This window comes from Chenopodium album, chromosome 5, assembly GCF_948465745.1.
Source record: "Chenopodium album chromosome 5, dcCheAlbu1.1, whole genome shotgun sequence".
Taxonomy (NCBI): Eukaryota; Viridiplantae; Streptophyta; class Magnoliopsida; order Caryophyllales; family Amaranthaceae; genus Chenopodium; species Chenopodium album.
The window spans coordinates 5,787,501-5,845,884 of NC_137838.1; the positions used below are offsets into that span (position 1 = coordinate 5,787,501).

The 58,384-nt window shown below is 34.6% G+C and overlaps 7 protein-coding genes, 1 non-coding gene and 1 pseudogene across 9 annotated transcripts in view; 6 read left to right on the forward strand and 3 right to left on the reverse strand.

Annotated features, from left to right (window-relative positions):
* LOC145630191 (GRF1-interacting factor 2-like) overlaps positions 1-3,367 on the forward strand; it is a 5,964-nt gene extending 2,597 nt beyond the window's left edge. Inside the window, exons 3-4 of the mRNA XM_081682441.1 lie at positions 2,436-2,526; positions 2,599-3,367. Coding sequence (XP_081538567.1) covers positions 2,436-2,526; positions 2,599-2,892 — 385 coding nt within the window. The 3' untranslated portion in view covers positions 2,893-3,367. The remainder of the gene's footprint in view (positions 1-2,435; positions 2,527-2,598) is intronic.
* Positions 3,368-3,796: 429 nt separating this feature from the next.
* Positions 3,797-7,298, forward strand: LOC145630192 (ABC transporter A family protein). The gene is made up of 2 exons (XM_081682442.1): positions 3,797-4,060; positions 6,920-7,298. Exons 1-2 carry the CDS (start codon positions 3,938-3,940, stop codon positions 7,025-7,027), a joined length of 231 nt encoding a protein of 76 aa, XP_081538568.1. The 5' UTR covers positions 3,797-3,937; the 3' UTR covers positions 7,028-7,298.
* A 90-nt stretch (positions 7,299-7,388) lies between these two features.
* Positions 7,389-7,462, reverse strand: TRNAV-AAC (transfer RNA valine (anticodon AAC)). The gene has a single exon. It is a non-coding gene; the product is annotated as a tRNA-Val (tRNA).
* Positions 7,463-17,324: 9,862 nt separating this feature from the next.
* LOC145630193 (protein CANDIDATE G-PROTEIN COUPLED RECEPTOR 7 pseudogene) lies at positions 17,325-19,184 on the forward strand (annotated as a pseudogene).
* Positions 19,185-33,768: 14,584 nt separating this feature from the next.
* On the forward strand, positions 33,769-36,902 carry LOC145631663 (growth-regulating factor 7-like). The gene is made up of 4 exons (XM_081683802.1): positions 33,769-34,454; positions 34,893-35,072; positions 35,585-35,999; positions 36,113-36,902. The coding sequence occupies exons 1-4, from the start codon at positions 34,109-34,111 to the stop codon at positions 36,672-36,674; spliced, it is 1,503 nt and encodes a 500-aa protein (XP_081539928.1). The 5' UTR covers positions 33,769-34,108; the 3' UTR covers positions 36,675-36,902.
* Positions 36,903-37,010: 108 nt separating this feature from the next.
* Positions 37,011-39,926, reverse strand: LOC145631664 (protein IQ-DOMAIN 18-like). 2 transcript variants are annotated; one of them, XM_081683804.1, is made up of 5 exons: positions 39,466-39,926; positions 39,075-39,374; positions 38,196-38,405; positions 37,977-38,105; positions 37,011-37,674 (listed from the first exon to the last, which is right to left on the reverse strand). In XM_081683804.1, exons 1-5 carry the CDS (start codon positions 39,601-39,603, stop codon positions 37,123-37,125), a joined length of 1,329 nt encoding a protein of 442 aa, XP_081539930.1. In that variant the 5' UTR covers positions 39,604-39,926; the 3' UTR covers positions 37,011-37,122. The 2 variants fall into 2 exon arrangements, with proteins under 2 accessions (XP_081539930.1, XP_081539929.1); XM_081683803.1 differs by having other exon boundaries at positions 39,075-39,377.
* Positions 39,927-42,456: 2,530 nt separating this feature from the next.
* LOC145630194 (small heat shock protein, chloroplastic-like) lies at positions 42,457-44,036 on the forward strand. The gene is made up of 2 exons (XM_081682444.1): positions 42,457-43,009; positions 43,496-44,036. Exons 1-2 carry the CDS (start codon positions 42,724-42,726, stop codon positions 43,912-43,914), a joined length of 705 nt encoding a protein of 234 aa, XP_081538570.1. The 5' UTR covers positions 42,457-42,723; the 3' UTR covers positions 43,915-44,036.
* A 636-nt stretch (positions 44,037-44,672) lies between these two features.
* Positions 44,673-48,784, forward strand: LOC145632469 (subtilisin-like protease SBT5.3). Its single transcript, XM_081684851.1, has 10 exons — positions 44,673-44,760; positions 44,916-45,003; positions 45,112-45,221; positions 45,314-45,481; positions 45,612-45,720; positions 45,917-46,502; positions 46,993-47,258; positions 47,560-47,674; positions 47,760-47,955; positions 48,207-48,784. The coding sequence occupies exons 1-10, from the start codon at positions 44,673-44,675 to the stop codon at positions 48,782-48,784; spliced, it is 2,304 nt and encodes a 767-aa protein (XP_081540977.1).
* Positions 48,785-54,001: 5,217 nt separating this feature from the next.
* LOC145632470 (uncharacterized) lies at positions 54,002-54,487 on the reverse strand. Its single transcript, XM_081684852.1, has one exon. The coding sequence runs from the start codon at positions 54,485-54,487 to the stop codon at positions 54,002-54,004; it is 486 nt and encodes a 161-aa protein (XP_081540978.1).
* Between the last annotated feature and the right edge of the window lie 3,897 nt (positions 54,488-58,384).

The following is a 58,384-nucleotide window of genomic DNA, read 5'->3' on the forward strand; positions in this document are numbered from 1 at the left end:
GTTCAGCTCAGCTCAGTTCAGTTCAGTTCAGCTGAGTTCAGTCAATCGGAACAGGCCCTAAGTAAATTTAATCATCAAATATGTTTCTAGTAATGTCTGGTAGGCGCAATTTCATTTTATGCTCTATATGTTTCTGCTTTTAGCTTATGCCAACATAAATGTCTTCTAAGAAGGTGGATGTCCCAAATTAGGATTTTATGATGATTAGGGTTCGGGTGAATCATGAGCTTAGTTAATTATTGCGAAAAAAATAAAATGAAAAACAATTGCGAAAGCTATTAAAGAAGTTCAAGAAACTGGATGTTCCCCTTCTTGATTTTCTCATCTAGGTGGATGAAGTAGTATATGTTGCCAAACTACAAGTGTTACCAATAGTTAGAACTTAGAAGAAGCAAACATTGTTGTAGGACGTAGATGACTTTACATCTGCTTAATCACTGTGTGATAAAAATAAAGGGTATAACTAAAGTCAAAAGCATGCTTTTAATCGCTTGAAACATCTATATGTCAATTGGCCAAGTCAATTTCTTACTAGATAAAATCTATTTTGGACTGCCCTAGTATTGCTATCAGACCATAGAGTGAATAAGCATGCTCCTTTGTAAGAGAATAGAAAGTGAACGCATGCAGAAAGACATTGAGGTTTTGCTGTTCTCAGAGGCACATATTGAAGCATTATAAATCTGAGAAAATCTCTCTTTATTACAAACGATGAATGGAAGGCTTTATGAGATTGAGATAGGGTTCTCTCAATGTATACGACTATATCGCATATGTTCTTTAGTGAAATCTAGGTACGCGTTTTGAGCTGCATGCTAAGGAATTTTGTGAGACTATACCTAGTATTCGTGTTAATTTTTTTAGTATTCGTTACAAATTTCTGGGATGGATATGTATTTTTCAGCTTTTGAATACCATGTAATTTGAGAAGCTTCTTGGAATTTTCCCAAACATATTGGTTTTAAAAAAGTGGATGACCCGATTGCTTTTGTCATCATGGTTCCATTGAAAATGTCCAATATACAATACCAGGGCAATGCTATGTGAAATTTAGTTTCATTGGTTTGTCAATTGCTTTTCCCATCAAGTGTCTGATTGAATGAGAACAGCTACAGTTATAATCATTGTGTCTATCTTACTTATGTCTTCTTGTGTGATTATATATAACAATTGGGCTGTTTAATTAGAATATATATTTTTATTACATTGCACCTAATCCAGAAATATTGTGGATCATTTGTTAGGAAGTCAATTTTTATGCTCTTCTTTTTCGCAATGCATGTTCCACATTTTTGGTTGCAAGCTTAATATTTATCTTTTGGAAACCGAATGAAGCATACTATTTAAGCCAAACCTTGCTTAATTATTTAAATTATAGGTCCAAACTTGAATACTGGCTTTCTTGTTTTATTTTTTGTTGTTGAAAGCATTACTTTGTGATGTAGGATTTTGTTACAACATTTCTATCTTAGTTTACTTAATCGCCTAAAAAGTAAAAACTGATTACTAAACCTCTTAACTCAACCCTCAAATCCCTCAATCTTCCTTATTTAAGTAGGTAAAAGGTTTCATGTTTTTCCTGCCGGTTCTAAAGTTATTGAGCTGTTATAATTTTCAGCAGTGACTTCTAGCACTTTGTTTCCGAACTTAATTTGTAAACGCCTAAATTGAAAAATCACTTGCCAAATAGTAATTTTGGAGCCTTGCACACCACATGTCAAAGACAACTGAATTAGGATCAACCTTCCACATTTGATTTGCATCTCAAGCTCACCAGTCACCAGTGAGAATAGCTAGCTATCCGTGTCATGTCTGCGGCATTATAAATTTGTGTAAAGGTGAAAGTTAAGACAAGAACAAAATCACTCTGTAACGGTTTAATTGTTTGAAATGCATAAGTGTTTCGATTCTAGTATGTAGTCTATTATTTTTTGGTCTTGTTGCTCCAATGCAGAGAAGTTACCTGAATAATTGACTTATTTAGCTCTGGTGTAGCACAACGCGCGCACACACACACACACTACACACATACAAAAAGAGCTTGATCTCTTTCTCCATCCTTCCCTGCTTACAGGTTAGAGTAACTGATGAACACTCCACTTAGTGGCGTTAGTGCACTCACGCGATAGCATCACTCCACTCAGTATTATATGGATTGGATAGTTACAAGCATTTGATACTCCTAAAGATGTCTCTTTGACAGACTTTGGGTTTGAATCCATGATCTGTGATCCATGATATACAGTTCTAATCTTCTTACTACTAAAGCAATCTCAAATTCACTGAAAATGTTTGACAATATTTCGTATTTTGATTCTGGTTTCAAGTGTTGGTGACTGTTCTTTATCTGTAATCTAATTAAGGGTCTTTATTTTTTACTTTGTATGCGGACAAATAAGTCCTTTGGCGCCTGTTTTATGATTTGAATATTTTAGGTATCAAGCTCAGCTGCAGAAAAACTTAATGTACCTGGCCGCAATTGCTGATGCTCAGCCGCCAGCATCAACAGGGCCTTCTCAACCTCAGGTATCCTAGCTATATTTTCTCATGTTATACATACGTAAATAATCTCCACTTAAACAATCCAAATCTCTTCAGATCCCCATGCAATCTTCCATTCCACAAGGCCCTTTTATGCCACCTCCAAAAGCTGCAGTTAGTCCACAGCAAGCAGGTCCTAGAATGCCCTTTGCCATGCAGTCGTTTGACCAGCAGTCACCCCATATGCAATACCAACAATCTATGGCAGGTTCCATGGGCATGAGAATGGGAGGAAACAATGGTTTACGCCCTGCTGGCCACACTGGCTTTGGAGCTCCAACACAGTTGATGGATGCACGTAACAGACAAGATGGTTCCGAAGCCGGTCCCGGTGATGATCATGGGAAGTGATGTAGCAAGGTGCTCAGTGAGAGAATCATGGATCTGCTTGGGTGATTAAGGTGAAAAATTTGCTACCCAAAGATAAGAAATACTTCACACTAGTTTTCGACCCAGCAGGTTTCACTGATTTCAAACAGAAGAATTTGGTTTGCTTTGCCAAGTTCAATAATTTTGCATTGAAGGGTTTGCCTTGTACATCAGCTGATTGCAGGTGGTTATGCCTGCATTAAATGAGATGGGTTGGATGTATTTCGACGCTTCAACTAATAGATATATATATATAAATCTAAGACGATTTATGGCTGTCCTTTTGTATGTTACAGCCTGAACAAAAATATCATGTATGCATAACGATATTGTTCATAGACTCGCTTGCTCAGTTGAATGTTGTTGCTAACTACTAATTATCTTGTTGGTTGTTGCTGAGAAATTGAGAGCATCAACCATGAGTTATTTCCTAGTTAGAGTAAAATCTAATACTAAGTCTTGGACATCTTGGTTAACCCACTTAATCTCGAGGAGATAAAAAAAGGAGAACAAATGCATTCTAGTCCTACCTCCTCATCGTTCTAAAGTAGGTTCCCGATCTTGATTCTTGACTAGCAAACTTGTAATCTACGAAGTGTTATATAATCAATAAAGCATAAAAAAAATTATCGTGTACCTTATACTAGCATCCCATGAACCTATGAACGTCCTGATAAGCCTCCCTTAAGGTATTTTCTTGCAAATTTTCCATGCTCAAATATTCAACACTACACTCTTTATTCCTAGAGTAGACTAGAATTAATCAAAACAGCCCTAAGGAAAAAATAGAAATCTAACGAAAAAGAGAAATTAAAAAAATAAAATAAAAAATAAAAGGGTGAAAACGACGTCGTTAGAGCACGTCTCTCTGTAATAAGGAAAATAGGAGAAATCGAAATTAAATCGAAGAATGGCGGAACTCAAAAACTCCTCATAAAACATTTGATTAGGGTCGAATTTCCAAAGCTGAAAAAACCCAGAAATCAAAAACCAGTAGAGAGAGAAAGTAAAGAGGAGAGAGAAAATCATGGGGTACGTTCTTAGAGTAAGGTTGGCTTCATTCTTTGCAGGCGCAGCTGTAGCTTCATCTGCTGGTCTTTACATCCTTTACAAAGATTACAAGCTTGCCCATCATTCCATCTCTGACCAGGTTTTTCTTTTCTTTCATCAATTTTAATAATTGATTGAATTTTTACATACCCTTTATAATTTTGAGATTAATGTACTTTTTTTATGGGTTTTGATTGTGGTTATGGAATAAATGTCCAATTTATGTTTAATCTATGAATTAATTGCCCTAAATTGGCAAATGGGAATTGCCCATTTTGTATTTGAAGTTGAAATTGTAAGATTTTTGCTAATAATTTGCTTATTTCGGAGAATTTGTTTCATTAATGGTTTTTGATGGGTTTTTTATTTAATTGAAATGGATATATGATTTGGTGGAACTATTGTTGTTGTACTATACAGACATTGTTCAAAAGATGAGGAAAAATGGAACTTGTTGTTCGTATGCTTATTTCCGAAGCTGGTTAGTTGATTTATAGAAATGGTGTAGGACCAGTAGGTTAAGGGGGTTTATATTTTCAGAAACCATCTCATTATTAGATTTTGGACTGCTTAGGGTTAAGAAGACATACATTTTGACTCTCGAAAGCATGTTGATTGTCCGATAGGTTGTTCTTTTGAGTATTTTATGAATTAGAGTAGTAAATAATTGCTAAGGTTGAAAACTAATCCTTTTAGTATAGGCATTTTTAGTATTTAAGGGCTTATGGTCTTGTTGTGCCATCAATAGGGCTTATTTAGCTCTAGCCCAAAAATGGACGAGGGAGGATCTTTTTGACTTGTGGACATTGCGGTCTTCAATCTTTTGGGGTGATTGTGACCTCTATTTCATAAGGAGGAAAAGGGGAGGTTCTTGCAGTATTTGATCATATTGCCTAGGACCCTGAGTAGGTAGGTTCTTCTGGCAGCTGTTTAGGAAGAATAAGAAGGTAACACTTGCAGTCCCATCTTAGGTCTTATTTAGCCTAGACTATGTGAACATGGAACAAGGAGCTCACTTAAATGGCACCTTAGATTTCATCGCTGATGGAAACATGGAGGGTGCAGTCAATTGATTAATGAAGGAAAGTGGAAGGTGCAGTCAAAATCCTTTTTATGCTCCTTGTACTGTCTTGTCCAAGCTCTGTTCTGGGCTGATTTTAAGCTCAATGGCTTCAATTCCTCGGAACATATCATGGTTCTAAGTAGATTGCTAAATTTCTCTACCTGTCTACCATCAGACTCATTTGAAGTTTTATCATCCCCCCATTTAAAAATATAATAATCATTATTTAGTTTATCATTTGGCAAGTATATATCTCACATTCTCACTTGTCAAGGCTATCAAATATTGCCAAGCACATTCTTTTATTGACTTATCATGGATGACTTGTTTATGTTTCTCTATCTCCTTTGAGTTTTAAAGCTATCTAGATTCAAACAGAATAAATTATTATCCATGTATACCTTCACATCATCAGCCAAATTTGAAATTGTCAGGCTCTTTCTTCCTTGCTATACTTTTTTTGGGGGGACTTTAATGCCTTCTTACCTTGCGTATCACTTGAGAGAACATGTGCTTTATTAGTTGCTGGATTTTTTTGATTTCTGATCAGATGATTGCTTTATTAAGTTTGTTTTATAGAAATAGTACTAAGTATCTAGTTTACTATATTTGTGAGTCGTGATATTGTTGCTGTAATTAGTTGTGACTATTTGCACTTGTTACTAGAAGATGATTAATTATAATGTTTGATAAGATTCTTCTAGGTTTCGACTGCTTGTGGATCTCAGTTTTGATTTTTGTATTGTATCATTTGTAGCTTTTTACTTATTGGCAACCTTTATTTTCCTGATTTTGAATGCTTTGTCCTTTTAAGTGATCAATTGGCATAATCCTGAGATAGATTTATGATTTTATAATTTTTTACATGTTTTGTGCTTCAAGTGTATACTTGCTGTAATGTTATTGATGCCTTGATGTGCAATTTCAACTTGATGCTTGTGCATGTTAAACCTTCTTGATCTGAGTCACTTAGTAGTTTATCTGCTGCCACAGAGAAATTTTTTGAGTCTGCTTGGCTACTTTTAATAGAGCAATGATACTTTTATTTATAAATGTATGAAATAAATGCTATGATTCTCTATAATATTTAAATCTGGTCTAATTTCAGGTAGATATCATGAATTATTATTATTGATAGGAAAATAGATGACATTCCCTGATATTGTGTTACATGTATGTGCACTCCCTTAGGAGAATGAAGACTATAAGGGCATCTTTACTCTTTCTTCCTTCTAGCACTCCTGTCACCAAAAAAAAAAGGAAAAAAAAAAAGAATATTACTTTGCTTTATTTGTTGTCTAGAATCACTTTTGAGAAGTATTACGAGAACAAGAAGGGTTATGTATTTCACAGGACCCGCTAAATTTGTTTCTCTGAAGCTTCCCTGAACTTCAATGATTCTGAAATTGGCTTTTGATTGAGAAATTTTGGTCACAGATACCCATTTAGTGTTGATGGCTATGTAAACTCCACTACTATATTGGTTTTTCAAAAAAGCTTTTAACTAATATCAAAGCCTGTGAGATGGCCTCTATGAATAATTCATAAGCACAGGGAGACTCCGTCCTCTCCCTTTTCTTTGCTTGTTCGCCTCTCTCTCTGCTCTGCAAGGCTGTAACAGCCAGATATGGACAGCCAATGTTACCTGACCTACTTTGATCTCTTATGTTGAAAGAAGATGCTTAGTAGTTAGTACAAGTATAATGGAGTCAAGCTGATATTATGGATGACTTCTAGAGCAATTCTTCAGAAGAGGGACGTTATGGACATTCTCTTTTAGCCAAAGCCTTTGATTACTTCGCAGCTATAATTTTGTGAAAAAGTTACTCCGTAGTTTATTTAAATGCAAGTTCGTACTCTTACTATGTTTTTTTTTTTTTTTTGTTGCTTCTTTAGATGAAACGTCTTCACGATTCTCTGGATACGCGTGTCTCTGCTCTGGAGAAGTTAAAACAACCTGAAACTCCTCAACAAGAAGTGGAAGCAACAGAAGAGTTGTCATAGAGGTTTTTGACTGATTCTGGTGTTGTACACTGTCAGATGCAGCAATTTTTCTTGAATACCATGTCAAAACGAGGTTTATAGAAGGGTTGTTTTTCCCCTGAAGTATAAATAATAATCATGACCTTTTTTCTCTTTGTTAATTGTTAATCAGGCAGTTGTGTTTATTGTCAAGGAGTTGGTTGTGCTCTATTTTTACACTTATGTATCAACTGTCGGAGGCTGTCATTGACAGTAGTTTTTTTTTAATGAAAGCATCTTGTCCAATTTACCATTATAATGTGCTAACAAAACTACAGTCTATGCTGGAGAGTTGCGGATGTACTCTATTGTATATGCAACTTCAAGACTCATAATTGGTGGATGGCATCGCCCGAACTCGAACCAGAGGCCTTCAGTGTGTTAGACTGACGTGATAACCAACTACACCACGACACCGTTAGGCAGTAAAAAAAACTCCACATAAACTCTTTCTAAGCTTTGGCTTATGCATGCCATTCTTACCAAGATAGCAAGGTGTAAGCCATTAAACATGGACGTGCCTGAATTCAGGCCAACTTAAAGAAGGCATTGGACGCATTTCATGGTAAGGCGTGGTGTACATGGTTCGAGCCTAGTTATGCTGGATGCTGATGCGGGCATGATTTGTGTGGAAAATGGACAGAAGAGAAGGTGGGATTGCTTTGTATAAAGATTATGAGCCAAGATTATGTGTTTTTTTTTTAGGTCACTCCTGAGGAGAGGGAGGGAAAAACCGCCCCTCTGATCCTCAATTTTTATGATACATAAGATAACTTGAAACATAGATAGCATGAAAAAACATTTCAAGATGAATCATGAATCTCCGTTTTTTATTAGTAGACACGTTTTGAATACTTTGTGACTTTTATGTGAAGAAAATATAGTCAAGTGAGATCTTGTTAGATTCATCACAATATATATTTTCAAATATCAACTTTTTATAATTTTTACTTAACGGTAATTAAAAATATTAACGATTGAATTTGTGCATGGACAAACGTGACTAAAAAAAATGTGTTAACTAAAAAGAAACGGAGGAAGTACGGAGTAGAGGTGTCAAAAGTTGACCTGATCCGAAATACCGACTCAAACCCGATTATTAACCGACCCATTTGAACCCGAAAAAATGGTGACCCAAACCCGACCTGACCCGACCTGAAACCAACCCTAGACCCGAGTATGTGAGACTCGAACCCGAACATGAACTGACTTGGAGATGACCCGACCCGAATGTAACTCGTAAATTATTGACTAGAACCGAACTCGACTTAAACTGAAATTGACACAAACCCGTTTTAACCCGTCAAAACCCGAATTTAACCCGACTTGTTAATAGTATGACCTTAATTCAACCCAACCCCTTCCTAACCCGACCTGAATTTAACCCAACCTGTTAAAACCCCCACCCGAAATCAATCCGACTTGTTATTGACCTGACCCAAATTCAACCCAACTTGTTATTGACCCGACCCGAATTTTACCAGACCTATTACTAACCCGACCAAAAAATTCAACCCGATCTGCTACTAACCCAACTCGAAATCAACACGACTTGTTATTGACCCGACCTAAATTCAACCCAAATTGTTCCTGACACAATTTCAAATCCCTTTAAATGCAATTTAGACCACCTTATTATTGTTGATCACAACATTTTGTCTAGAGAGACCAAGTCGGTCCAGACCAGCAAAAGAAAGAAGCATCATCCTCAAATTTTAGAGTTAAATATAGTATATATTTGTTGTATGGTCAAAGGAGATAATTATCTTTCAAAATTATAGACTATAGTTTACTAGTATATTGCCATATATATTATAGTCAAAGGAAATAATTAGCTTGATAAAAATGAGAATTATCTATTTATAGTTAGTTGAACCCGAATATGACCTCACTTGGAAATGACCCGACCTGATTGTAACCTGCAAATTATTGACTTAAACATAACCCGACTTGACTCCGAGAATGACCCAACTTGGAAATGACCCAACCTGATTATAACCCGCAAATTATTGACTTGAACCAAACCCGACTTCAACCCGAGAATGACCCTACTTGAAAATGACCTGACCTGATTATAATCCGCAAATTATTGACTTGAACCTAACCCGACTCAAACCCGAGAATGACCTGATCTGATTCTAACCCGCAAATTATTGACTTGAATCGAACCCGGCCCAAACCCGAGAATTACCCTAACCCGTTTTAACCCTTGAAAACCCGACCTATTGATCCCCCGACCCGAATGTAACCCGACCTGTTATTAACCCGACCTAAACCCAACCCAAACCCGATAAGAAGTATGACCCGACGTGACCCGACTCAAGCATGACCCAACCCCAACCCGACCGGCATAGGTTATGGAATTAATCCGAATTAACCCGACCCGAGTTGACCCGACCCACTGTTACCGACCCAAACCCGAACCGTTTATCCGAATTAATAGCTCTATTCGAAACCTACAAAATTTCTTAAAAAGTGTGGATATTAGCCTTCAATTTTGGAATTTTTTGACTTTTTTTCACCCGTAAATAAAAATTGCCGAAATTTTAACCATGGTCCCTAATACCCTCCGGTAGTCCAATTGGCTGGGTGGAACCATCCAATTTACCTTTAAACCGCCAATTTACCGGTTTACAACTTGCACCGATTTCATTAACTCAAGCTTACCTTGAACATTTATGACAACATATAGTAATCATATATGAATCCAAACGTCATTATATGACTCCGAGATGTATCTCCTAAAATCTCAATGCTTTTCGACACCACGCCCCGAAACATTCGAAATTTCTCAAAAATAGAGAATTATCTTTACGTTTCCACTTCTGGTGGCAATTTGAATTACCTCCACGACCTCTACCATATCCACCAGATCCACGTCAACGACCTCGGCCACACAATTGACTACGACCGCGACCTCAACCTCGACCATTACTGCTAGAATGGTGTTTGTTTTTAAGACTCTTTCCCATTATGGGATGTCGCATTCGCTTCAGAGAATGGAGTATAGTCAGTAGGACGTGATTCATGATTTTTCATTAATAGCTCATTATTTTGCTCAGCCACGAGGAGACAAGATATCAATTTAGAATATTTCTTGAAAACGTTTTCACGGTATTGTGTCTGCAGGACAACATTGTTTGCATGAAAAGTAGAGTATGTTTTCTCCAACATTTCTGCATCCGTGACTTTCTCCCCACATAATTTCACAAACATAGTTGAGTTATATTCACTCACAGACTTAAAGTCTTGTAATCTTAAATGTAGTCAAACATAACGAGCTTTTGGCCTGGTAATATCACAGTTTTCTGGTGGTCATACCTCTCCTTTAGATTACTCCAAAGGACTTGTGGGTCTTTAACAGTCAAATATTCATTTTTAAGTACTTCGTGGAGTTGATGACGAAGTAATTTAATAGCCTTAGCTTTATCTTGAGGTGTTGCAGTATTACCCTCTTTAATTGTATCACCAAGTCAAATTGTGACGATCAAGTACTATACAAGTAGAAGATTAGAGAGAATAATTGACATGGATTAAACAGATCACCTAAATATTCATACGAAGTTAGGCAAACTGTATCAATATATTCACTCATAAATAATCAATACAAGTTAGGAAGATTATAACATATTGCATCAAAAACATTCATACCGCATTATTGCAATTACATATATACGTACCCTTTTTTTCAGCAGAAAATTAATTAATAATTGATTAATTGTGTATAGAATAGAGTACAAACGTACCTTTTCCAACAGAAAATCGTAAGGTTGCTATTTACTTCGTACGTCTACTCCCTTTGTATCACGTCTATTCTGCTTCGTACTTTTTTTTTTTTTTATATGGCTATGGTGCTGATAACGTGTTAAATATAGAGAAATATATGAGAGAATATTATTCAGTGTGTATACTTTCCATCTGTTACGGGATATATATATATATATATATACATGTAGATTATCTAAGGATTCATCGGATAAGATCAAATACCCGTCTCTAGAGTATTCTAGATAACACATGGATAATAGTCATCCACTTATACATCTATATCATAACAATTAGCCTTTACTTTTTAAATTTTTTGACTTTTTTTTGCCCGGATATTAAAATTGCTGAAAGGTTTACCATGGTCCCAAATACCCTCCGGAAATCCAATTGGGAAGGTGGAACCATCCAATTAGCCTTTAAACAACCAATTTAACGGTTTACAACTAAACCGATTTCATTAATTCAAGTCTACCACGAACATTTATGACAACAAATGATGATCATATATGGTTCCAAACGACATTATATGACCCCAAGATGTATTCCTTAGAATTTTAAAACTTTTCGACACCGGGCCCCGAAGACTCCAAAAAATTCTCAAAAAGCGTGAATATAACCTTCAATTTTTGAATTTTTTGACTTTTTTTTTGCCCATAAATAAAAATTACCGAAATGTTTACCATGGTCTCTAATACCCTCCGGGAGTCCAATTGGGTGGGTGAAACCATCCAATTTCCCTTTAAACGGTCATTTTACCGGTTTACAACTTGCGCCGATTTCATTAACTCAAGCCTACCACAAACATATATGACAACATATAATGATCATAAATGATTACAAACAGCATTATATGACACCGAGATGTATCCTCTAAAATCTAAAAGCTTTTCGACACCAAGCCAAGAAATCTCCAAAATTTCTCAAAATGCATGGATATTAGCCTTTAATTTTGGAACTTTTTTGACTTTTTTTTGCCCGTAAATAAAAATTGCCAAAATTTTTATTATGGTCCCTAATACCCTCTGGGAGTCCAACTGGGTGGGTGGAACCATCCAATTTGCTTTAAACGGCCAATTTACCGATTTACATCTTGCACCGTTTTCATTAATTCAAGCCTACCACAAACATTTATGAAAACATATAATGATCAAATATGGTTCCAAACGGAATTATATGACCCCGAGATGTATCTCCTAAAATCTCAAGCCATTTCGACACCTGGCCCGAAACCTCCAAAATTTCTCAAAAACCGTGGATATTAGCCTTCAATTTTGGAATTTTTTCACTTTTTTCTGCCCGGAAATAAAAATTTCCGAAATGTTTACCATGGTCCCTAATACCCTCCGAGAGGCCAATTCGGTGGGTGGAACCATGTAATTTGCCTTTAAACGGTCATTTTACCGGTTTACAACTTGCACTGATTTCATTAACTCAAGCTTACCACAAACATTTATGACAACATATAATGATCATATATAGTTACAAACGTCATTATATGACCCCGCGATGTATTCTCTAAATTCTCAAGACTTTGCGACATCGGTCCCCGAAACCTCCAAAATTTCTCAAAAAGCGTGGACATTGATTTCAATTTAAGAAATATTTGACTTTTTTACAACAGAAAATAAAAATTGTCAAAATGTTTACCATGGTCCCTAATACCCTCTAGTAGTCCAATTGGGTGGGTGGAACCATCCAATTTGCCTTTAAACAACCTATTTACCGGTTTACAACTTGAACTGATTTCATTAACTCAAGTCTGTTACAAACATTTATGACAACAAATAATGATCACATATGATTCCAAACGGCATTAAAGGACCCCTAGATGTATCCCCTAGAATTTCAACAATTTTCGACACCAGGCCCCGAATCGATCCTCCATAATTTCTCAAAAATCGTGTATATTAACCTTCAATTTTAAATTTTTTGACTTTTTTCCCCCGAAAATAAAAATTTCCGAAATGTACCATGGTCCCTAATACCGTCTGGGAGTCTCATTGGGTGGGTGGAACCATCCAATTTGCATTTAAACGACCAATTTACCAGTTTAAAACTTGTACCGATTTCATTAACTCTAGCCTACCACGAACATTTATGACAACAAATAATGATCATATATGGTTCTAAACATCATTATATGACCCCGAGATGTATCCCCTAAAATTTGAAGACTTTTCGACACCGGGCCTCAAAACCTCCAAAATTTCTCAAAAAGCGTGGATATTAGTCTTTTATTTTGGAATTTTTTGACTTTTTTTCGCCCAGAAATAAAAAGTGCCGAAATGTTTACCATGGTCCCTAATACCCTCTGGGAGTCCAATTGGGTTGGTGTAACAATCAAATTTGCCTTTAAACGGCCAATTTAATTACCTGTTTACATCTTGCACGGATTTCATTAACTCAAGCCTACCACGAACATTTAAGACAACATATAATGAACATTTATGGTTCCAAACGGCATTATAAGACCTCGAGATGTATACTCTAAAGTCTAATTTCTTTCCAACACCGGGCCCTAAAACATTCGAAATTTCTTTAAAAAGCACGGATATTAGCCTTAAATTTTGTAATTTTTTGACTTTTTTCGCAAGGAAATAAAAATTGCCCAATTATTTACCATGGTCCCTAATACCCCCTGGGAATCCAATTGAGTGGGTTGAACCATCCAATTTTCCTTTAAACGACCAATTTACCGTTTTACAACTTGCTCCGATTTCATTAACTAAAGCCTACCACTAACATTTATGACAACGAATAATGATCATATATGGTTCCAAACATTATTATATGACCCCGATATGTATCCCCTAAAATTTCAAGACTTTTCGACATCAGGTCCCGAAACCTCCAAAATTTCTCAAAAAGCGTGGATATTAGTCTTTAATTTTTGAATTTTTTGACTTTTTATCGCCCCGAAATAAAATTTGCCTAAATATTTACCATGGTCCATAATGCACTTCCGGAGTCCAATTGGGTAGGTGGAACCATCCAATTTGCCTTTAAACCATCCAATTTACCGATTTACAACTTCCACCGATTTCATTAATTCAAGCCTACCACGAACATTTATGATAACATATAATGATCATATATGGTTCCAAATGGCATTATTTGACCCCGAGATGTATCCCCTAAAATCTTAAAGCTTTTCAACAACGGGCCCCGAAACTTCCAAAATTTCTCAAAAAACGTGGATATTAGCCTTCAATTTTGGAAATTTTTTACTTTTTTCGTCCGAAAATAAAAATTGACGAAATATTTACCATAGTCCCTAATACTAGGGCTGAGCAAAACTACCCAAAAATTCGTTCCGTTACCATTCCGAAAATTAGGGTACCCGATCCGACAACCATAACGGTTCGGGTACCCGTTCCGATAATTTGTTATCGGGTATGGTTTTTGGGTATCATTTTAAAATTAACGGGTACCTGTTCCGTTCCGATAACAATTATTTTGTTTTTTTTTTCCTACTTAAATCTATCTTTTCAATATTTAAACCCTTACATTACTTCATAATCACTATAAATATCAATAATTAGTAATGTTATTAATAATTTGGTCAAGAACATGTGGTATTGTTGTTAATTAGTGTTAAAAAATATCATAAGAACTAATTTTTTAAGTTTAATTATCACTATTGGATACTTTATAGGGTACCCGATAACCGTTTCGAAAATTCGGGTACCCGAACTTATCGGTTCGGGTTATGGATATCACTTTTAGTGATATTGGTTATCGGGTACCCGAACTGTTAGTACTAACGGTACGGGTACCCGTCCCATGCTCACCCCTACCTAATACCCTCCGGGAGTCCCATTGGGTGGGTGGAACCATCCAATTTGCCTTTAAACGACAAATTACTGATTTACGTACAACTTGCACCAATTTCATTAACTCAAGCCTACCACGAACATTTATGACAACATATAATAATCATATACGGTTCCAAACAGCATTATATGACACCAAGATGTATTCCCTGGAATTTCAAGACTTTTCGACACCGAGTCTCGAAACCTTCAAAATTTCGCAAAATGTGTGGATATTAGTGTTCAATTTTGGAATTTTTTTTAACGTTTTTTGTTCAGAAATAAAAATTGCCAAAATTTTTACCATGGTCCCATTTACCCTCCGGGTGTCCAATTAGATAGGTGGAACCATGTAATTTGCCTTTAAACAACCAATTTACCGGTTTACAACTTGTACCGATTTCAATTCATTAACTCAAGACTACCACGAACATTTATGACAACATATAATGATCATATACGGTTCCAAATGGCATTATAAGACGCTGAGATGTATTCCCTAATTCTTAGAGCTTTTCGACACCGGGCTCCGAAACCCCCGAAATTACTTAAAAACCGTGGATATTATCATTTTAGCCTTTAATTTTAGAATTTTTTTTGACTTTTTTCGCCTGGAAATAAAAAATTTCTGAAATTTTTTTATGGTCCCTTATACCCTCCGGGCGTCCAATTGGGTGGTTGGAACTATCCAATTTGTCTTTAAACAGCCATTTTACCGGTTTACAACTTGCACTGATTTCATTTACTTAAACTCACCATGAACATTTATGACAACATATAATGATCATATATGGTTCCAAACGGCATTATATGACCCCGCGATATATTCCCTAAATTCTCAAGACTTTGCGACATCGGCCCCCGAAACCTCCAAAATTTCTCAACAAGCGTGGACATTAGCTTTCAATTTAGGAAATATTTGACTTTTTTTCAACAGAAAATAAAAATTGTCAAAACGTTTACCATGGTCCCTACTTCTCCCTAATACCCTCTGGTTGTCCAATTGGGTGGGTGGGACCATCCAATTTGCCTTTAAACGACCTATTTTTCGGTTTATAACTTGCACTGATTCATTAACTCAAGCCTACCACGAACATTTATGACAACAAATAATTATCACATATATGGTTCCAAACGGCATTAAATGACCCCTAGATGCATCCCCTAGAATTTCAAGACTTTTCGACACCGGGCCCCGAATCCTCCAAAATTTCTCAAAAAACGTGTATATTAGCCTTCAATTTTGAAATTTTTGACTTTTTTTCGCCTGAAAATAAAAATTGCCTATATGTACCATGGTCCCTAATATCGTCCGGGAGTCCCATTGGGTGGGTGGAACCATTGCATCCAATTTGCATTTAAACGACCAATTTACCGGTTTACAACTTGCACCGATTTCATCAACTCTAGCCTACCATGAACATTTATGACAACAAATAATGATCATGTATGGTTCCAAACATCATTATATGACCCCGAGATGTATCCTCTAAAATTTCAAGACTTGACACCGGGCCCCGAAACCTTCAAAATTTCTCAAAAAGCGTGGATATTAGTCTTTCATTTTGGAATTTTTTTGATTTTTTTCACCCGGAAATAAAAATTGCGGAAATGTTTACCATGGTCCCTAATACCCTCTGGGAGTCCAATTGGGTGGGTGGAATTATCAAATTTTCCTTTGAACGACCAATTTAATTACCGGTTTACAACTTGCACGGATTTCATTAACTCAAGCCTATTACGAACATTTATGGCAACATATAATGATCATATATGGTTCCAAACGGCATAATGATCATTATATCATCCTCAAATTTTAGAGTTATATCTCGGGGTCATATAATGCCGTTTGGAACCATATATGATCATTATATCATCCTCAAATTTTAGAGTTAAATATAGTATATATTTGTTGTATGGTCAAAGGAGATAATTATCTTTCAAAATTATAGACTATAGACTATAGTTTACTAGTATATTGCCATATATATTATAGTCAAAGGAAATAATTAGCTTGATAAAAATGAGAATTATCTATTTATAGTTAGTTGAACCCGAATATGACCTCACTTGGAAATGACCCGACCTGATTGTAACCTGCAAATTATTGACTTAAACATAACCCGACTTGACTCCAAGAATGACCCAACTTGGAAATGACCCAACCTGATTATAACCCGCAAATTATTGACTTGAACCGAACCCGACTTCAACCCGAGAATGACCCTACTTGAAAATGACCCGACCTGATTATAATCCGGAAATTATTAACTTGAACCGAACCCGACTCAAACCCGAGAATGACCCGACCTGATTCTAACTCGCAAATTATTGACTTGAATCGAACCCGACTCGAACCCGAGAATTACCCTAACCCGTGAAAACCCGCATTATACCCGACCTATTGTTCACCTGACCCGAATGTAACCCGACCTGTTATTAACCCGGCTTAAACCCGACCCAAACCCGATAAGAAGTATGACCCGACGTGACCCGACTCAAGCATGACCCACCCCAAACCCGACCCGCATAGGTTATGGAATTAATCTGAATTGACCCGAACCGAGTTGACCCGACCCACTCTTACCCGACTCGTATACCCGAATTGACAGCTCTATTAAATAGTGATTGCATTTGACTATTTGAGTAATTTGACCAAAATTGGAGCTTGACCACTAATTATTTCCCACGGCAAAAATAAAACAACAGAAAAAATCTCCACGACTACGACTCTACTAAGCTCAACCACTGTTGTTGCAGTGAGCTTCTCTTCTCACAACAATGGCGATTTCCTCACCTCACACTCTCATCCTTCTCACTTTCTCTCTCCTCCTAACCCTAACCCTTACCCTCGCCGAAATCCGATTCGCCGAGATCCGATCCGACTCACGACCCATCATCCCATTCGACCAATTCGGGTTCACTCACACCGGAAAACTCGACCTCAACGTCACCCTCCTCTCTCTCCGACTCCATCAAAATGACCAAACTTCCCTTCCCACGAACCCTAAACCTAACCCCAACGATCTCTCCCTTGTCGGATTCTTCCTCTCTACTCGCGATTCTTGGTACCATGTTGTCGACCAACTCAATCAAAATGACATCGTTTGTGCCTTTCAATCGGATCTTATTAAACCCGTTTTTTCCTTTGATAGTCTCAACAATGGCGGACTTACCCATTTTAATGTCTCTCTTCAAATATCCGACCCCAATCTTTATACCCTAGTTTTCGCTAATTGTATCCCTAATCTTCATGTTTCAATGGATGTTCATTCCTCTATGTATAATTTAGAAGGTAAATCGTCGTTAATTCGTGATTATCTTTCAGCAGGTAAGTCTAATCTTCCCTCAATTTACTTCAATTTTGCCCTGATTTATTTCGCCCTAATTTTGATCTGGGTTTACACCCTTTTCTCGAAAAGAGAAGTTATTTATCGAATTCATTACTTTATGCTTGCTGTTCTTGTATTGAAAGGATTGAATTTGTTGTGTGAAGCTGAAGATAAATCTTATATTAAAAAAACTGGAAGTGCTCATGGTTGGGATGTTCTGTTCTACATTTTTAGCTTTTTAAAGGGTATTACTTTGTTTACTTTGATTGTGTTAATTGGAACTGGTTGGTCATTTTTGAAACCCTTTTTACAAGATAAGGAGAAGAAGGTTTTAATGATTGTGATCCCACTTCAAGTAGTTGCTAATGTAGCTCAGGTTGTCATTGATGAGACTGGGCCGTATGGTGGGGAGTCATACGCTTGGATGCAAGTGTTTTTGTTCGTCGATATTGTTTGTTGTTGTGCTGTGTTGTTTCCCATCGTTTGGTCGATTAGGAACCTTAGGGAGGCTGCTACGACTGATGGGAAGGCCGCGGTTAACTTGATGAAGTTGACATTGTTTAGGCATTACTATGTTGTGGTGATTTGTTATATCTATTTTACAAGGGTGATTGTTTATGGATTGGAGACCATCACGAATTACCGGTATCAGTGGACTAGTGTGGTCGCGGGTGAATTGGGTACCCTTGCGTTTTATCTGTTTACGGGGTATAATTTCAGGCCAAAGTCGTGTAATCCGTACTTTGCTATTGATGATGAGGAAGAAGAGGCTGCTGCTGAAATGTTGAAGATGGAAGTAGATGAATTCGAATTGTGAAATCTGAGAAGAGTGCATTTTTTTGTCACTCTTTTCAGAGTGCTGTGGTGCTTTTGGTGGTGAGACTTAGGAATTAGTGAGGTGCAGCTTTCAAGTTGGATCCTCAATTTTGTGCTGATAGCTTGTGCTTCCTAACCAAGTGATGGATCAACTTCGATGTTGCCTGTTGGTATTGTATTATCTGTGTTTCTGTACTGTTTTTGCTAGAAGTATCTGTTTGTATTATAATATCTGTGTTTCTGTACTGTTTTTTTCTATAAGTATATGTTTGTATTGTAAGCTAGGTACTTAGGTAGTTTATGTTGTCACACTAGTAGTGTAAGTAATGTGAGTACAAGTACAAAAACCATTTGATGTTTCCACTGATTATATATGGAAGTTACAGATTCTTAACATTCTTTTATCCGTGGTGGTTGTCCTTGTAACCCCTCCCTGTCGAGTAGTTTCTAATGCCTTTTTGATTCGATCCATTGTCTCCTATTGGTACTCTTGGTGCTGCTTGTCAAACTTTAGTTTCTGGGGGATTGTTTTACCTAGATTGTGTTTCAGATTGTTTCAAATCATGAATATTCAGTAACAGCATTCATACAACAGTATGATTCTTCTGTTCTTCCTGTGTAAAATTGTGGTTACATTGAGTTTTAATCAGGTTAAATGTTCAATTATCTGTTTCTGCCTATTTCCTTGTGTATCAGACAAAATGTTCTGACTGATATCACCCAAAGTTAGTATCTGGTCCTTCAAACTCATTGTATGGAACTGTGAATTGGTTCTCATTCATTATATTATTCAATTTCTGCATGCAAAACCTTCCAAGAAATAGATATCAGAAGCAGCTGTCCACAAGGCTAAAAACATTTGCTTACTGCTGGTGGACTGCTGACATAGGAATTAGGACATGGTATCCGCAGTGAAATTCAAGTGTTCAGGTCTCAGTCAAGCTCCTTTCTTCCTATCTTGTATGAGTCTCTCACTCCCATAGCAAGTACTCTGTATAGACGTACAAGTCACTCGGTTTTTGCTGTGAATGCTTTGAAGTTTATAGATTATGAAGTGAAATTAATCATAGAACAAATATATTAGTTCCAAGTTTGTCGGAATGATTTACTACGTCCGTTTCATATTATTTGCAACGATTTGACAGAGAAAAAAATGTCTAATTGTTGCAATATGAAACAGAGGTAGTATATGTGTTGGAGGTCGAAGATATTTGCAATCAGCCAATTGAATTCACAATGATGACCTTATACTGGGTTTCCCTTGAGTCATGGCCAATTGAGTTCTCTAAGGCATTGCGGGCATTTTGGGTACAGAGTACCTCTTGAATCAAAGTTCACTCAGTAGTTACCTATTTCTCAAGGCCCAAGAGCCCAAAATCAGAGCACTTGGAAAAACTTTTAAGGTATGGTGTTTGGCTATATAGTTAGGAAAACCTTTTCACTAGGGCATAATATAACCTATTGTAGTCCATTTCATAGCTTGTTGGGATGTTGGTGTTAGCTCAAAATGACATTGTATGCCTCCTCTTCTCTCTACTTTGTCGGAACTTGATTTGAATTATCTATGCATCATGCATCGATCCAACTATTCCCCAAGACAAAAACCGCGATTGGAGTGCAATTTTGGATGACGAAGAACCTAGTTTTAGAGGTGTATTTGTAAACCTTTCGTTTACGTTACAAGGTATCCAGGAGTAGAAAGAGCTGAAGTTACTAAAATCAAGTTTCATGGAAAAGAGCTGTAACCATTAAATTCATCAAGTGACTAATTCAACCCTAGACCACTTATTCCTAATTCCTGCACTTGTTTTCGCTAAGTGTGTGTTCATATGAATCAAGGAAATCTTAGGAGTTTGTTGCATTTTAAGGGACATAGGTGCTCAGATTATCACCTTACCTAGTAAAAAGACAATTATTCAATTGATAAGTAGGGCGCTCGGGTCATCAGTGTACATTGGCGCTATGTAACCAAGGACACTAAAAAATTCAACCTCTAGCTATTGTCCATACCAGGGCAACATAAGATTCCCAGCCATCGCGCCAAGCCGATATATAATTCATGGCTGTGGGACTAGCAGGGTAATGAAGCACCCTAGCTAGGGCCACAAGTCACAAGAAAAATGGCCTTAATTTTCTTCACCCTGGGATCATGGAAGAGATGTATTTGGCTACATTATTAAGGCTTTCGTTTTCGAAACGGGTTCGATTTTTGAATGCACAAATTAAATTTTTGTTCAAGAACATCCAGCTGTTTCCTTCATGGGTAACACATTGATGTATTGATCACGTACGATTGAAGAGGGTCCATATATCACAGGCTACTGCAAGTAACCCAGACCCAAAGGAAAGTTTGTTCATCTTGTCCTTCCAAACATATTAGTAGATGTTTGTCAATCATCAATAGTATTTGAAATTCAATTCCCGCGTATTTTATAATAATTATTATTATTATCTTGTAAAATTATCTGTTAATATAGGGTTGAAAAAATTAACCCCTCAAAAAACCAACCTAGTAAAATCATTTCTTAAACAATGTAGTGAAAATTGCAAAAATTATTTCATTATTATTAGACATTGTATTATTAGCCTGAAATAGTGAGACTTAACTTTACTAGAAAATAATGGGGGATGATACATTGATACATATTTTCATAGCTTATTAATCATATACTACAACTCATTTAATTTGGTTGGTTGTATGTCACTAATCACTTCTATTGATCTTTTTTTGGGGGGGTTTGAATGGTCACTATCATGTAAGAAGGTGGACCTAAAATTTGACCCTTAATTATGTTAAAGTGAAAACAAACACTTCACTCTTTAGCATTATTTAGTTTGTAAAATCACACTACTATTACAAGTATAAGGTGGGTTATAGCAACCTTGTATGGCTTTATCTTTGCCACTTGCATCTAACACACTCCTTTTCTTTTGAAGGGGAAGAGGGTGGTTGAGTGTAATGTCACTTATGCCCACTTTGTTTTTCAGAAAAAAACTTCGTTTTATTGTCTAATTAAGGTTTATTAGCCAAGTTAATTGTGAAATATCAAATATGTCATGGAATGGTACTAATGTACTATGTACCTTGTAAGAGTGTATTGAGAAAGTTGTCAAGCATAGCTTAAGACTATTATATGCCTCTTCTTTACTTTCTAGCTTATCAATTATACCTCAATAATCTATCTAAGAGCTACTAGCTAGCTTAGGTTGATCTAGTATGAACGCGATAATATTATCTCAGGCAAATTTTTCCCGTTCATGTATGAAGAAATACTAAACATAGTTTCATACATAGATAAATTTAACTACTTATTTAAGCACCTTAAAGTTTGAAGTGTAGAATTAATTTTAATACCGAGTAGAATGATTATTACTCTGTAGCTTGCATATCTCAAAAGTTGAAATCTTTAGTCGGTACATGGATGTTGGCTAAGCTAAATTATTGGTATGTACATAATTGTCATTTATACAACATAACAAGTACTCCTAGAAAGATCAGATACGAATGAAGTACTTGAAATAAGTTTTGATTAATTTCTTTCCCTTAGTGGTTGGGATATTTGGTGTAATGTTCCATAAAGTAGTATATTATTGATTGAAAACTTAGGAGTTAGGACCAAAAATTATAATGCTTGAAAAAGAATGCTTTAATAACTTGATATTTACTCCTAAAAATAAAGCTAATAAGGGGTAAAAAAGGGAGAAAAAAAAAACACATACATAATTATGTCCTTCCTATGAAGTGTTTCTCTCTTCAATTATATCAAAGGTAGTACAGAATCACATGCTTGTGGTCCGGTAAATCTTTGAGATCAAGACATAAGCAATAAGGGAGATTGAGATTTGAGAAAGAAAGAAAATGATATATTGAATCTGTTCCTTTGTCAAAATACATCCAACCACCTATTTAATTTTATTTTAATTTATAATTTTTAAAGAAAATATTGCTTCAAATTAGAGTATAACATAAGAACCACGTCAAAGTTATGGGCCATTGTGGTCCTATACATTATAAACTAAGGCATACTTGTGTATGATCGTATCCCTCTAGCTAGTTAACACAATTTGAAACATTTTAATAAGGGTTGATTAAGGCTATAAAACGAATTATGGGAAATTCTTAATTGTTCTTTTTGTCTCTACTTGATTGTATTTCTTTAGATAGCATCACATTATTAGTGGATTAGTACATTGTTAATATTATGATCTCTTAACTAGAATTTGAAGCTTTCACGTCATTATTATCGATAATAAATATAGTTTTGTTTTTATGCTATTAAAGGATGGTGATTAAGTGACATTTGTGATGGCATTAAAAGTGAAAATGTGTTTCTTAATGATATTGTTTACACTATTCATACAAATGTATGATATGGTCCCATAATTCATTTAATAACCCTAAACTTATTTAATTTAAGCTTTTCTAAATTCTGAATAAGCTATTAAATCTTTTCAAGTAATTTACGAGTATATAATTTGGCTAATATAGACATCTATTGAGTATATGGACAAATTTCAAATCCAAAATTCCTCATGGTTGTTTCAGTATGGCATTTACTGGTCAGACACTTTGAGAGTGAGAGGGAAGGGTAAGGGATTTCCACCCTCAAAGTGTCTCTAATGGGAATTGAACTCCCAACATCAAGATTGGAAGGTACAATCCTTACCATTAAACCAATCTTAGCTTGATTCTTTTATAAGGACATGAATTTACATACTAACATAACAACAATACGTGTTCCAAAAAACAATCTACCATAATTTTAATAGCAAAAAAACTTTTATACCAAATACAAAGAATATTGATGTGTAAGTGGCATTGTAGTATCACTACATTATTTCAACAAAATTTTCCCATAAATAATTTACTTGAATGTTTATTCTTTTCCCATAAATTTGTGTGGGTGTGGAAGGGTAGTTGGATGGGAGTGTTGGCGATAAGGGAGAATAATGACAATTCTTTGAATCTAGAGAGTTTCATAATTAATTCTTACTCTTCAATCTTTTATCTCTAGGCTTGATGATAAGAATAAAATCATGGCTTATATAAATAATAGAAGAATATAGTTTATACACTATCTTTGACATAAATTTTTAAAATTTTAACTATTGATTTATAACTTTCACTTATAACAACTGAAAATATTTATATTTATAGTTAGAAACATACTCTCTCCGTCCCCGAATGATAGTCACTTTTGTCATTTTTAGTGACTCAAAATGTTAGTCACATTTGCTTTTTTCAAGTACCATTAATATTATTTTTTTTTTTACCAAAATTCTCTTAACATTTGCAAAAACATTTGTGCAAACTTAACTTTCCCATGCAAATTTAACTTTCCCATGCAAATTTAACTTTCCCATGTACTTTAATTACTTTCTCTCTCTACTTTTTTGCATACCCAATGTAATTTTACTTTTTCAATGGACTTTCTTTAATTCTCCTTAATTCCCGTGATTTTTCTTCAAAAGTGACTATCAATCGGGGACGGAGGGAGTATATTAGATTAAATAGTAAAAGTGTCAAGTAAGGGTTTGTTCTCTTCATCTTAATTTCATCAGTTTAGCTCCAATCAGTTCAGTTAAGTTCAGTTTTTAATTTTCTTCTCTCATAAACAATTCATTTCAGCTCAGTTCAGTTTAGCTCTAACCAGTTCAGTTCATTTCAATTCAATTCAGTTTAGCTTAGTTCAGCTCAGCTCAATTCAGTAAATCAAAACAGACCCTAAATCAAACTTTCAGAAACGACGATGGTATACATATAATGAAACAAGGGTAAATAAAATGGTATTGAAATTAGGGGATGAAGAAGAAGAGTGTTTCCTTGGCGGTGGTAGCTTGGGAATTACAAAACACTTGGATCCACTGACCCATTTGCCCATAACCTCTCTTTATTCCCTTGCTTCTACCTTGGAGACATCTCACCTTTTCTTATCTTTATTTATTTTGGGGTATTTTTTCACTTATCATAAGCTTATAAAGTCTAAATTCATGCATATTACTTCGATTCGTATGTAACTCCAACCACTATTGCTGTAACATGTCATGTCAATTTTCGTTGGCCCATATTCATCATAAGTTTCTTTTTCTTTTTATGTAGTCTTGTCAATTATATTATTCATCATACATCATAAATATCATAAATATCTATGTAATTTTCTCTTTTTCCTTCCCCTTCAATTATTTTTCTGACCACAACCCATTTTACATTATTTTCCCCAATAATACTTTATCTAAGATAATATACAATTGTGTTCTTGCTTAATAATGTAGTTATTATTATTATTTTTTAAAAAAATAAGTGATTTGTAGGTTTTTTTTTTTTTTTTTTTTTGACAAATAGAACTAAGAAAGAAACAACAGAAAAAGAAACAAACTAAAAAGACCAAAAAAGGAAATGTCGACGTCGCGCCCGAACAGCTAGCCAATGAGCAGGAGCAACCCAAGATCGAGGAACCTTCAGAAAATGACAAACTTGGAAACCAGTTAGAACCTGCCTAATATCCTGAAGTAACCAACAGCAGTCTACAGGATCAGATCCGGAACCATCCAGCAAAGTAACCAAAGAAGAACAATCCGTGAAAACTGAAATACAAAGCAGACCACTAGCCAAGGCCGCTCGTAAGCCCCAGAGACACGCTTGCAATTCAGCTTGAAGAGCAGAGGAAGTTCGACAAGCACGAGAACCTCCACCCAAAACCACTTCAGAGTTTAATTCCCGAAAGATCCAACCTGTACCGGCACTGTAATCTTGATTATCCCAGGCACCATCAATAATCAAACAAGCATCCAAGGACGGTTGTGCACATCCTCTAATCCAATCCAAAGAAGAAGGCAGCCAAGGAAAGGAATGCTGCCGAGATAAATACCAAGAGGAAAAGGTAATAGCCTGTTTGTTGCGGTGGTACTAGTTCTCAATTAAAGAGAAAATGGTAGTAGGAGAATACAGTGCCTGCCGAAAGACCAAATTGTTGCGAGTTTTCCAAACTGCCTAAAGACATGATAAAAAGAAGAGGAGAGCATCATGATTCCCAAAATTAATCAAGGTTGAAACCGATCCCGTGAACCACTGTTCAAACGGAAGAGAAACAAGACCGAAAGGATTAAAGCCCGGAGGGAAATCCAAAATAAACGAGCGAGTAAAAGAGCAATCACGAAATAAGTGTGCTAAAGTTTTCGGTGATTGGCGACAGAAAATACACTGAGAAAACGGGAATTCCTCTAACTGCAAGAGAATCGAACAAAGGAAGGGCACCGTGAAGCAACTTCCAGACAAAGAGCTTGAACTTTGGGAGAATCGGCAACCCCTAGAAACGTTTCCACCATAATGCAGATGCCGGCGTACTAGGAATAGAAGCTAAAGAATCACGAACCAACATTGCATAAGCCGATTTGGTCGAGAAATGACCATCCCTACTGAATTTCCAGTAAACAAAATCGTCCATTGGACGCTGGGGGCGCTCCAAAGAAAGAATCCGGAGCAGGTATGGTGAGAATACAGTTTCTATTGTATCTAGCATTGTATGTGTAGTTAGGTATGGTGGTTGATGAGTTCATTGATGGACAAATCATGCTTAGCTTATCATAATTCATAAACTAATCAAACATGGCCAGTTTGATCTAGGTTTGGGTATGATTGACCTGACTCAAATTTGAAATGTCAAATAGTTGGATCACGAAAATCAATTTTAAAAATATAATTATAATTTGCATATTAGAGATTAAATTGGTGGTGACCGATGTAAATGAGAAGAAGGTTAGGTATGAATAACAAATCGATCTTTCCACTCCACCAATGAGCACTTACTTGGAAATTCTAATAAAATGGAACATAAAAACGTTAAATTTAATTGATCTTAATGATTTAAACTAAAACTTATATGTACTTGTGAGTTTTTATTATGTCCATGTCCTTTTATAAATATAATAATATCTTTTATCGTTGGTATTGATCAATTTGAATCTATATCTATTTCAAATCTCAATGCAACCATATCTTCAATTTACTACCCAATCAAGAGGACAAATTGTACATCATATATCTGGTCCTAAGGAATATAGAAATAGGAAGTTAGCATTACAGTTGGATATAAGTTAAGGTTTTCACTGTAACTTTTAGCAAAAAGAAGGAAATAATAGGAGGCTAAATTTGGGAAGTATGAGGATAATTTAAGCAATTCGTGCAATTCCATACAATTTATGAGCAATGTCTTATGCACATTTGAGATTGAATGCATGGTTGATGGTGACAATCCATTTTCCTCATTAAGGTTCTCCCTGATGCCATTTTATGGTCGACTATAACTATTTTTTTATTCTTATTAATCCCCGAATAATTCTCAATCCACCTAGTTTAGCATTAGATCTGTAAAAGCTCTGTATACATATGATGAAATAATAACACATGAAATTATGTGTCATTATAATGATAAAAAATAATTTAGAACAGACGAATAGTTAAAACATTCATTTCAATTTATATTCACTTGCTTTATAAATCGTTCTCATCCCACTCACCAAACAACTCATAAGGCCCGTCCCATAACTATACTTTACCGTTTCAAAGAAGCATTGCTTTTAAGTTTCAAGGGATGAATTACAGAATTTAGTTTGTATGAGATCTCATTTATTAAATATAAAATCACACCTTATAAAACAATTGATAAACATGTTCACTTTAAAATTACTCAACTAGAATCAACGATTACAAAAATCCAATTGAGTTTATGAAGTTTATTACTTCGAGTCTCCTTGTCAACCCATACTAACGTGCTGCTACTCGATACAAGTATCAAGTATGTGACATTCATTAATTTTTTTTCTTTTTTTTAAAAAAATTTGGAAATAATTCTAGGTACTTTAAGTTTGACATTCTAGGAACTTTTGTTAGAAGTTTGACAATGAATATTTTAATTAAACTAAAAAGGTAAAATTCACTCACCAAAAAAAAAAAAAAAAAAAAAAAAAAAGGTTAACTAAGCTACAGTGTATTCCTAATTAACTTATAAGGCTTTCTTGAAGAGATAAACTCAACATGGGGCTCAAGAAGAAGGGAAACAAAGTTCCAAAAAAGTTACAATTGGCAATCTTATAAAATCTCTTTGCATGGACCCTGTTGTTAGACTAGCCAATTTTCTTTAATCTCACAACTGGAATTTTGACTTATTTTTTAACCTATGTATGTATAAACATCACTAAACTTTTGCCGTGACTTGGTGAAATTTATGAGGAGTGTCTTATTATTAAAGTTCTGAATCTCAATAAATTACTTTTGGAATTAGTCGAGATCATATTAATTCAAATATTGATCGATAAGGATAGTTTATAATATACTCCATATACTACGTACGAAAAAAAAAAAAAAAGATTATTTTAGCAAGATTACGATTATTTTAGCAAGATTACAAATGTCATTATATAAAGTGTTACGCCATATTTTCCTCAAAAAAAAGTGTTACGCCATATTCTACAAACAAGAGGGGGAAGGAGAGGGATACTTGTACCTTTATACTCTAATACTACCCCGTCTATTATTATTTGCATTATTTGTTTATTTACGACTTAAAAAAAAACATATACATTCTACATGTTTTAATACTTACTCAACAAACTTCTCTAAAATGGAGGATGACTAAAATGCACAATACTCGAAACTCACTAAAAATGAATAATTATTTCGAGAAAAAGTTATACTATTTCTCGTATACTATGCCTACTAAATTATTTTTCTAACAACCTCTTACATGTAAACCCTACTTTTCTTAAATACCGTGAAAAAGTATGTGTTACAATTATTTTAAAATGGAGGAAGTATATATATGACCTTTAACTTGTTAATCGTGTATTAGTAACTATTTTTTAAAAATTGAAACAAATCTTATGAAATTCCATATACTACGTAATTATACTCTGTCTATTCATCAATGAAAATTTATGATCAAAGTTGTAATTAGAGTTCAAATGGAGGGAGTATGAGATATTTATTGACGTAGATATAACTTCAAAAAATAAAAGATTGAATGGATATAAAGAACGAGGAGAAGAAGACCTCTTTTTACGGTAAAAACAAGAACAAAAGTAAAATAAATAAATAAATAAGGCTCTGATACCATGTATAAGTATTGGGATGAATACGGCTCACCTTGATTAGGGAGCCCTGTCGCTTATACTACCTCTGATTTTTATTATTTGTAACTTTGGAATATTTTATATCTCACAAATAATACTCCAAAGTTGCAAATAATAAAAATCGGAGGTAGTATATAAAATAAACAATACATGACCTAGATAATGAAATGATATATTCGTCTTTATACCCTAAGAGAAAATAGTTTATTATATGTAGTAAATTGCATTTACGGGAGGTGTAAAAAGTAAATGCATAAACTTTTATGATTTTCTAAAATATTCATGAAATGTCTCCATTGAAGAATGAAATATTTATTGAGATTTTTCTATGACATGATAATTTATTTAAATTTTGTTTAACTTTTTTTTTTAAGGTAAGGATGGAGAAGGACCTTGATCAAATTTTAATCCTTACGGCTTTTATTTGTCGTATATTTACGGGTTAGGTAAGGGATCCTCACGCTCAAACTATCTCTTGTGGGGATTAAACCCTAACCTCGAGGTTAGAAGATGAAATTTTTATTACTAGATTACCATACCTCGAGGTTGGAAAGTGCAATCTTTATCACTAGACCAAGCTTAGTTGGGTAGACATTAATATATGATGGTTGATTGATAGTCGCCAACTTGTCGTAAGCTTTTACATACACCCCGTCACAATAATATTAATGTAATATAAACATATACTACCTCCGGTTTTTTTTAGTTGTAACTTTGGAATATTTTATATCTCTCAAATAATACTCAAAAGTTGCAACTAAAAAAAAAAATCGGATGTAGTACTTACAATTAGTCACAGAGAAGAGTTGGGTTCACTTGCAAGCCCAAAGAATGTTTCATACTAAGGGCTTGTTCTCTTCAGCTCAATTTCAGTTCAGTTCAATTCAGCTCCAATCAGTTCAGTTCAGATCAATTCCTAATTTCCCTCTCTCATAAAATATTCATTTCAGTTCTATTCATCAGTTCAGTTTAGTAAATTAGAACAAGCCCTAAAATCAGTTAAGGATAGGAAAAGTAACTCCAATCCTATACCTTTAGCCGTTCTTTCTCTTCTCATTTTTCAATGTGAGACTATTCACAAATGAACTACAAATAGGTTTTAACACAAAACATACATACTTTATACACGCTGATATATGTTTTCATCAATATATATTATGAATTCTGTAGGTATATGGTGTTCTTAGAGCCTATTCTCTTCAACTTAATTTCAGTTTTTAGGGTCTTCTCTCATAAAATATTTATTTCATCTCAATTCAGTTTAATTCAGTTCAGTTTAGTTCAGCTTAGTTTAGTAAATCAAAACAGGTCCTAAGTTCATTACACATTATTTTAGATTCGTTTAAATGTAGGTATCATTAATTATATAATTGAACACGAATAATTTAGAATGAATCAGTTTTACTTTGTCATTTTTTAAGTGCAAAATTCCAAATACAATAAAAAATTATTCATAAGTGAACCACTTGAAGAATGGTCCAAAAAAGAATTAGAATAAGTTTGAAAAACGTTACTCCGTACTAGTAGTAAAGTTAATTGTGTCGTCTCAATTTATGAACAGTAAAATTACAAGGTGTAGTCACATCCTACAACTGGTAGACGCGCAAGAATTCCACTCGCTATAAAAACTTGGTATGGGAGAAAGGGAGCAGTTTGTGTCACCGACCCCTCCAAACCCAAATGGCCCTCGACTCAAATCACCTCTCACCAAATCAAATCATCAATTTTGTGCGAGTTTAGTAGCTACAGTAGATGGAAAGCAATCAATCAACTACTAGTACTAGCTTTTAGCTATCGCTTCTTATCCAACTCAGAGCCTGTTCTTTTGAGTTGAACTATGGAGTAAAGTTGAATTAAAAGTAGAAAAATAAAATAAACTCTTATTAAGTTGAAATGAATTAAATTGAAAATAAGTCCAAAACAACAGGGCTTAAGACTAAGCTCACTTGCTAAACTAAGACTTGAGTTTCATGTCTTACCACATCATGGTACTTGATAAATATCAAAATCCTTTAACTACCCTTTCTTTTACTTCAAAGTGTCTAACTTATAAATATTGGATCAAGCAATTACTAGTATAATACAATATTGTAGCCCTATTCTTTTGAGCTTTTGTAGAGTAAAGTAGGGCAAGACAAGTGTCAGCAGAGCATAACAGAACAAATTTCAACAGAGTATAGCAGCGCAGAGCAAACCACAACAACTCAAAAGAACAGGGCCTACGCTTACTTAAAATCCGGCCAAGGTTTTTCTCCCATCACATTTTGATAATTGTTACTTCCTCAGCTCTTTTTTTACTTGACCCGCTCTTACTTTTACACTATTCACGACTCCTCCTTTGACGGTCTTTTGTAAACAATATATAATGAAATTATGAAAAACATATTCATGTGATATATTTTTAAATCCGTCTCATACTTTATACTTTCTCCGTTTCTTTTTAGTTGACACGTTTCTTTAGTCATGTTTGCCAATACACTTATTCAATCATTAGTATATTTAATTATCGATAAGCAAAATCTATGAAAAGTTGATATTTTGAAAGTTATAACGTAACGAATCTAACAAAATCCCACATGACTATATTTTTCATTACGTATAAAGCACAAAACACGGTCAAAGGAAGGTGTGTAAATAGTGCTAAAGTCAACTAAATAAAAACGAATGCAGTAATTTTTACTTATGGAGAATTAAAGTTATTAATTGTTAAAATTTTACACTAGAATAATAAGGAGTACAATGCAGCTTCACTACAGCAATAGCAGTGTACGTATACTACGCACCTACCTGATGGGTGAGCTATGAGACGTGACATGATTTGATATGATTTGTTCCGGACCGGTGAGCCAACGGCAGTATTCTTTTTTAGCCATTTCCCTACAACCAACGTACGTACAACTTGTCATCATTCAATTCTTTTATTGCTTCACCGTTGAATATTTCTATTTAAGGGAACTTCAAGCTTATATCATGATAAATACTCTTAATTAAATGGTTATATAAGGGTTATGAATAAGGATTTTTTGAGAAGTAAAAATAGATAAAAATATGTATATTTATGGCGTTCTATCGGTCATATTTTTCCTTAGAATGAAAATGAAAAAAGCTAGCTAGACCAGTCATGATCATAGATAATATGGTGAATATGGGTCATTTTAATTTACTTTGTAGTTCATACAAAGTATTTTAAGTTTTCTTAAAAAAAAAAGGTATTTTAAGTTAAATAGATTGACAAATATATATTGAAATAAGTGAAATAAATAACCTTTGATAGCGCTAATTAAATAACATATGGAATTATGGACTATGGAGTATGGTTTGTCATAATTTATTAACTTATTAATGCATTAGAGCAGAGTAGTGTATCTGATGCCTTTACATGCATGATTGTTAAAATGACACAAATGGCAAAGATAATAGGAATATAATATTAAAAATTTATAAATGCAAGCTAGTTCAATTCTTATAGTGTGTGTAAGAACTTGAAAAATGAAAACATGTAAAGGGGATAAATTAAATACAAAGGGATTATTCTTCCCAACAAAATTTGATATCTATTTTAATATTTATTAATAACTTGCAATTGTAGTAAGAATTTTATAGATAGACCTCATTAATCTCAAATAATTATTCAAAATCATTTATAAAAAAGAAACTCAATGTTTGAATTTAATAATATTTTTAAAATAAAACTCCAAATCATATTAAATTTATAAATTTGAATTCAAACATAAATTCAAATACATATGTTATAAGTTTAATTCCAACTTTCACAAAAAAAAAAGGTTTAATTCCAACATTCGAATTTATATTAAATATTCTACAAATTGATATCAAATTGACCCTTAAAAGAAAATTATTGGTTGCACCTTGCTTATGGAGTTATGAAGCGATGATAAATCATAAACAAAGAAAAATTTCTACACATCTTAAGACTTCGACATCAATATGATTTTTATGCTTGACAATAATAATAGCCACAAAATCCTAATCTACTAATTGATATAGTTCCTCCAATACTCCCATATGTCCAAATTTATAATCCTCAAGCCCACATAAGTTACTATGGTGGAATTACTACTACCATTTGTAATACCCTTCCTAATTTGTGATAATTGTAAATTTGTAATTATAAAATTGTCTGTATGTGTGTGTGGGATTGACAAATTAAATGACCTTATTTTGTTGAAAAATGATAAACATATAAAAAGCTAAATAAGAAAATATTAAGGACAAATAAATATTAGTTATATTGATTTATACATAATTTTATTATAAGTTACTAATTTTATTTCATTTTAAAAAGTCTATCTGATATTTATATGCAATCCTTAAAACTACATAAGTACATACGAGTATACAGTTTAAAAAAAAAACATATTAGATGACAAAATATGAGGAAGTAATTGACCTAAAATTGTAAAGGCTAGTGGAAATTGTACCCAACCTCGAGGTTAAAAACTTAAAATCGTTCAATCTTATTAAACCAATACTTTTGTTAGTCAAAAGGGGTAATTGGCTAATTGCTACTCTTTCCCTTTTAATCACTTTCCTAAATGCATTTATACTCCAATAAATAAGCAACGGTAAAAAGGAGCTGTAGTAAAAAGGAGTAATTTAGAGGTAAAATCATTTTAAAATAAGATGTTGTAGGGGAGGGGCCCTACAATATTAGGCTCAAGTCCCTATATCATTTAAAAATAAACCTAATAAGGGGCCTCGGTACGGTGCAACATGCACAAAAGATAGTCCTCTCCAATTGCGTGGCATTTCAAACAAATATCAATACTCAAAAAATTATTTAATCAATTTATTATTTTTATTTTCTATTTATTTTAAACAGATTTTCTCACAAGTTGACATAAACATCGCAATTATGTCATGTATTTAGAGAGAGAAAGTGTTATATATAGCTAGAGAGAGAAAGAGTACTTTTTGCAAAATGGTAAGAATGTTGGAAGCATGGAAGCAAATCAAAGGCCAAGAATGGCGGCAACCATTTCTTTAATTTTCTCTATTTATTAATTCACTTCCCTTCTTTCTTCAACCATTTCACTAAACCCCCAAATCTCAAACACTTTCAAAAAACTTAAAGATTGAATTTTTATTCTTTCTTTAAAAGCAAGTTTCAATCTTTCCTCTTATAGAATAGAAACTCAAAAAACTTAAAGATTGAATCTTTTTATTTGGGAAAAAAAAATTGAAGCATGAAAAAGAATTCTGAAAATGGTGAACAAGTTGTAGTAGTTGAGTTGGGACTGAAACTGAATCAGCAAGATCAGGACCGTTCATTTCTGAACAATCAAAGAAGAAGAGATGATCATGATAATAATGGTGGAGATGGTGGGCCCAGATGTAATGGGTACAATAACATGATGATCAGTGATAATCCACTTGTATACTGTAGTCCTGTTTTAGCTGATAATTCCCCTTCTTCTGTTCATTCTTCTTCTACTTCTACTTCTACAACTACTGGTGTTGTAAGAGGGTTACAGCAGCCTTTTGATGTTTCTTCATATTATACTTCTGCAAATCCTTTCTACAAATCCTCAGGTAATTTTTTGTTTACTTTTTTACCCTTCTTTGTTCTGTCTTATGAATTCTTAGAAAAAAACAGCATTTTTTTTTGTACATTTGTTGACTTTATTGTTGTTTTTCTGTTGAAAAGATCAGAACTTTAGAATGTTTTTCTGGGTTTTTTCTTACTGCTTAAAACAGAGCAATTTTGGGTGATAATTACTTATTTGAACAGAGCAAGATCCAATTTTTAATTGTTCCCACTTATCAAGATTAGATTTTTAACACTTTTTCAAATTCAATTTTGTATTTTAATCTGACTTTTACTGTCTTGATTACAAAAACGAAAAGTTTACAAATATGTGTGTTCTCAAATATCGATAAAATTTTACTGAAAACAGAGCAATTTCACCCATTTTTGGTATTTTTGTGTTTATTTGTAAATTAATATAGAGAAAATGTAAATGGATGCAGTTGGAATGGCTACAGCAACAATGGGGTTTCCATTTACAGCAACACAATGGAAAGAATTGGAAAGACAAGCAATGATTTACAAGTACATGATGGCATCTCTTCCTGTTCCTCCTGATCTTCTCTACTCTTCTTTCCCCACCAATTTCTCTTATCCTTCCACTTTTGCCCCTGCCTCCTATTGTATGTCACTTTCTTCCCTAATTATTTTTCTCTCGCTTGTTTTTATTTATCCTTTATTTATTTATTTATTTTTTTACATGTACATTGATATATAAATTTCCAAATCACATAAAAATCAACTTCGGCACCAAGGTGACTTGGGGCGACCTTTATGTGATTTGGGGTGACTAATCTGTCTGTGTACCTATTGTTGTATGTAACACACATATTGTATACACGATTTTATGTACCCCAAATCACAAGAGTACCAATTTCGTGGCCACGGGACTTTTATGTGATTTGGGGTGACTGTATCATTGTATGTTGTTACATGTAACAAACCTTGTATTCAAGATATTATACATACCCACATTACATGAAGGCGAACTTTGTGCTGGGGGTGACTTCCATGTAATTTAGGGTGATTACATGAATACATGCCCATGTTGTTTGTAATACATCCGTTGTATACTAGTTTTATGTCACGCGGTATTAACATGACATGTTTTTCTTATGTTTTGGTGGAAGGGCAGATATGGGAAAGTATGGGAGTGGAATAAGCATGAGATGGAGTGGAAATAGTAAAGATGCAGAGCCAGGAAGGTGTAGAAGAACAGATGGAAAGAAATGGAGGTGCTCAAGGGATGTAGCGCCTAACCAAAAATACTGTGAGCGTCACATGCATAGAGGACGCCCCCGTTCAAGAAAGCATGTGGAACAACAACAACAACAACTTCAACAACAACAACTACAACAGCAACGTCATCAACACACTCTCTCTAATCTCTCAGACGACAACAAAGAAAAAGACAATTTTACCCCTGCTAAGAAAACTCGTTTGAGTGATAATTCCTCTTTAAACCCACCTCAATGTGTTGGATCTTGTTCTAAAGCTTCCATCTTTGATCATTCTTTGGTTTCTCCTGCTAACCCTTTTGAGGATTCTAGGTGGGGTTTTCTTAATTATGATTATTATGTTTGTTTTTTTTGTCTAATTATTCACATTTAATTTGGTTTTAACTGTTAATTATGCTAAATTATGTTTGTTTCTTGTTTTTTAGGAATTTGGGTTGGAATGATGAGCAACAATGGAATCAATTAGTGCAGACAAACATGAATTCCAGTGTTTTTCAGCAACAATTTGAGGGAGAGCCCTTGAATTTGAACTCTCAATCTGGTTACAATCCTACTAAACCTGATGAATTGGGCTTATTAGAGAGGCCTTTGTTTGATGCTTGGTCAATGGGTATGGCAGGAAATAATAAGAACAATGGAAGTAGTAAACTTTCTTTGTCCTCATCAAATGGTGGTAATTCCAATGTCATTGATGATGAAATGTGCCAAATTCATATGGGTCTTGGCCTTATTGATTCATGGGTTTCTTCTTCCACCACACCTGGTGGCCCATTGGCCGAAGTCCTGCGGCCGGGTAATATGGCATTGTCTGATGTCAGTGAGGTGGAGTTTGTCACTCCACCGGCGACTGCTGTCTCATCGCCTTCCGGGGTTCTGCAGAAAACTCTTGCTACGTTTTCTGATAGCAGTGAGAGCAATAGCCCTACTACTACTACCTGCCATAACTCCAAGGCAAATTCTGATATGCCATTCCACTGGTTGAATTAGTATGTTTGTTTTTCTGTCGAAGCGCCTTTTGAGTTGTTTAAAGGTTCGCTTAGACGGAAATCCAGGATTAGTTGGATGTTTCTTGTGGCTAATCAGCTGGAAATTTTGTATGCTCTTTTAATTTCATTTGTTCTTACATGTATGTTAATGTGTATGAATTCCACTGTGTAGTACTTGGTGTTCTTTTGCAGGAAGTGCAGAAATATTAGATATTTTGAGTTCTAAAGAGTTCAAATATTGTTAACTATTTCCTGTTATTTTGCTGTAAAATGTCAGAAAACTCCTGCATCTCTAGAATCAAACTGAAGTAGTGAGTATATAGCCAGACTTAAAATTGCATCAGCCTATTCTACTTAAACTTCAATGAAACACTAGATAAAACGAATAAACTACCAATCTAATATACAAGAATTACAGTTACAGTCAGACTTCATAGTTCAATGTCAGCTTATCTCTGAACCCTTGGAGTATTTCTACAAGATGGTGAAGCTACCTCTTCTGATGATCCAAAAAATAAGCGCCTTTTTGGAATTCCTATCCCTTCTCTCTCAGGTGTGGAAGGCCTTTGTTCTCTAGGCACACTTTGTGATCTAATTCGAGCCTTAGCAGATGCAGTGTCTGCCATGTAACTCGGCACTGCAGTGTTGTTTCTGTAAGAGCAACTCAAGCGCGGTGTCTGAGACTTTAGGTAGATTGGTTCCTGTTGTCTCATGCAAAGGGGGCTAGCAGAATGAACTTGTAGATGTTTGAGTTCAGGTTGGTATGGTTTGATGGGTGTTTGAAAAGACGAATAGGGACTTAATTTGATCTGCTGGTAAGGATTTTCCTCCCTGATTTTGTGAAAACTTGACCTGCGATTTGCGTTTTCTACTTGATGTAATTTGATGGGGTGCCTTTGATCACAAGAGTATCTGCCTGGTCTTTCCCATCGAATCGCTTCCCTCCAATCCACAGCCCCATCTAGTATTTCGTCGGATTCTTTCATTCGAGACTTCCACATCTGTCGATGAAACAAAAATGAACACATAGGAACTGATTATGATCTCGTCTCATTTTCGAAAAAAGAAATAAACTAAAGCTGCAGAGAGCAGTGAAGTTTGGAACATGTGGTTGGATTGATTGGTTTGGAAGATTCCTGGGTTTGTAGCAAAAAAGGGGACTAATTTCTTCATGTACAAGGAATGTGAACATGTGGTAAGAGTTATCTAGATTCTAAACTTGTTTTTCTTTAATTACATCTTTAAACTAAAGCACAAAAAGCAGCATTAGTAAATTGAATCAACAGAGAAAGAAATGGAGAACCTTGTCAGAGAAGGCATAAGCAAGATCCCTTTCAGATTTCCAAACATCTTCCTGGGTCATTCCAAGGATGGAACTCGAGTCGATTTCTTTTTCAACACTCTGAAATTCATCCCATTCGCCGTCTTTAGACTGCATTACAACATACAGGAACAAGTAAAATCACTAAAAGGTTCAAACATCAAAACTTGGGAGCTGAAATTGGTTAAACACTAAACTTACCAGGGGAATTTTATCAGTAAAAGAACTGGAACTGAGGCTGCCCTCGCGTGAGATTGAAAGTCTACGACGTTGATCACAAACTCTAGCTTGAACTCGAAAGATAGCTTGCATACGCGTTAGAGTCAATGTTGTTCTCTTCCTCACATTGTGACCTCTTACTAATGCCTGCAGCTTTACCAGCCCTTTCAGTGCCCTTAATGCTCGTCTTGCCTGGAAGTTTTTCACATTTTACACCAATTAATCTATCAAACCCATGTATTGCATGGACTAAAACATGATAAACAATAAGAGTATCAAATGCATTTATCTAAGGTGGTTAGATTAGAAGTTTTCTTACATCACACTGTAAAAAAATTCACTAATTCCCAGTAAAATCAGTTTCAGTGCACTTAAAGTGAATAGACAGGGCTTTGTTTAATCCTGTTAATTCCAATAGAAAGCACAATGATAGTTTAAAAAACAACTTAACCTTGAGCCATGAACCTAATTACATAGATTTCTCAGCCACAACAGAAATTTGTCAGAAAGGCGCGCACTTTGTAGTAATAACAAAACAATGAATCAGTAATTCAATTAATTCTACAACACAAAATTACCTTGATTTTGGTTCAAACACACAAGATTACACCAAGTCAGTCAGAAAAATAATGACAACATTAAAAATTCTGTGCCAATAAATTTCCACAATTTTCAAGACTGAAGAAAAAAATGAAGCAATTTAGACTTCAGCTTCAGCATGCACACTAAGACCCTGAAACTGCTAGTTTCTGAAGTCTTACCACATTCAGTAACATCAGTAGAGACACTACATATGCAAACCTATTTCAGGTGATAAAAGAGCAAAGAAATGCTAGGGGAAATTAGAGGGCCCCAACCTACCAGATATCCTCTGAAGGCTTTCTGAATGATAACAGCAGCTTGATTTTCTTTGACCAAAATGCATGGTCTAGTCTTCCTGATAAACTCAACTGCAGCCTGAGCTGTCGCAACTGCTGCCTCAGAAGCTGCAGCAGTCGCCATAGCCACCTCGATGGCATTCTTTCTTTCCTCCTCCGAGGCAGCCACACTTGGTGTTCCAATACCAGCATTTTCTCTAGCATGACTCTTTATATTTGTAACCTTTGTCGCGTCATTTGTGTTTAAGGGCTTTCCGAACATCCACCTACGCTTTCCTCTTCTCTGCTACAACATCAAATCCAAAGACACAATAATAAAAAAAAAATGATTGACAAAAACTAAGTATATATAAATAATGAATGAAAATGATCACCTTTTCTTGTTCTTGTTGTTCAAGATCTTCACTTCTACAACTTCTCTTATCACTATTGTTCTGTTTATCTTTACTAGGAGACCTAAACGCCTTCTTAACCGCGCTAAACCACGAAGAACTTCCACCATTCTTCCCCATACTTAGAATAACTAGATTGCCTGAAGTAAACCTTAAGGTGTATGTATCTATGTTATAGTAGTAACATTTGCTTAGGATGCTTTTGAGAATGATTTTGTTAGTGGTATTAAAATGCAAAAGTGGGTACAAACAAAGAAATAATTGGTGATAAGAGTATATTCATTGAAATAGAGAGAGTTAAAATAGAATTTTGTCTTAGTGATGAAAATGTGAAGGGTGTACTAAATGAAATGTCATTGTAAACTAAACTTAGGAAGCAGGTTGGTACTTGAAATATGCCTACTGTTTTAAAACAACTTCTGCACAACAAAAAAGTGCACAAGTTCTTCTGTCCGGTGTTTGCTGCAAAAGGAAATAAAAGATTAAAGAAGGTTTGTGGATTTGAACAACTTTGAAATACACTAAGGTCCACTAGGGTGTACATATGTGAATTTAAAGTCACTTGTTCATATATACTATGGAGTACTTCGTAACAATTAAAATATTATACTTGTACGACTCTGAGTAATAATATATCGTGTTTAGAGTTTTATATATATAGAGAGAGATCGATGGAGGAAGTATACTAGATCATGTTGAGAATTAACAAATTTTGATTCAACAATGAGTGAATTGTGTGTACTAATAATCTCATTGTGTATCATGAGTAACATATGTACCTCACTTATATGAGTGGATTAAGTGGAAGAATCATGATTTAACCACACGGTAGCAGTCAATTATTATTATTCCCTATATTTGAATCAATTGTCATGTACTCGTAGTATATTTTGAATGACAATGTTATGGCTAAATAAATGCAAATGAAGGTAGTACAAAATAGATATTGGCCTTTGGGCTCCGCTATTTATGAGGATTAGAGGTGTTAATTCGGATGATCAGATCAGGTCAATTTTTAAAGTTTATTCATGCTAAATTTTTGTGTCCACGAGAGTCCAGATCTAAATCAGATATTTTTCAGGTCGGTTTCGAATCGAGTTGGGTTGGGTGAGGTTTTGACACCTCAAATGAGGATGCGTGGTCCTTGATTTTGCATTGAATCTTTTCTTGTATCGAAATTATCTATGTTATAGACTTATAGGCAACACTGAGTGAATCTTAATTAGACGAAAGATTGCTTTTTAATGTATACGGAGCATGTGTCTAAGGGCCTGTTCAGTTCAGCTTAATTATAGTTCAGTTCAGTTCATTTCAGCTCATAATTTCCTTCTCTCGTAAAATACTTCATTTCAGCTCAAATCAATTCAGTTCAGTTCAATTTAGCTCAATTCAGGTCTTAACTCCTAAGTAGCTAGACGAGTTGAAGTATAGCCTTTTTTAAACAACATATACAAGTGTACCACATTGATCAAAGAGTTTAACAATGTAAAAAGTTCCACCTACAAACAAATGTACGGATAGGATCATAGGAGTATAGAAGGATCAAAATCATCAAATAGAATTCTTATAGTGAGACAAATAGTTATTTGTTTCAAAAGCAAGTTATGTCTTTTTTCTCACTAATAGTAAATAAAGAAACAGGATGAAATTAAATGAATGAGTGTATGAAAATTAAAGGTGCCTCGAGACCATTGAAGGCTGGATAAAGAAAAGGAAAAGAGAGAGAATGAGCTATGCTTTAATGTCCTTTATATAAAGTACTCTTATTGAGGTATCTGATGAGAAACTCTAATGGTTTCACGTGCTCAATTTTTATTTATGTAGCAGTATTTTTACTGTTAGTTCGAATGGTACTTGTTGCTGGATGCTAGTATAACTAGTAAGAACTATCTAAGGACAATTATATGAGTTTGCAGCATCATTCAAGTACTTATATGTTTAGTGCTTGTTTGTCTTTACGTGGTTAGTTTTGGGATCCAGATGCTGTACCATTGTAGTGCTTAGATTACTTTTCTTGCTTGTGGTTTGTGGTGGCCGGTTGTGGGCGCTTTAGCTGGTGTAAAGTGTTATATTGAACTACTAGTCAACTACTCATTCGGATTTAACTATAGCGTTACCAGTTTAGTTTACACTTCTAACAATATACGAAGTAGATGTTTGTAGAAGATCATACATAGACGTCATGTAAGTTGTAACAAAATAAAATGGTTTATATTAATATATAGGTGTGAGATACGTTTATTACGTACGTACTCTAGACTATAGTATAAAAGATTTTAAGGTCAAAACTTTTAAAAATTATTGTGCTTGTGTATTTTTATTTTACTTAATATTTGAATTAATTTTTTTCATGTAAATGTTCTATCACAGTGTTGCCTTTTAGAAAGTTTAATAAATAATAAAAACACATACTTGTATGTACACTAATTACCTTATAATCACTATTCAAAAAAAAAAAAAAAATTACCTTATAATCAAAGTGTTAAAATTTACAAGGGTTATTTTGAAGTACTTAATTGCGCATAGGGTTTTGACCTTTTTGTAGTGATCTTGTTTTCTTGCACCTTTGTTAGCTAAAAAGGCTTTAGTAGTTAAGTTTGGCTTAAGAATTCTTATGTACAGGTTTTGAAGAGCTAATTAGCTCAAGAACACCAATAAAGTAATATATGATCTTGCATTAGATGTGATTCGAGTATTAAGCAACAAATATATACAATCCATGTAGTCAAATTGAGACGAGATAGGAGGGTAGAACAATAATTGGCTAACTCTTTAACTTTCAGACTGAGTTTAGGGGTCAAATCTCACTCATTCAACTTCTTTGGTGGTTGCTCATTATAGTTATTAATTAATTGATAGTACGACCAAAAAAAATACTACGTAAAAAGAAAAAGACAACCAATAAAAACAAAAGTTTTCCCTACACAATTGAGATTATGAGGGGTCCTCTAGCAAGATGAAGAGACTTCCCGAATAAAAGAGAGAAAACCAGAACTTACAAAACGACACCGTATAACATAAGAACCCAGAAACTTCATAGTTGCACTCAAACCTTCACGATTTCTCTCAACAAAAACACACTCTATCTCCTTCTACTATATAAACCCACTTCACTCTTCTCATCTCTCAAACAAGCAGCAAAACAAAAACACATCAACATCTACAAACAACTCGTCAAATTCAATCTTAATCTAAAAGGGTTACAATCATTTTTATTTACAAGCTAATTGTACAAAAAAAATGGCAAGCAAGGGTATTACATGCAGTGCATCATCAGCTGCACCACTAGTTTCTAGTAGAATAGCATCTAGCAAACTAGTTGGATTAGGCCCATGTTCTGTGACTTTTCCAGCACCAAAGAAACCTTCTTTGGGGTCACGTTTGGTTGTAAGAGCACAACAAGGTGGAGAACAAAATAAAGAGGGTAGTCATCATGTTGATGTACAAGTCCAAAACACCAACAAACAACAGTCTTCGGCTGTCGAACGCCGCCCTCGAAGGCTTGCCGTCGACATGTCTCCCTTTGGTAAGTTAAACTTGCTCTTTCTTGTTATGGTACATTTTATTTATTAGACAACCTTATAGTATGAACAATTTATTCTAATATTGGCATTAACGAATTATCTCAGTTAAAGTTAAACTGATGGTTGAAGTCTAAGATTAGTTTATATATGCGGTCAAGTGGATATGTAACTTGTATAGTCTTATACTTTGTACCTAATTTTGATCACAAGTTTTACGTACCAGCTTTTGAAACTTTTACATTACATGTTAATGTTATGCATGTTATCTCTACAATAACTATTTTTTAATTATTGTTTAATTTTTTTTTATATTAGAAACAGTATATATTGTTAACTCAAAATACAGAATAATATAAAACAGGGGAAAACAGGGGAAAGCAGGGGAAAACAGGGAAGCCATGTTACTGTTATTATTCTAAATTCCTAATGTATGCTCCAAATTCTTAAAATATGAAAAATTTATGATGCTAAAAAATTAAAATTTGCAGGATTGATCGACTCATTGTCACCCATGAGATCAATGCGCCAAATGTTGGACACAATGGACCGACTCTTCGAGGACACAATGACAGTTCCAACAAGGATGGGCGAAATGCGAGCCCCATGGGACATCATGGAGGACGAGAACGAGTACAAGATGAGGTTCGACATGCCGGGGCTCGACAAGGGGGATGTCAAGGTATCGGTCGAGGATAACATGCTTGTCATCAAAGGAGGGCGCAAGAAGGAAGAAGGAGTTGACGATGCATGGAGTAAAAGAAGTTATAGCTCGTATGATACTAGGCTTCAATTACCTGATAATTGTGAGTTGGATAAGATTAAGGCCGAGCTTAAGAATGGCGTTCTTAATATTTCGATTCCTAAGCCTAAGATTGAACGCAAGGTTATCGATGTACAAATCCAGTGAAAAATATTGTCATAGTTGAATAATGTCTAAGGATCAAAGTTGTAAAACAATGCATACGTTTTGTGTAAGAATGTGTACTCGTTAATTAAAATTTACATGATATAAAATAAGATTTTTACAAACGTTTACTAGATTGATTAGTTGATTACCTCCAAAAGACTTTGGGTGACATGTTTTATCCATTTCTAAGCTAGAAGATAATTTCAAGTAAAAAGGGTATTTTTGTTTAAAATGAAAATGTATGAACTCTTTGAATGTATACACAATAGTCAAGTTTTCAAGCTAATTTGCCCCCAATTACCCAATCCAATCTATTGTAATTACGAGTAGAGGATAAAACTAAATGATACATATGCACATTGAATTGAAAATAAATATTGTCTATGTCTAACCAATTTAATACGGAGTAATCTTAAATCTACTTCTACTATTCGGTGCCAAGTGTACCATTTGATATTCACACTTGCTAAATAGGCAAGTTTAAAAGCATAATGATTTCCTACAATGTAGACTTAATCATTATTAGTGGTTGAAATCATATTCCGTAATATAATGTGTTATGAAACTAATCCACATGTTAGAAGAATTGAGAAAGACATTCCTATTCTCTTGGTTGCAATCATCTTTGAGCACAACAATGGATCTTGAATATTTTGAAATTTTTTATTGATAAAACAAAAAACCTTCAAACTTCAAGAATTTATGGGTAGTAGGAGAAGAACTAAAAGAAGCAATTCAACTAGAAGGAATACAATATAATGGGGCATTCAATCGTTCTACATAGTTTATTATCGATTCTTCTTTTACCACTATTGCAAGCACCTGTTGTTGCTGTTTATAAGGCAAGTCTTAAGTTCATTTTTTTGTAGATAATTTATCAAATTGTTTATATTTTGGGGTTAAGAACAAGAGATAACTTGTTTCGATTACCCTCTTATTGAGGGGAAGACAATTTAAAGTCTTTTAACTTAATCTCTTGCAGCATTACATTGTTTATTTAGGATCATTCGATGGTGGACGTCCTTTGTTAGGAGATCCCGCGGATGTAACAAGATCACACCATGATATGATTTCCAATGTGTCAAAGAGGTACATATCTATAGGTAGATCTAAACGTACTCTCCAATCTATAATAAAAAAAAGTACATTTAACATCTACCATCACTAATTCGAAATTTTTTTATGGACATTTATTAGGAACGACAATGGTCATGATGACCCTTCGAAAAAGCTAATTTACTCTTATGCAAAAATATTTAATGGTTTTGCTGCAACTCTACATGAGGAAGAGGTTGAGGAACTTGCAAGTAAGATATAATGATATACATACTAATTTGATTAAATTTTTTGCATGTAAATCTAAAACTTTGACCCATTTTCATAAATATTTTTATGGCAGAGCATCCTAATGTTATATCGATTTTTGAAAATCTTAATGTTAGACGACAAACAATTCAATCATGGGATTTCTTAGGATCATTTCAGCATCAAGTTATCCCTAGTAAAGAATCTATTTGGGAGAAAGCCTCCTTTGGAGAAGACATTATCATAGGAGCATTCGATACTGGCAAGTTTAATTTCTCTTGTATAATACTTTGTTCATCATTGCTCATTGTTAGAATATATATTTTGTGAAATTGAGTAATCAAGTACGTAGTATAATTATATTATGTTCTAAAATTGTATGTATGTGATAGGTGTTTGGCCCGAATCCAAGAGCTTCTCGGATGAAGGCCTTGGAATCGTCCCCAAAAAGTTTAGAGGTCATTGTTCCAATATTAATGATCCATCATTCAAGTGCAACAGGTTAGTGTTTGTACAAGAAACTCGACGATGTATGTCTATCATATGAACAAGTTTTTTGATGCATTATGTTGGAACTAAGAAGTTTATTATGTTTGTTTGACATGGTGTGTAACATAAGAAGTTACTATATAAAAAAAAAAAAAATTGAAATTCTCATTTCACATTGAGTTAAATCAAATTATTATGTGATGAATAGGAAACTTATTGGTGCAAGATACTTCAACAAAGGGTATGTCCAATCTCTAACATCCAAAAACCTAACCTTTGCTACAAACTCTAGCCCTCGCGACATGGGGGGGCATGGGACACACACATTATCCACTGCCGGAGGAAGTGTTGTCCTAGAAGCAGATGCAACGTCTTTAACTATGTTAGGGCTAAGAAATAGCACCATAAAAGGTGGAGCACCAAAGGCGCGAGTGGTTGCATACAAGGTGTTATGGCCAGAAGCCGCTTCTAAACTAGGGGAAGGATCTTTCATGGATTGCTTGGCAGCAGTTGAAGCTGCTATTCTTGACGGTGTAGACATCATCAATTTATCCCTAGGATTCACCATCCAAGATTCCATGAAAGGCGGTGATTTTTATTTCAAGGATGCCTTGTCTATTGCTTCTTTCCATGCTATGGCCAATGGTATCCTTGTCGTTGCCACTGCCGGAAATAGTGGACCATCTTCGGGGTCTGTTAACAATATTGCCCCTTGGATGCTCACCGTCGGTGCTAGTACTATTGGTAGAGAGTTTACATGTTGCGTCGTCTTAGGAAACAACCAAACGATTAAGGTATGTAATTCTTACTTGAACTCTACTCTTCTTTTTCATTGCTTAATTTTGTTAATTTTCTTTTCCTTCTCACTTATCATAAATTTGCATAGAAGGATAGTGAGAACATGTGGCCGAGTTTACATAAAGTTAGATAAAGTAAGTACCGATGAGGCCTTAGCCTAGTGACAAAGACTGAGAGTCTGTGTATCATTGAAAAAGGAGTTTATTTGAAACTAACACTAATCAATCCACTTTTAAGATCGAACTTATATATATGGTTTGAATTTAATCAATATATGCAGGCTACACGGTTTATAGATGGCAAAAACAGTCTAAATGATACTTCATTTTACCCCCTAATCACCGGTGCAAGTGCCCGCATCAATGGCGCTAACCCGATTAAAGCGTGAGTACTCAATAAAAACTATTGAAAGAATACTATATTGATCACTTTCATTGCGTTTAAATTTTTGTCCAAAATCATATATTATTATGTATGATAATCTAGATCAGATCATACTGTAAGCATGGAACTGTTGATCCAGTGAAGGTGAAGGGGAAGATTCTAGTTTGTCTCTTGGAGGGTCCTGGTCGTATGATAGAAAAGAGCGAAAAGAGTAAGGTTGCGTTACAAACTGGAGCTCTAGGCCTCATCATCGCGAATAATCAATTTGTTGGATCTAAAATGCTTCCCGATATGATTCATCCTCTCCCTACCACTCAATTGAAATTCGATGATGGTCAAGCTCTTCTTTCTTATATTAGCTCTACGAGGCAAGAGTTCGCCTCCACCCATGCTTCACTTCTTTACTACTCGTACATTTTTTTTAATTTACAAAGGACCAACTCAACCAAAAGATTATGTTTAGTGTTCATGATTGGTTTTATACTGTATCACACCCCTTCACATAAAAGTCTTCTGGTTTAGTTGATCCTTTGGTATTAACTTGGATCTAGTTGTCATGTTACTTGTTAGATCACAATTTTTTTTTTGACATATCGAGTATGTTGTTCTTTCCATTGCGGCGTACTTGCATTTTATAGAGAATAAGTTGATTTCGAAGTCCAATTACAGGGATCCTATTGCATCAATTACTGGAGCAAGAACTGAATTGGGGATAAAACCTGCTCCAATAATTGCATACTTTTCTTCTAGAGGTCCCAACAAAATCACCCCAGAGATTATTAAGGTGTGTTTTCTTACTTCATTCACTTCAACTAGTGTTTTCTATTATGTTACTGAATGTATGTTTTCTCATATATGATCTACCATAGCCTGATGTGATAGCTCCTGGAGTAAGTATTGTGGCAGCTTATACCGAAGCTCCGAATGTTCCGTTGCCTGATAAGTTTCTACCCTTGTCCGGGACATCTATGGCAGCTCCTCATGTCACTGGCATTGCTGCTCTTCTTAAGAAAATGTATCCTCTCTGGACCACCTCCGCCATCAAATCTGCAATCATGACTACAAGTACGTATGCATAGCATATAACGACTTATAAGTTATTGATTGGTTTAATTTGGATTTACCACTCGTAACATTTATTATGCACTCGGGTGTGCCTATATTTTTGGTGCACCCCTCACATTTAACTATTCCCAATTTTTTTATGTGATGGTACACGTGTGCACCATAGCAGTTTGATGTATATGTAAGTGAAATTTCACGTCACATGTTATTTATTAGTAATCAGTTGTACGTGTCTTTTCTGGTGTATGTAGCGAGCTCAATAGACAACAACGACAAGCCAATTTTTGAAGATGACATGATACGCGAGGCCACACCATTTGCTTACGGCGCAGGCCTCATACAACCCAACCTAGCAATGGACCCTGGATTAGTTTACGACATGAATCACTATGACTACCTCAACTTCCTATGTGCACACCATTATAACACTACACTTCTCAAATTGTTCACTAAACAACACGATTACAAGTGTCCCGAATCATTCAATATCTTGGACTTCAACTATCCCTCTATAAGTATTCCTGAGTTCACTGGCGCAGCAATTGCTACACGAAAGTTGAAAAATGTTGGGGAGCCAGGTACCTATACTGCAACCATACAAACACCACCCGGGGTTTCGATTGTGGTGGAACCTAAGACTTTGGTGTTCTATCAAAAGGATCAAGAGTTAACGTTTAAGCTCATCTTCTCCGCCGGTGTTAACCAACTTCCCACCGGTTATATTTTCGGGAGTTTGGTGTGGTCAGATGGGAAGCACATTGTGAGAAGCCCTATTGCAATCAAGGGCAAACCATCCGTAGGAAATACACCACCAAGCAAATTCCCTTGAGAAGGTACTAGGATTTTAGTAATTTAACGTTTTATTTTGTAGGGGAAAATCCCTGTAATTGTTTCTCATGGGGGCATTTTCGTGAATAAATCAACAACTTTTTCATTATTTGTGGGCTCCACAATTGAATAAAGTTGTTGATTTATTTACGAAAATGCCATGTGAAAAACAAAATTTGTTTCTCACCATGAGAAAATGGGGCACCCTCATTTTGTAGTTACAAACACATTAAAATGAGAAGGTAGTTTTTTTTTTTTTTTTTTTTTTTGGTAGAGCATCAAAATTGATTCATATACTTCCAACTTGTGCCTTTAGTCTATATATTATGTTGTACAAAATATATACTAATTTTTAAGTTATGTTCTCAACAACAAACCTTTATTTTATGAATGTGCATGTATAAATTTGCATACACAATTGTAATTTTTATTAAGTAGTATAATATCACGTATAAAGTAATAGAATTACAAGTATTTTGACCCTCAAAAGGTGTTTTCTAAGTTTCTTCCCCTGTTTTCATTACTAAATCTAGACAATAATCTGAAAAGAGTCAAAGACTAAGATTTTTTTTGTTTGATATATGTTCTAAAGATTCATTATCTACTATGTACATGCTCTTAAGCTACATTTGCAGCTTTGCACCCTTTCATTCTATTGCATGATTTGCATCACTTTCTCACCCACTTTCTTCCCCAATAGGCTGTAGCTTTTGCAAATAAGACGACGACATAACAACCGGATAACACGATTTCTTACCGATCTCCAAGAGCATTGTTTCGACTCTCATAGCTTGACTCGACAAGAGTTGTCGAAGTTGCTTTCTTGTTATAACCATTTTGATCCTTACACCACCATTTCTTGGCTTTGAAATAGGAGATGATGAAGAAACTTCACCTATATTAGTAGGCTCAATAATTGTAGCACTAAAACAAGGAAGAAGATAGTAAATCTCCCCAACTTTCAACTTGTATTCTAAGGGCAAAGGTTGGGTAGCCTCCTTAAATAAGCCCACATAAAAATTTGGATAGTTTTTCAACAAATCCTTCACTTTTATGGGAGCTCTAAACTCTAGTATCTTTCCATCATGGACCTTCATAACTTGTAACACCTTGTCTTGGTTCGACGTTGAGCCTCCTACCGCGCATAACCCTAGCAAGTTCCCCATTGAATTTAGTGTGTTGATTGACTATGAAATGCATAGATATGGTGAAGTTTTGGTGAAATATAAGAAGTGAAAGCAAGGTTTATATCATTGAAGAAGTGTGAGTTAATAAAGGGGTTAAACTAAAAAGTCGGACAACTTTGTGTGAAGAGGCGGTTCTTTTTTGGGTTTAAGTGATCTACTTCAGTTGAGAAAAGGCATGATGGGCTTAGAGGTTTAATAAAGAAGAGACGGTTAAGGAAAATTTATTTAGTATTATACTCTTCCGTCTCAATTTTGCTTCATTTTCTTTTTCGATTTATCCATTTAAGCTAGACTCATTTTATAAATGACCATAAAAGGTTCGCTGTTGATCTTTATATTCATTATATTTGATCCCATGCATAAATTAATTTCATTTTCTTATTAATTTTTCTTAATCAAAATGCTAATTAGTGATTACTCTTTAATAGGACAAACAAAAGGAGACAGAGCGTGTAGTGAGTAGTGAAATAAACGACAAAAATAGAAGGGAGAAAAGTGAGGGATGTAGTAATTTACTTGAATCGTCAAACACGCATGCAACTTAGGACGGTTAGTGACCTTAGTGTGGGCCATTTCTAAGCTATTTTAGGCATTGCCTAAATACTTCTTATTAGTCTTTGGAAATTCCATTCATACTTTAATTTCAACATATTATGTAGCTTAAGTTGCTTAGCTAGCTAGCCTAAGTTATGGGTCTAGATAAGATTTCTTGTCCTTGATTTCTAATTAAAGTAGGGTTTATTAGTTTTTATTCTTTTAAAGGGAAAGGTCTTGTTACAACTTACAAGTCATAATACAAGTATACAACTAGTGGTGGACCATCAATATTTAATAATAATCGTTAAATCAACTAATTTTTATAGTGATTTAAAATGGGAAACATAAAAAACTCGTTTGTGTTTAACCAAGTGGGGTTAAAAGCTAATCTCATAGGTCCCATGTAGATCATTTTGGCCTCCTGAAATTGTAGAGGAAAAGCCCTCGCAAATGGCTATCGATCATAATGATAGTATGTCTCAAGCACTTACATAATACATACTCCCTTTGTTTTTTTAGTTATCTCATAACTATATTTAACATCCTATTTGATAATTTATATACTAAATTGTTTAAATATATACAAGTACGTGTTTAAAGTAATTGGTACGAGTCGTATGTCATCATTTTATCAAACCTAATTTGTTAGATGATAAGGCATGACTTGCGGTACAACTAGAAGAAAAACTATAATATAGACAAATGAGATCCACCCCTAGGCACGCAGTTTGCAGCTTAGGAGGAGTTCCTTCTCAAATTGGTAAAGGGGTTGCAATTTTAACGAACCTTTAAAATTAGTCACATGATAAAGTTGTTGCGTACTTGTGTTGTGTACATGAATCGATCAATTATGATTATGAAGTTCCTTGAAATATTTTTTTATGTATATAAAAGAATAATAATGTCAGTTATTGCAGTTTAAGTCTTCCAACATACCACATCCTCCATTATATACACGCCTATGGATTTAGTATGAAATGTTACAATTTTTATAAATATTCTCATGATCTCTAAAATAACTCCATGATGCTCTTATAATTAACACAAATTATTATATATGGATGGCCACATCGTGCGGCCAATCCTAGGAGTTACTTGGTTAGTGTTATAGGCGTTACTTAGTTAGAGTAACAGGGGTTACTCAGTCAATGATAGAGGGGTTACTTGGTTAATTAATGTTATAGAAATTATATTGTTATTTTATAACATCATTATTGTCAAGTAATATCAATATACTTTTGTGACATGCATCATTATATAACTCATTCTTGGTACTTTATAGACATATTTATAGGTGTGTTATGGTTTCAAACCACCTTATATGACCCCAGGAGTCACCCCACGTAGTCAGTTCAGTTTTCGAAAAAATGTCAAAAAATGACCTGAAATCGTGTATTATAGCCTTCAATTTTGGACAATTTTTCACCTTTTTAGACCCGAAAATAAAAATTGCCGAGATGCTTCTCATGGACCCTAATACACCCCGGGAGTCCATTTAGGTGGGTAAAACCATCCAATATACCTTCAAACTGTCGATTTTCCCGTATACAACTTGCACCGATTACATAAACTCGAGCCTACCACGGACATTTATGGCAACATATAATGATCATATATGGTTCCAAACGACATTATATAACCTTGGGATGTATCCCCTGGTATCTTAAGACTTTTCGACACCGGTCTCGAAACCTCCGAACTTGGCCAAAAAGCGTGTATTATAGCCTTCAATTTTGCCAATTTTTGACTTTTTTTGATCCGGAAACAAAAATTGCCGAGAAGCTACCTATAGACCCTAATACCCTCCGGGAATCCAACTGGGTGGGTGAAACCATCCAATTTACCAGTTTTCGTACACGCCACTTGTATTGGTTATAAGCTTCCACGAGGCTTTTATGTAGCCAACTTATGGATGTATATGGGTCAAAACAACATCATATGTCCTCGGGATGCATCCCGTAAAATTCTGTGAATTTCTGACACCGGGTCCGGACACTTACTAAATTGCTCTGATTTCGTGTATTATAGCCTTCAAATTTGGCTCCGTACATTATTTTTTCACCCGGCAAGATTATGCATCCAAGTGTTTCCATGGGTTTCCAAAGGGCTTTGGGAGTCATGGATGATGCCCATAACCATCTCATATCAAAACCTCATCATGAAAGTCAAAGCCAACAGTCTAAGACATCACAACAGGTGTGGTCAACTGCACACAAAACATACCGTTTAGAATAAAAGAAATATTGCTCCAAATGTGGATCTTCTGTTATTCTCTTTCTAATCCTCATTATACCCAAGATTGTACTTTAGTAGGCAAAGATCCTAGAAAGAAAGATCTATAGGACCCACATAATGCTGCATATAGAAGTATTTGAAAAGTATAGCTGCTGGAATATGGTGTGTCATTCTTTTATGTTGGAAAACGCTTCTAATTAAGCCTAATCCATATTGTTTAATCAAGTCAATTAAGCTGCAATTCAACAACTTATAGCATAATAAAAGTTGTTCATTGAACCCAACTATAACACCTTTGCTTATGTTTCTGTTTATTATGGCAACAAAGCATGTGATCTCAACTTGTTTATCTTTGCAACCCCCTATATTTGGCCTTATTTTGAATAGTTGTTAGTTTTGCCCATAATTTATAGGCATTTACTTCCGTGTTGTAAGCCTCCTTCTTGACTACAAATAAGAATGTATTTACACTCATACATCACATGTGATAGACAGTTAAGTTTTCGTAGAGTTGGCAATTTCACAAGGAAAGATTTCATGGTATTCAATGTGTGACTCTTGTGAATGTATGGGAGAGTGGATCTTTCTATTGGCCCATTTATCACGGGTTAATTATGTATGAGTAACAACGTACGTAACACTACAGGTTTAGTTTTTGTAGTTACTTTTTAATCGACGTCATTTTATCGTCGTAGTTGAAAGATACTTAAAAAGTAACGTACATAAATTGAAATACGATTTAAACACTGCACGTTTAGGATTGAAATACGATTTAAACACTGCATGCACGTTCAAGAATATACTTCGTATATAGTGTCGTATGTTAACCATTAGGCCAAAATCAGACTTTATTAACAAGTTGATGATTGTTGTGTTCAACTTGTTTTTTTTTTAAACATTATTATGAAATAACACGGTATTGCTAAGAAAAATTTTGCTAATGTTTGTTTGTTTGTTTTTTTTTTTTTTTTTTTTTTTTTTTTTTTTTTTTTTTAATAAATAAAATACAATAAAGGCACAATTGAATAATTAATTAGCAAAGAGCTTGTAGATTTTATTCATGAAACAGACTTTTGAAGGTAAATTTTGAGCTCCATCATACAAGCTAGCTAGCATATTTTCCCTTTAGTTTAATATCTTCCTCTTGTCACCATTTATAATTAAGCAAAATAAAGCCTATATTACAATGAGTATATGTATTTTGATCTATGTAACAACTATAATATATTACATAATACACAATATTAATTATTAATATATCAACAAACTACATCATTATTTCCTTCAGGAATAGACTCAAGTTTAGGAATCCAAGTAGAAGATGAAACAGAACAATCCTTAGATCTCAAATCTTTCTTAGGAACAACTCCTAACAGAAAATCTTCAACACTCCCTTGTTTACTTAGTATCTGTTGAAGCTGCTCCTTTGTTATCACCACTTTAATCGTCGTCTTCGTCGTCGTTGTTGTCGTAGTAGTAGTAGTTGGATCAAGTGAAGGTAAAAGGTAATAGACCTTACCAATTTTCAACTTGTGATCAAGAGGTAAAGGTTGTGTAGCATCCTTAAAAATACCAACATAAGAATTAGGATAACTTACCAATAAATCTCTCACACTTATTGGATTTGTGAACTCTAATACTTTCCCATCAACCTTCTTTATTATTTGCAAAATCCTTTTTTCCTTCAATAAGGCTTCTTTTGATTGTATGTCACCAATTGTACATAAAGCTAGATAATTTCCCATTTTTTTTTATAGAAGATTGAATTAAAAGGGTGTTATGTTAAGTAAAAAAGGAAAATAAATGGGATTTTGGTTGGTTTTTATGTGTGTTTTTAATGGAAATTTAAGGGAGATCACTCTAATATATATGTTGAGAAAAATGAAGTATGTTATAATATTTTGGAAGAGAAGATGAATATGTTATTTATATATATGTGTGTGTGTGTGGAGTGGAGGGAAGATGTATAATTAAAAGAATGAGCACTACGCATGCAAATGGGTCGGTTAGTGGAATATGGAATATCTGCCGTTTCTCACCTGTTCTCTGTTTTTGTTTTATTTTACAACACTCTAGTGGATTAGATTTATTATATGGAGGCCAGAAATAGATGATTAATCTTTATTTAGGGTCTAATCTGATTGACTGTACTGTGGTGAACTAAACTAAATTTATTGGAGCTAAAGTGAACTGAATTGAACTAAACTAAATATGTTATGAGAGGAGGAAATTAAGAACTGAATTGAACTAAACTGAACAGAGTTGAACTGAAAATAATTTGAAGAGAACAGGTCCTTAGGTTGTTTATATGTGGTTTATTTTTAAGGTGGGGTTCTGTGACTGGAATTTCTCACAGGTCAAATTCATTTCAGCTTAAAAGTTTTAATTAAGTTTTTGAAGGATATGAATGTATTTAGTTCAACAATCGTAACTGAGCTAGAAGATCATAAGTGAAATTAAATGTAAATCTTTATCAGTCACATAAAGTACATCTTGATGTATACTGCCATATCAAAATACTAATTGGAAATAATTGTGTACATAAGTTGCATAACAACATTTGTGAACATGTATGTAAGTTCAAGTGTTATAACTTCTAGCTAACAAAATAAGGTGAATTAAACAAAGCCTAAGCTATTATGGTACACTTATTAGTTGATCCAGAAGGCTAAATTTGAATTCAATGATCCTAATGAGCAATAACACCTTTTTAGCACCACCCACATTACATACCATCATTACCTTAACAAAGATAGTATCTTTCTGGATTCAAGATTTCATATGCCTCATTGGTGACGTCAAGAAGAAAGCCAAAAGGCACATATAGTGGATTTTGATGTATTTATCCAACATAAATATCCATTTTTTCCCCCACAATTGCAAAAAGGTAATAGCAATTTCATCACAACATCAAGGATTAACCTATCAACCATGAAGCTAATAGAGTGGCTAACTATCTCCTCTCTCTCTCTCTCTCTCTCTAACTAGTCAAAATTTAAATCATACAGATAATAGGATGTATGTGTTTAATTTATTCAAATTTCACTTATATTTATATTTAACTTAACTTGTGAGATTTTTTTTTTTTAATGTAATTTAAATTTTTAAGTAGCCTTTATCAACTCTTATTAGGTCTTCTTTTCTAAAACTTGTCTTATAAAATCTTTAATCATCGTATTCTGTTAAATAACCCAAGATATTATGCCATTTTTGCCTTGAAAGATGGCAAACCTTAATACGTCGTATTCTCATATTGGCCAGATGGCTAGAAATTACAAATTTACAAGAGCGTACATTAAAAGATTTACAAGGTAATTTAATTAGAGTGATTGATTAATGATGTGTTAGACACTACTAATGGTAAATGTATATTAAAGTGCAGTATTGGTTTACGGTTAGGCTGTGAAAGAGACATTAAGATAGTGCTAACATAGTGATATTAGTTTACAGTATTGTGGTGAGAGTGAGAATAATTTAGGTTGAGTATGGTACGGTGGAATCATTAAGATTTGTGCAAACTGTTCCAAATTATTTGGTATGGTTAACATAAGAAAGCTGTAGACCAACTCATAAATTTTAAAGGATTCAAGAATTCAACCAATCTACTTAGGGAGTACTAGAGTAGGACTGTAGGAGGGTAGTTTATGGAATGAGGCATTTAGGGTGTGCATCTTGCCACCTTATTTAATTTATCTTTAGTCAAATTTGTTATTTTTATTTAAATGAAAAATATACGTAGTACTCGTACAAAAGTTGCGATTTTTTTTTTTTTTTTTTAAAAAAAAAAACAAAGTTACGATATTTTTTCTCAACGTTGTATTAATTTTTGGTCTTAGACTCTTACCAAAATAAATATCTAAAACTTTATAATCTTCTTTTCATTTATAAAACATTGTCCGATTCTAACTATTTTTTTGGAACGAGCACTGTCAAAACAAGTAGAATTTTTAGACGGTGGGAGCATGAATTAACCACTTTTAGTTTCAAAATTTCAATTTGTAATTTATAAAAGGCCTTGCTAACGAGCGCTCCGTAGCGTTAAATAAGAATAAATTATATTGGTTAAAATGGTATTAAGTTAGGAATTCATGACAAAATTACGCGTCGTTCGGTGCAATTAATGTTAATTTTACTCTAATATTTGCATTTTAATTCTCTTATCTAACGCCCCGGGGGCAACATTAGCTTTTGCCTTTATAAAATAAACAAAAACGTTTGATAATTGTTCACTACTCCCTGTTACCTACAAGTAGAGCTGTCAATTCGGATTTGGGTCGGATAAAAGTGGGTCGGGTCAACTCGAATTGGGTCAATTCGGATTAATTCCATAACCTATGCGGGTCGGGTTTGAGTTGGGCCATGCTTGAGTCAGGTCACGTGGGTCATACTTCTTATCGAGTTTGGGTTGGGTTAATAACAGGTCGGGTTACATTCGAGTCGGGGGAACAATAGGTCGGGTTTAATTCGGGTTTTCACAGGTTAAAACGGGTTAGGGTAATTATCGAGTTCGAATCGGGTTCGGTTCAAGTCAATAATTTGCAGGTTAGTATCAGGTCGGGTCATTCTCGGGTTTGAGTCGGGTTCGGTTCAAGTCAATAATTTGCGGATTATAATCAAGTCGAATCATTCTCGGGTTCAAGTCGGGTTCGGTTCAAGTCAATAATTTGCGGGTTATAATCAGGTTGAGTCAATTTCAAGTTGGGTCATTCTCGGATTCAAGTCGGGTTATGTTCAAGTCAATAATTTGCAGGTTACAATCAGGTCAGGTCATTTCCAATTCAGGTCATATTCGGATTCAACTAATTATAAATAGATAATTATCATTTTTATCAAGCTAATTATTTCCTTTGACTATAATATATATTACAATATAATAGGGAATTATAGTCTATAATTTAGAAAGATAATTATCTACTTTGACCATACAACAAATAAATACTACTACCTTCGTTAATTGTTATGTGCAACTTTGGGGTATTATTTGTGAGATATAAAATATTCCAAAGTTCCACATAACTTTTAACAGATGTAGTATATTTAACTCTTAAATTTGAGGATGGTGCTCCTTTCTTTTGCTGGCCAGGACCAACTTGGTCTCTCTAGACAAATTGCTTTGATCAACAATATTAAGGTGGTCTAAATTGCATTTAAGGTGATTTGAAATCAGGTCAGGAATAATTTGGGTTGAATTTAGGTCAGGTCAATAAAAAGTCGTGTTTATTTCGAGTCGGGTTAGTAAAAGATCGGGTTGAATTTTTGGGTCGGGTAAGTAATAGGTCTGGTAAAATTCGGGTTGGGTCAATAACAAGTCGGGTTGATTTCGGGACGGGTATGTAACATATTGGGTTATTCGGGTCGTGTTAGGAACGGGTCGGGCTGAATTCAGGTCAAGTTAGTAACAAGTCGGGTTAAATTCAGGTTTTGACGGGTTAAACGGGTTAGGGTCAATTTCGATTCAAGTCGGGTTCGGTGCAAGTTAATTAAATTGGCCGTTAAAAACCGGTAAATGGGTGCAAGTTGTAAACCGGTAAATTGGTCGTTTAACGGAAAATTGGATGGTTCCACACACCCAATTGGACCCCCGTAGGTTATTAAGGATCATGGTAAACATTTCGGCAATTTTTATTTCTGGGAAAAAAAAT

Coding starts and splice junctions, on each gene's coding strand:
- LOC145632469 (XM_081684851.1), top strand. CDS start 44,673: ATGGGGCATTCAATCGTTCTACATAGTTTATTATCGATTCTTCTTTTA. Junction 44,761..44,915: donor TGTTGCTGTTTATAAGGCAA/GTCTTAAGTTCA, acceptor TTGTTTATTTAG/GATCATTCGATGGTGGACGT. Junction 47,259..47,559: donor TCTTATATTAGCTCTACGAG/GCAAGAGTTCGC, acceptor GTCCAATTACAG/GGATCCTATTGCATCAATTA.
- LOC145632470 (XM_081684852.1), bottom strand. CDS start 54,487: ATGGGAAATTATCTAGCTTTATGTACAATTGGTGACATACAATCAAAA.
- LOC145630192 (XM_081682442.1), top strand. CDS start 3,938: ATGGGGTACGTTCTTAGAGTAAGGTTGGCTTCATTCTTTGCAGGCGCA. Junction 4,061..6,919: donor ATCATTCCATCTCTGACCAG/GTTTTTCTTTTC, acceptor TTGCTTCTTTAG/ATGAAACGTCTTCACGATTC.
- LOC145631663 (XM_081683802.1), top strand. CDS start 34,109: ATGAAAAAGAATTCTGAAAATGGTGAACAAGTTGTAGTAGTTGAGTTG. Junction 35,073..35,584: donor TTTTGCCCCTGCCTCCTATT/GTATGTCACTTT, acceptor GTGGAAGGGCAG/ATATGGGAAAGTATGGGAGT. Junction 36,000..36,112: donor AACCCTTTTGAGGATTCTAG/GTGGGGTTTTCT, acceptor CTTGTTTTTTAG/GAATTTGGGTTGGAATGATG.
- LOC145631664 (XM_081683803.1), bottom strand. CDS start 39,603: ATGGGGAAGAATGGTGGAAGTTCTTCGTGGTTTAGCGCGGTTAAGAAG. Junction 38,106..38,195: donor TTACTGATAAAATTCCCCTG/GTAAGTTTAGTG, acceptor GTTGTAATGCAG/TCTAAAGACGGCGAATGGGA. Junction 37,675..37,976: donor CTTATGCCTTCTCTGACAAG/GTTCTCCATTTC, acceptor TTTCATCGACAG/ATGTGGAAGTCTCGAATGAA.
- LOC145630194 (XM_081682444.1), top strand. CDS start 42,724: ATGGCAAGCAAGGGTATTACATGCAGTGCATCATCAGCTGCACCACTA. Junction 43,010..43,495: donor CGTCGACATGTCTCCCTTTG/GTAAGTTAAACT, acceptor TAAAATTTGCAG/GATTGATCGACTCATTGTCA.